Source organism: Sander lucioperca, chromosome 10 (assembly GCF_008315115.2).
Source record: "Sander lucioperca isolate FBNREF2018 chromosome 10, SLUC_FBN_1.2, whole genome shotgun sequence".
NCBI classification, from domain to species: Eukaryota; Metazoa; Chordata; class Actinopteri; order Perciformes; family Percidae; genus Sander; species Sander lucioperca.
Window position 1 is genome coordinate 573,892 of NC_050182.1, and position 72,089 is coordinate 645,980.

General features: G+C 43.9%; 1 long non-coding RNA gene across 1 annotated transcript; it reads left to right on the top strand.

Moving 5' to 3' along the window:
* The first annotated feature begins 15,556 nt into the window (after nt 1-15,556).
* LOC118495986 lies at nt 15,557-27,824 on the top strand. Its single transcript, XR_004898437.1, has 3 exons — nt 15,557-15,650; nt 17,557-17,559; nt 27,648-27,824. It is a non-coding gene; the product is annotated as an uncharacterized LOC118495986 (long non-coding RNA).
* The last annotated feature ends 44,265 nt before the right edge of the window (nt 27,825-72,089 follow it).

Below are 72,089 nucleotides of genomic sequence, written 5' to 3' on the forward strand. Positions count from 1 at the left end.
AGTTCTTTAGCCATCATAGAGTTTAGCAAATCAAAAATAATTTTTTTTCACAACGTGTTTCACAGCCTGAATATGTAAACTCTCTTCTATGGCAATTTGCATTTGCAAATGAGCCTCAAAGTCGGCAAATCTGCCAAATTCTGCTTTGTGTGTCGCACAATTGCAGTCTGTAAAACAGTTTCCCATCTTTTTGGTTTGGCTCACAACTAGGCGGGCCAAAATCTATTGTGAACATAAATTGATATGCGGGCCGGATCAAGATTTGCGAGGGGCCGGATTTGGCCCGCGGGCCTTGAGTTTGACAAATGTGCCTTAACTTAAGGGGCCGTGTTCATTTCACAGAATTCTGTGAGATCAGGTTAGGTGACACTTAAACAGATTTCATCACATCAGGGATGATGATAGCAGGACATTTTGGAGAAAATCAGACCGAGATTTTGAGGGGTTTAGAACGAGACTTTGAGGGGTTTAGTGAGGGGTTTGATACCAGACCAGTGCAAGTCCCACACGGCACGATAAAGTGTGGAAAATGCTAACCATAGTCATTCCTCAAATTGATCTGAAAGACCCACATTCCCATAGAAAAGCAACCACAGAAATCAAACAAAATCCTTATGGTTTAGGTTTATAACCGACTATGTGGCTGACATCTCCCAGACAGCCAGAGCTTCTTCTCCGGTTTCCTTTTTCATTCACTTTCTTGGGAGAGTGTGTTAAGGGGGGCGTTGAGAGGGTCTTAACAATAACACATTTTAAATTAGAAATGAGACAAGTTATTGGTTACAGTTAAAGCAGGACATTGACACATAAATCATTTAGTGATGTCCTCTTTATCTGAGACTGAGACAAGACGAGACCTTTAAAAAGTAGCAATAAGATCGACCAGATGAAGACAGAGCTGATGATACTAAACATCCCAAACCCCCCACAAATACAAATAGAAGAAACAAACCTACCCATGACCACCCATTTCACTTACCTAGGCAGCATTGTCAGCCATGATGGAGGAGCAGGCAACGACATCACAAGCCGACTCAGCAAGGTCCGAAACACCTTACAGAGACTAAACAAGAAAGTCTGGAAGTCTGCCCAGTACAGCACCAACACCAAGCAGAGACTGTACCAGAGCTGCGTCCTGTCTACCCTGCTATACGGCTCTGAGTGCTGGCAAACAACTGAAAGTGATCTCCACAAACTGTCGACCTTCCACACCAAAAGCCTACTTAAAATAAAGACAATATTGTGGCCCAACACCATCTCCAATCAACTTCTTCTCAGCCAGTGTAAACATGACAACATGGCTACCATCATTATGAGATGGCGATGGAAATGGATTGGACATGTAATACGTAGAGAGCAAGAAAACATCACGCAAACTGTCCTTCACTGGACACCAGATGGCAAACGTGAAAGAGGCTGACCCAAGAATACCTGGCGCAGCACGGTGGAGGGAGAGCTGAAGACCCTACATCACACCTGGGGCTCTATACAGACACTGGCCCAAAACAGACAAGAGTGGAAATCCTTTGTTGCTGCCCTACATGCCAACAGGCATAATGGGCAGTAAGTAAGTCATAAGACCAATCTTGAGTACTACAACACTGCTGTCAGGTTTGGCCTTTATTATCTGTTCAATAGAGAGGAAATAAAATGTTTCAGAACAAACTGATGTTTATATGAAAGAGTGTGGAGCCCTCCGGTGGAATAAAAAGCCCAACATACTTTCTGTGAAGTTTCCCCTTTGTTATCTGTTCAGCACAGAGGAAAGAACCTGCAACTTTAAGCCCATGGAAAGCAGAAAGTTATGTTTACTGATTCATCATTCGAATAGATGCCCAGTGACAGTTATAAAAGAGGAAATTGTATCCGGAGCCACCGCTCGCCAAAAAGTCACCCACGGTCCTCCTCCTCCGGTAAATGTTTGATGAATATAACAGCTGTGCTTGCTCTTCCTCTGATTTCATGTGTTTTTTTAATGCACCTTAAATGTAATGAAATGTTTCTGTGTAAATGTAATATTCTGAACACCCATGTGCCTCCTTGTTTACATTTTTTAACACTTTCGGGATTACCCTGGTAACTCTGTTTTAACGTCACAACGCCGTGAATTGTGGGTAGCTCCCTCAGGAAAAGTCTGCAGAAATGTGGACTTACAGAATGTGGTCAGAAAGGGCTCGAGATGTCAGCGAGAGAGCCCTCATGCACTCGATGATTTGACAGTGGGACAGCCCGAAGCCCTGACAGACGTAACAGGAACGCACCTCAAAGTCTGGGAGTCTGTGCATGTGGACATCGAGATTTTGGATAAACTTCAGACTGTAAAGTTAGAGACTCTCTGAAGTCGACGCTCTCAGGGAGAAATCTCCGACAGGGAGCCAGGTGACTACAAAGTTCAGTTCAGTTCAGTTCAATTTTATTTATATAGCACGTTTAAAAACAACCATAGTTGACCAAAGTGCTTAACAAAGTTCAAAATCAAAGAGATAATATACACAAACAATACACAGTATACAATACAAAATAACCAACAGCACAACAACAAGGTCAAGATATCAAAGCTCAACTTGATTTGAAAGCCAAAGCATAGTAATGGGTCTTAAGCAAGGACTTGAATGTTTCAATGTTCTGAGCTGTTCTTACATTAATAGGTAGACCATTCCAGAGGTTTGGAGCAGCCACTGCAAAGGCTCGGTCACCTTTATTTTTTAACCTGGATCTGGGCACATCGAGGAGCATCTGATTGGACGACCTCAGTGCTCTGACAGGTGTGTGGACATGTAAAAGCTCTGATAAATAAGAAGGCGACAACCCATTTAAGATCTTAAAAACAATTAATACAATTTTAAATTTGATCCTGAAACAAACAGGAAGCCAGTGGAGCGTTGCCAAAACCGGTGTGATATGGTGGCACTTTTTTGTCCCAGTTAAAAGTCGAGCTGCTGCGTTCTGGACTAACTGTAACCGACGAAGGGATGACTGATCCAATCCAACATACAAAGAGTTACAGTAATCTAAACGGGACGTAATAAATGCATGTATGACTCTTTCAAAGTCTTTGCGTAGCAGGTAAGGCTTAACCTTAGCCAATAGTCTCAGCTGAAAGAAACTGGTTTTAACAACAGAGCTTATCTGTTTATCAAATTTAAAAGCACTGTCAAAAATCACACCCAGATTCTTGGTAAAAGGTTGAATATGGGAACCTAACGTACCAAGAGCATCAACACAGGCACTAAAATGTTCAGCGCGACCAAACACAACAATTTCAGTCTTATTATCATTGAGACAAAGAAAATTCTGATCCAACCAAATTTTGATATCACTCAAGCAGTTCAACAAAGGCTGGACAGTGTCCTTGTCATTGTTTTTTACAGGCAAATAGATTTGTACATCGTCTGCAAAACAGTGGAAAGAAATGTTATGTTTTTTTAAAATGGACCCTAAGGGCAGCATGTACAGAGAAAAGAGCATGGGTCCCAAAATGGAACCTTGGGGGACCCCACAAGAAAGAGGGGCAGCAGACGAAGAGCAATTCCCAAGGTGGACAGCAAAAATCCTATCTGCCAAGTAAGACTCAAACCATTTTAAGGCTATGCCTGTAATGCCAACACTTTGTTTGAGTCGGGATAAGAGGATAGAGTGGTTGACAGTGTCAAAGGCAGCAGTCAAATCTAAGAGCACTAAAACTGCGGAGTTTCCTGAGTCAACCGCTAAGAGAAGGTCGTTATAGACTCTTAGAAGGGCAGTTTCAGTACTGTGGCGGTGCTTAAAACCAGACTGGAACTTTTCATAAATACTAAAATCATCTAAAAATGATTGTAGTTGATTAAAAACAACCTTCTCCAAGATTTTAGATAAGAAGGGAAGTTTAGAAATAGGTCTACAATTAGACAAAACTGAAGGATCCAGATTTTTCTTTTTTAAAAGTGGTTGCACGACAGCATGTTTAAAAGCAGCTGGAACACACCCTGAGCTGAGAGATGTGTTAACCAAGGATAAAATACTGGACCCAACAGTGTTAAAGACATCTTTGAGTAAGCGGGCAGGGATACTGTCCAGCAGGCAGTTTGCAGGACGAAGCTGCTTAACTACGTCCGAGAGAACGTGTAATGTAACTGGCTCAAACTGCTGGAAGACAGCTGGGCATAAAGAAGGAACAGAGGGGTCACTGGTAAAAGCAGGGGATAAAAAACTCAGGCTAACAATTTTATCTATGAAGTGTTTCAGGAAGTTTTCACACAACAATGTGGATGGCACAGCACGGTCAGTTTCACAAGGGTTAACAAGCGAGTTGAACACTTTAAAGAGAACCTGAGGCCTCTGGGTGTTACTAGCAACCAGGTGAGATAAAAAATGAGTTTTAGCAGATTTTACTGCTCCCTGGTATTTATGTAAGGCGTCCTTTAAAATGTGAAACAACACTTGAAGTTTGTCCTTCTTCCACTTTCTCTCAGCAGTTCTGCAGGTACGTCTGAGAGAGCGGGTATAGTCATTTAGCCAAGGTTCTGCAAGCGCTTTAGTGCGTTTCTCCCTCCGTGGAGCAACAGAGTCGAGTATCTTAGTACAAGTAGAGTCAAAAAGGTTGGTGAGTTCCTCCACATTAAGATTACAATCTTCAATACTGTACAGCACTGAGTCTTTAAAGGCAGCAGAAAACTGTGAGGCAGTTAGAGGGTTAATTGCACGCACACTGCGTGCGGGAGCAACAGTTGCAAGTGTCCGAGCAGGGGACAACTATAGTAAATACAACGGGCAGATGATCCGACATACAAGTGTCACATATTTCATCAATGGCAACATCTAAGCCATATGACAGTATGAGATCCAAAGTATGTCCTTTTTCATGTGTCGGGCCAGAGACAGACTGCGTAAGATTAAAAGAGTCAATAAGATTAAGAAAATCCTTAGACATAGGTCTGGATTCGCAGCACACATGTATATTAAAATCACCAACGATTAAAAAGCGATCATAATTTAACGCAATCCCAGCCACAAAGTCAGCAAAGTCCTGAATAAAATCCTTGTTGAACTTTGGAGGTCGATACACCACCGCACATAATACAGTCACTGGAAGATTCACCTCAAACAGCTGCAGCTCAAAGCTAGAGCAGCTGTCAAACGGAATCTCCCGACACTGAAAGGCACACTTAAACATAGCGGCTAGTCCTCCACCTCTACCTGTGGTCCGAGGGGAACTGAGGAAGCCACATCGAGGAGGAAGAAGTTCAGAGAAAGGCGTGAACTCGCCCTCATGAAGCCAGGTTTCTGTTAAGAACATAAAATCCAACTCACGAGAAGTGAAGAAGTCATTGAGGAGAAAAGTCTTGTGGGCTAGCGATCTAGCATTGAACAAAGCCAGGCGAAGAGTTTGATCCTCACTGCCTGGAGGCGCCGTACGATCCAGCGGGCGCAAGTTTGAAAAATCCACACCACCTCGGTGGATCCGAGCCCGCATGGGAGAAGATGGTGCCATCAGCAGGTGGGCCTCGGAAATAACCCGTGAGCCAGGGACAACGGGACAGAGCCAGCGGCCTCTCATCCCCAGCAAGCGCCCGGCAGCAGGAACGTAGCGTCCATCAGGACACGTCGCACAGGTGGATGCCAGGTAAGCCCTGAATCTGACCAGTACACCTCCGCGTTTTCCCCGTCACCTGTAGCGCTTCTTATGGGGAAGAACAACAGGTGAACGGCGCAGGTACTCAGGTATATCCGACAGCAAAGGAGGAAGCCTCGAGGACCAGTGGTCTCCCAAAACATGTCTTTCAGACAATATATCAGCAGATATTCGAATGTTGAAAAGTGTGTGGCGATCATAAACGAGCAAAGCAGAGACATCTTGACAGTATGTACACATAAATAGGGCGATTGCAAACAGCAAACTAAGCAGACGAGGCAGACGGCTTGCCATGCACACAGGCGCCATCTTCCTCAAGTCCCGTTGAGGATCTCAAAGGCCTCATGACTGCTTCGCTACATTTCCCAGAATGCATTTCGACATCTGTGAAAGATTCTTGCTGCTTTCCAAATCTCATACTTTTTTGTATTTACTTTTAGTACGTATCTGCAGCTTCCCTTGCAAAGTATGTACTGTCAGGTGCAGTATGCATACATACATGCATTGGAACTACTTTTTTATAACATTGTACCTTGAACTTTGACCTTGTGCTCATATACCAGCTACGCAAAGGATTGTGGATCTAAACAGGGCATAGGCACGTTCAAGATGCTCATCTGCGCAGCGGATCGGTTCAAAATTCATTCATCTTTGTCTGATTTTAATGTTTATTTTGTTAATATTATTCCTTAATGTGTTGAGAAAGTCCTCCTACTTTTTTTTTTAAAGATTATTTTTTTGTGCTTTTCCCCTTTATTAAGTAGCAACAGTGGATAGATATGAAAGGGGGAGAGAGATGGAGGATGACACATAGCAAAGGTCGGATTCGAACCCGTGCCGCTGCAGGACTCAGCCTACATGGGGCGCACACTTTTACTGGGTGAGCTAGAGGACGCCCCAAGTTTTCCTACTTCTAAACTAAATAAAGTCTTTACAAAAGCTCTCGGCTCAGCTGGAAAATGCATCGTCACAAGGCTGAAAATGGGGCTGTTTTTCTGACACCATGAGTGTTAAAATTTTTTAAAGATATGTGGTTCTCACAGGACAGTGATGCTACGAACATATGATGATCTTATAAAATATGATGCATTGCTGCAGATTAAACTACCCAACAGTATTTTAGAGAAAACTGAGCACAACCTTAAACATCTACAGGAGGAAAATGCAACATACATGTTAATGCAGCACGAATATTAATTAAGATAAACAGGAAACAGTGAAAGAGACATGTATAAAAATTATGCAGAGAAGAAACAGGTTTAAAAGATGTTGTAGAACAAACATGTATATATGAAAGAACGTGGAGCTCTCTGGTGGAATAAAAAGCCCAACACACTTTCTGAGAAGTTTCCCTTTTATTATCTGTTCACCAGAGAGGAAACACTGCAACTTCAACCTTTTAGAAAGCTGAACTCATGTTTACTGATTCATCATTCGAATAGATGCCCAGTGACAGTTATCGAAGAGGAAATCGTAATTGGTGCCACCGGTCGCCACAAAGTCACCCACGGTCTTCCTCCCCTGGAAATTCCCAGTTTTTACAACCTGCAAAGATAAAAAACAAAACCCAGAGCAGAAGAGTGTGACCCTCTGACACTGTGATCTGTGATGGTATGAATCTATTTTTTTGGATAAACACAAAGATTTACCTTCCAGTTTGAGCCCAAGCTCTCAGCGCGGGTCACCACCGTCTGAGAGGAGATGCCGTAGTTGCCTCCTTTATGGACGAGCCACTTAGTTCCATCGCCGAGCGTCACTCTGGGGGATGAGAAGATGCAGATTTTTCACATTAGTGTGTTAATGTAACCCACCCCAAATCTGATGGTTTTGAGCAGGGATGATGTGATTGTGTGATCAATATTTGTCATCATAATAGGACATTTTGTACATTCATCCAAGCTAATTTGAACAGAAGCTAAAATATTCCTTCTGATATAACACATGAGTAAAAACACAAAGTATGAGTTTCCTATTTTCACTTATTAATCAGACACAAATAGCTCAGGTTATGCCACTTTGTTTTAACTGAGTCATTTTAATTCTCAACACTTTTCAGCAGTGGTAGTAGGTGGCAGCTGCGCAGCGCTGGTGTTGTTCTTTTATAAACCGGCTGCAGAGGGAGAAACGGTGAATATTTAGCTCTGAAAGAAAAGGAAATAATATCCTGAACAGTGATTCATTTTGATGGTGGTGTCTGAAAACCTTTATCTGTTGACATAGCTGTACTGTGGGACTGTGTTAGAGTTTAGATTCTCTGCCCGAGCCCGAGCCCGGGCCGATATTTTACGCCACTATGATCGACCTTGACAAAGCATTTGTGTTTTTGTAATCATTACTTTATCCTTATTCGGTGGGGAGCAAGCCTCTCCAGCTTCTCCCGTAGCTCTGGGTGGACGCTATGTCCTGCACTGACTTGAGTGTGAGGTAAACTGGTCTACATCGTGTCTCCCCCATTTGAAGCACTGTTGTTGGCCAGTGCGTCAGCATGCAGACCGTGGCGAAGGACAGTATTAATTAGGTGATAGAGACCAGAAAGTCTCCTATATGGTTCCAGGGCTTTGATTATGTTGCTGCCTTGATCTGTTATCCTCACTATTCAGCTGAGGGAGCTTACAGGGTCGAGTTTTTTTTATGTTTCTTCATTCGGATCCATTTGCGATCCGTTCCATTCTGAATAAACTAACAGCAGTTTACATGCTTCGGCCTTGTTGCATTATTCATTAAGATGATTCTAAACAGATTTCTGTAGTTCAAACTACTCAGAATTGTAGTTGAGAACGTCAGTTATAACGGATCACTATTTAAATATTGTCGGGTTTAAATCGGGCTTGGGCTGAGCAGGCTGCCTTGTTGCACCGTCCAAATTTTCTTCAAACACATTTTCAGTGTGTAGCTTGCTAGCTCGACATGCATTGTTTACTGAAATGAAGGGATTTTTAGGAACGGCGAAGAGCGAAAGGCGAGGGACATCTGGTGCGTGGCTCACACGCCGGATGCTCCTGGCTTTATCCTGGAAATGTATTTCCATCGATTGAGACTAGGACTTACCTGACTCCAGAGTGGCTCAATGGTCCGATCATAAACGAACTGGATCCCAGTGGTCGTTTCAGCCTCTCAGCTTTATAAACCGGAGAGTTGTAGAGCCGCGTCAGCTCGCGACCTGACAAGTCTGTCAGAGCAGCACATCAGTATACAAATTTATATCACAGAAAGGGTTTAAAAACAGCGAACTGTGACAGTTTTTACACCACGTTTTACTGCAGAATCCCCCCCAAAAAAGCCAAAGTACTTACTGCCATTAGACCAGGACTGCACAGTAACGGCCAGCAGAGTCAGAGCCACAGCGAAGAGGAGCACTTTGAAGGAAAACATGTTGGATTTCATCTTCGTTTCAGTGCAGTGAGACGTTCAGGTGGGATTTTATAGAGTCCTGACCCTCCTCCCTGGTTGGACACAGTTCACCTGTACCAGTAAAAATCCCCTGGCAGGATGGCTCTGTTTTTTCCACACAGCTGACAGTAAAACCCCAGATTTCATCACATCGGCAGAAGGAGACTCAAAAGGTTATTATTATAAGACTCTATTGAGTAGTTTGAAAGCAATATTGCATAACATTGGTATTTTTTTGTGATTTGGTACCCCTGAAGTTTTAGAGTGTTTCACTCAGAGGCGGCGTCAGCCGTTTCTGCCGGGGCTTCGGCCCCGAATGTCTTGAGTGTAGCCCCAAATGTATTTGGAAAAGTTGACTGACATATATGAAACCGGACAATAGCCTACGTAAACGTGCCTGATTGCCTGGCCATTCATACCGGACGCTTGTTTCTCCGCGCCTGTCACAAAGCGATCCCTCCCCTCTCGGCTCTCTCGCCGATAGAAAGAGACAGGATGAGTGGGGAAAACTGTAGTAATTGTAGCCTGTGTGTGTGTGTGTGTGTGTGTGTGTGTGTGTGTGTGTGTGTGTGTATTCGTGGGGTCCAAAAACAGGGAGTCCAGTATACTTGTGGGGTCCCAACAGCTTTGTGGGGCCAAAATGCTGGACCCCACAAGTTTAAAGGTCTGTTTGAGGGTTAAGAATTGGTTTTAGGATTAGGTTATGGTTAGGGTGAGGGTAAGGGTTAAGGTTAGGCATTTCATTGTGATGGTTAAGGTTAGGGTACGTGTCTAGGGAATGCATTTTGTCAATGACGGGTCCCCACAAAGATAGAGCCACAAAACTGGGGTTAGGGTTAGGGCTAGGGTGGGGTTAGGGTTAGGGTTGTGTGTGTGTGTGTGTGTGTGTGTGTGTGTGTGTGTGTGTGTGTGTGTGTGTGTGTGTCTCTCTCTCTCTCTCTGTCCGTCCATCGGTCTTTCCCTCCGTGTGCCTGATCGCGTTTCTCACTGTGAAAAGTCAAGACCAAAATCACCATGAACCTATAGTGAGACAACACGCCCGCTCAACGCGGGTAGGAGAGACTACAAGACGGCCACCGTGGTACCGACTCATCATAGATGTGTTGTCGCCATAGCGACTGCAAGCAACGGGGATTAGACTCCGTTTAAAGTGAAAATGTTCAAGCTGAAGCCAAGAAGAGCTCTACCATTACAGTCAAGTTAAAGTGGTGTGAGAAGTGGTTCAACTTAGAAATTGCAACTATAAGGACTCTATATGTTTTGGGCATGAATCTAATGTGCTGATGTTGCTGGTTGTTACATGCTACAAGGTGTAAAGGGGAATCTAACTCCATAAGGTAGTGAATACGTATAAGGTGAAAGAAAAGGACAACATAAGTTTAAGTACTCCTCCATGACTCCTCCAAATCTCAGAGAACACAGATGGGAGGAGTTATATTTTGAATGTGCACAAAGTTTTGAACATGAACAGAAATCTTGCTCAAACACATCTGAAATATTACAGTCCAGGGGTTTATTAATTCATTAAAATGAATTAATGTATCATTGAGGTCATGTGCACATTTAAGGAGGTTACTACCCCAACAAAAGACTCATAAGAGGAGGGAAGAGTAAATTATAGGCTAGATGTGTGCTGACTCAGACATAATTAGAAACGTTAATCAAAAGGAGAATAAATAGTTGAAAGCAATACAGAATGCCTGAGAGCCTTACTGCAATATATTCCAGTATGTTTTTATATTTTGAATTGTCCCCTATGTTTCCCTTTACATAAAGATATTTCCAGCATAAATTGACTCAGAAAAAGGTAGAAATAGGTGCATGAAAATGAAGTGTTTCATGTTCAAAGTCTTCACCACACAGATCTGTAAACAAAAGCTTGGCCTTTGGATTGCCAGGTCAGTTATGATTAGGCCAAATGTTGGCGCCGTCTAAATAACATCTACAAACTGGGCAGCTAAAATGAACATACACTGGCGACAAGGTGGGCAAGCCAAATGTTGTTTGGAGCCAGTGGAGTCTCCCCCTGCTGGAAGTTAGAGAGAATGCCGCGTTAAGGAGTGTCCCCATGCTGGAAAACTGGGCTGGACCTGTCCCTTGATGAAGCATTTGTGTTTTTTTAATCATTAGGTTTTTTAATCATAGGTTATCATTAGGTTTAATCATTAGCTTTATTAGCATCATTGGGTGGGGAGAAAGCTATGCCTCTCCAGCTTCTCCCGTAGCTCTGGGTAGTGCGGCCAGTGCGTCGGCATGCAGACCGTGGTGAAGGACAGTATTATTTAGGTGATAGAGACCAGAAAGTCTCCTATATGGTTCCAAGGCTTTGATTATGTTGCTGCCTTGATCTGTTACCCACACTATTCGGCTGAGGGAGCTTATAGGGTGAACATTTTTTTTACGTTTCTTCATTCAGATCCATTTGCGATCCATTCCATTTTGAATGAACAAACAACACAGTTTACATGCTTCGTCCTTATTGCATTATTCATTAAGATCATTCTAGCCAGATTTCTGCAGTTCAAACAACTCTGAATTGTAGTTGAGAACGTCAGTTATAACGGCCCACGTATTAAAAAATTGTCAGTTTAAATCGGGCTCGGGCTCAAAATTACAGTTAATGTGTTGGGCCGGGCTCGGACGCAACGTGCACCGGCTTGGGTAGGGTCGGGCTTGATTTTTTGGGCCCGATCTAAGCTCTAGTGTAGGGCCCTATTGAATCTGTCTTATAGCATTTTTAAATTCTCCATTTCGTGATTGACTCCATGATTCTGTTGTCACTGAAACTATTGGGCTCTATGTTGGTGCTGCCATCAGTCTGGGACTGGCCCCAGCTGGACCCTCATCAGAAAAAAAGACACTTTCTACCGGGCTAAACAACTTTTTTTGGGGGGGAAACACTGCCGTGGCAATAAGGAACATGTCCATTATCTGAAATGTTGTCTTATGAAAAACAAAGTAAGCTAACTTTTCCACAGCAGGAACAGACAGCATTGTTTATCAGACACACATTATACGGAATAATTACCTTTTATTCAAAGATTTTTGTGGCTTTATTGCCTTTATTTTATAGGACAGATTAAGTCAGGAAAGTAGAAGAGAGAGGGGGATGACATGCAGCAAAGGGCCGTTGGGCGGACCCAAACTCACGGCCGCTTTGACAAGGACTGAGCCATACATACATGTACATGGGGCGCACGCTCAACCAAGTGAGCTAACCATGCACCCCTATCACATTTTATTTTAGAGATTTGATCATGTTTTTTGGTTTGGTTTAATGGCTTTGTAGGTGTTTTTAAACTTATGCCGACCTTACGACAAACGACTTTTCAAGCGATTCCACTCCATCTATCCATCTTCTTCCGCTTATCCGGTAACGGGTCGCGGGGGTAGCAGCTCCAGCAGGGGACCCCAAACTTCCCTTTCCCGAGCCACATTAACCAGCTCCGACTGGGGGATCCCGAGGCGTTCACAGGCCAGGTTGGAGATATAATCCCTCCACCTAGTCCTGGGTCTTCCCCGAGGCCTCCTCCCAGCTGGACGTGCCTGGAACACCTCCCTAGGGAGGCGCCCAGGAGGCATCCTTACCAGATGCCCGAACCACCTCAACTGGCTCCTTTCGACGCGAAGGAGCAGCGGCTCTACTCCGAGCTCCTCACGGATGACTGAGCTTCTCACCCTATCTCTAAGGGAGACGCCAGCCACCCTCCTGAGGAAACCCATTTCGGCCGCTTGTACCCTGGATCTCGTTCTTTCGGTCATGACCCAACCTTCATGACCATAGGTGGGGGTAGGAACGAAAACTGACCAGTAGATTGAGAGCTTTGCCTTCTGGCTCAGCTCTCTTTTCGTCACAACGGTGCGATAAATTGAGTGTAATACCGCACCCGCTGCGCCGATTCTCCGACCAATCTCCCGCTCCATTGTCCCCTCACTCGCGAACAATACCCCAAGGTACTTGAACTCCTTCACTTGGGGTAAAGACTCATTCCCTACCTGGAGAAGGCACTCCATCAGTTTCCTGCTGAGAACCATGGCCTCAGATTTAGAGGTGCTGATCCTCATCCCAGCCGCTTCACACTCGGCTGCGAACCGATCCAGTGAGTGCTGAAGGTCATAGGCCGACGATGCCATCAGGACCACATCATCCGCAAAAAGCAGCGATGAGATCCCCAGCTCACCAAACTGCAACCCCTCTCCACCCCGACTACGCCTCGATATCCTGTCCATAAATACTACAAACAGGATTGGTGACAAAGCGCAGCCCTGGCGGAGGCCAACTCTCACCTGAAACGAGTCCGACTTACTGCCGAGAACCCGGACACAGCTCTCGCTTTGGTCGTACAGAGATTGGATGAACCCGCAGGCGTAGGGAGGCAACCCTCTCGTCCACCGGGGTAAACGCCAACGTAGCGGCGCTCAGCCGGGGGCTTGTGAGTATCCCCACACCCGCCCGGCGCCTCACACCCTGGGCAACTCCGGAGAAGAAAAGAGTCCAACCCCTATCCAGGAGTATGGTTCCAGAACCGAGACTGTGCGTAGAGGTAAGCCCCACCAGATCCAACTGGTAGCGCTCCACCTCCCGCACAAGTTCCGGCTCCTTCCCCCACAGAGAGGTGACGTTCCACGTCCCCAGAGCCAGCGTCTGCCGCCCGGGTCTGGTCCTTCGAGGCCCCTGACCTTCACTTCCACTCATGTGGCAGCGCACCCGACCCCAGCGGTTCCTCCCACAGGTGGTGGGCCCATGGGTTGGAGAGATAGGTGCCATGTAGCTATTTCGGGCTGTGCCCGGCAGGGCTCCGTGGCAAACCCGGCCACCAGGCGCTCGCTGACGGGCCCTCGATCTGGGCCCTCCATCTGGGCCTGGCTCCAGACGGGGGCCCCGGGCTTCCTCCGGGCAGGGTCACTCCATCTCTACCTCGTTTTTTCATAGGGTTTTTGAACCATTCTTTGTCTGGCCCCTCCCCTGAGACCACTTTGCCTTGGGAGACCCTACCAGGAGCACAAAGCTCCAGACAACACAGCCCTCAGGTTCATAGGGACACACAAACCTCTCCACCACGATAAGGTGATGGTTCCAGGAGAGGTTTCCACTGTCGCAGACAAATGTCCAAACTGGGAATGACATCCTGACAGTCTTGCTAGAGTTGGGGTACGCTCCCGTCGTCTTGATCGTTCGGTGTAAGGTGGTCATAAAGCTTACTAACTATTAAGTCAGTCTTTTTTCTGTCTTGACATTCAGACAAAATCAAACCTGTTTGATATTATTCTAAGTTTGAAGTCTTGGTAGTAAAATGTTCTAGTCTGAGACATTATGACAGATTGTCTTTAGATGTGAGATGATGTCACACTTTAGTGTTTCCAAAATCTTATCACAGTTTTTAAGTGTACTTGGTAATAAAATGTTAAATACAGACTTTATGCCGGACCTCATTTTTTGCACCAAGACGAATTAAAACATTTCTTTAAATTCCCTCTAGTGGCATTTTTCTTGCATCTGTATAGCCACTTACAACAAATGCTCTTCAGAAACCTTTGGGTGATGTCACTGAGACTACGTGCATGTGTGCAGTGTTCTTGTTAATTTTTAACGTCAGTGTTTGTTACCTGGCAGGACTCATCTGTTATTTCCCCACTGGTGACACCAGCCTGGTCTCCCAGAATTACGTGAAGTGATCACAAACTGTTAACAGTGCATTACGTGGTGGTGGCACAGAATCTGAGAAAATTCTGTGTGGCCACCACGGAAAACAATGCCAATGTGAAGTCAATCAGAAGCATTAAGAGCGACTACGGTAGCGAGTAGTATGAAAGGACGAAAATCCACGTTTGGTTGGGGGGGTGGATGGGTCAAACAGCACAGGGCTTTCACCCAGGAGACCGGGGATCGTGTCCCGCGTGTCATGTTTCCTAAACTCAACCATCGCTTTCTTCTTTTCTTGAACCCAACCGTCCCGTTGTTGTCCCGCGTGTCATGGAAACGTAAGCCCACCCACGACCTTTTCCTTAACTCAGGGGTGTCGAACTCAACTTCACTAAGGGCCACACTGGAAAATGAGAATCACTTTAAGGGCCTTTCATGTTTGACATGCTTTTTTTCAACCGAAAAGTTGAATAACATCTTTGACTGTATTATTTGTGTCTCATATAGCTTTCTCACTAACAGTTTGGTTGACATAAAGCCCTAAAAAGTCAGCAAAAAAGTTATTTAGCCATCATAGAGTTTAGCAAATGAAAAATATTTTTTTCACAGCCTGAATCGGCTAAGGCCTGAATATGTAAACTCTCTTCTATGGCAATTTGCATTTGCAAATGAGCCTCAAAGTCGGCAAATCTGCCAAATTCTGCTTTGTGTGTCGCACAACTGCAGTCTGTAAAACAGTTTCCCATCTTTTTGGTTTGGCTCACAACTAGGCGAGGCCAAAATCTATTGTGAACATAAATTGATATGCGGGCCGGATCAAAATTTGCGAGGGGCCGGATTTGGCCCGCGGGGCTTGAGTTTGACACATGTGCCTTAACTTAAGGGGCCGTGTTCATTTCACAGAGTTCTGTGAGATCAGGTTGGGTGACACTTAAACAGATTTCATCACATCAGGGATGATGATAGCAGGACATTTTGGAGAAAATCAATTCTGAGACACTTTCTGTGAGACCGAGACTTTGAGGGGTTTAGAACGAGACTTTGAGGGGTCTAGACTGAGACTTTGAGGGGTTTAGATCAAGACTTTGAGGTGTCTAGACCGAGACTTTGCAGGGTCTAGACTGAGACTTTGAGGGGTTTATATCAAGACTTTGAGGGGTTGAGACCGAGACTTTGAGAGGTTTCGACCGAGACTTTGAGGGGGTGAGACCGAGACTTTGAGGGGGGTGAGACCGAGATTTTGAGGGGTTTAGAACGAGACTTTGAGGGGTTTAGTGAGGGGTTTGATACCAGACCAGTGCAAGTCCCACATGGCACGATAAAGTGTGGAAAATGCTAACCATAGTCATTCCTCAAATTGATCTGAAAGACCCACATTCCCATAGAAAAGCAACCACAGAAATCAAACAAAATCCTTATGGTTTAGGTTTATAACCGACAATGTGGCTGACATCTCCCAGACAGCCAGAGCTTCTTCTCCAGTTTCCTTTTTCATTCACTTTCTTGGGAGAGTGTGTTAAGGGGGGCGTTGAGAGGGTCTTAACAATAACACATTTTAAATTAGAAATGAGACAAGTTATTGGTTACATTTAAAGCAGGATGTTGAAACATAAATCATTTAGTGATGTCCTCTTTATCTGAGAGTGAGACAAGACGAGACCTTTAAAAAGTAGCAATAAGATCGACCAGATGAAGACAGAGCTGATGATAGTAAACATCCCAAACCCCCCACAAATACAAATAGAAGACACAAACCTACCCATGACCAACCATTTCACTTAACTAGGCAGCATTGTCAGCCATGATGGAGGAGCAGGCAACGACATCACAAGCCGACTCAGCAAGGTCCGAAACACCTTACAGAGACTAAACAAGAAAGTCTGGAAGTCTGCCCAGTACAGCACCAACACCAAGCGAAGACTGTACCAGAGCTGTGTCCTGTCTACCCTGCTATACGGCTCTGAGTGCTGGCGAACAACTAAAAGCGATCTCCACAAACTGTCGACCTTCCACACCAAAAGCCTACGTAAAATAAAGACAATATTGTGGCCCAACACCATCTCCAATCAACTTCTTCTCAGTCAGTGTAAACATGACAACATGGCTACCATCATTATGAGATGGCGATGGAAATGGATTGGACATGTAATACGTAGAGAGCAAGAAAACATCACGCAAACTGTCCTTCACTGGACACCAGATGGCAAACGTGAAAGAGGCTGACCCAAGAATACCTGGCGCAGCACGGTGGAGGGAGAGCTGAAGACCCTACATCACACCTGGGGCTCTATACAGACACTGAGAGTATACCAAGAGTGGAAATCCTTTGTTGCTGCCCTACATGCCAACAGGCATAATGAGCAGTAAGTAAGTAATAAGACCAATCTCGAGTACTACAACACTGCTGTCAGGTTTGGCCTTTATTATCTGTTCAATAGTACGGTGGCCGACAGGGGCAAACGCCCTGCAACTTAAGAAAACACACGCAAATAGACAAAACACAAGCAAATTAAGAAAACAACTTCATTAATTTGACAATACATGTGCAGCATTCAGCAAACGTGCTGCAAATACCACAACACAACCAAATACATAAACGCACTGCAAATATGAAACGATGCAAAAAGAAGAGCACGCAAACCCCGAAAAAAGAAGCGATGCAAAAAGAAAAACAACTTCATTAATTTGACAACACATGCGCAGCATTCAGGAAACGCACTGCAAATGCACACAACACAACCAAATAGATAAACGCGCTGCAAATACACACAACACAACCAAATAGATAAACGCACTGCAAATATGAAACGATGCAAAAAGAAAAGCACACCAACCCAGAAAACAAATGCAACAAAAAAACGCTGCATCCAGATTACACAACGGAAGTTCTCCAGGCCTCTAGAGGGAGCAGCTAGTGGAACAGCTGGATTTTCGACCTCACGGGGAGAGAGGGAAGGAGAGAGAGAGAGAGAGAGAGAGAGAGAGGGAGAGAGAGAGAGAGAGAGAGAGAGAGAGAGAGAGCATAGACTGCATAGACTGCATAGACTGTAAATATTAAATCTATGTTTGAGATATGTTTTCTCTCGTTTGGTGGGTGTGTCTCGGCTCAGGTCCCAGCTGATACTCAATCAGCAGACGTCTGTAAACTCGTGGTGATAAAACATTTAAAACTGCATCAGCGTTTAACGTTGACGTTTGTTTAAGCCATATTACATCCATCCATCCATCTTCGTCCGCTTATCCGGTCTCGGTTCGCGGGGGTAGCAGCTCCAGCCGGGGACCCCAAACTTCCCTTTCCCGAGCCACATTAACCAGCTCCGACTGGGGGATCCCGAGGCGTTCCCAGGCCAGGTTAGAGATATAATCCCTCCACCTAGTCCTGGGTCTTCCCCGAGGCCTCCTCCCAGCTGGACGTGCCTGGAACACCTCCCTAGGGAGGCGCCCAGGGGGCATCCTTACCAGATGCCCGAACCACCTCAACTGGCTCCTTTCGACGCGAAGGAGCAGCGGCTCTACTCCGAGCTCCTCACGGATGACTGAGCTTCTCACCCTATCTATAAAGGAGACACCAGCCACCCTCCTGAGGAAACCCATTTCGGCCGCTTGTACCCTGGATCTCGTTCTTTCGGTCATGACCCAACCTTCATGACCATAGGTGAGGGTAGGAACGAAAACTGACCGGTAGATCGAGAGCTTTGCCTTCTGGCTCAGCTCTCTTTTCGTCACAACGGTGCGATAAATTGAATGTAATACCGCACCCGGTGCGCCGATTCTCGGCGGTACTTGAACTCCTTCACTTGGGGTAAGGACTCATTCCCTACCTGGAGAAGGCACTCCATCGGTTTCCTGCTGAGAAGCATGGCCTCCGATTTAGAGGTGCTGATCCTCATCCCAGCCGCTTCACACTCGGCTGCGAACCGATCCAGTGAGTGCTGAAGGTCACAGGCCGCTGATGCCATCAGGACCACATCATCTGCAAAAAGCAGCGATGAGATCCCCAGCCCACCGAACTGCAACCCCTCTCCACCCCGACTACGCCTCGATATCCTGTCCATAAATACTACAAACAGGATTGGTGACAAAGCGCAGCCCTGGCGGAGGCCAACTCTCACCTGAAACGAGTCCGACTTACTGCCGAGAACCCGGACACAGCTCTCGCTTTGGTTGTACAGAGATTGGATGGCCCTGAGAAGGGACCCCCTCACCCCATACTCCCGCAGCACCTCCCACAGTATCTCCCGGGGGACCCGGTCATAGGCCTTCTCCAGATCCACAAAGCACATGTAGACCGGTTGGGCATACTCCCAGGCTCCCTCCAGGATCCTTGCGAGAGTAAAGATCTGGTCCGTTGTTCCACGACCAGGACGGAATCCGCATTGTTCCTCTTAAACCTGAGGTTCGACTATCGACCGAACCCTCCTTTCCAGCACCTTGGAGAAGACTTTACCAGGGAGGCTGAGAAGTGTGATACCCCTATAATTGGCACACACCCTCTGGTCCCCCTTTTTGAAAAGGGGAACCACCACCCCGGTCTGCCACTCCTTAGGCACCGTCCCAGACTTCCACGCAATGTTGAAGAGGCGTGTCAACCAAGACAACCCCTCCACACCCAGAGCTTTAAGCATTTCTGGACGGATCTCATCAATCCCTGGGGCTTTGCCACTGTGGAGTTGTTTAACTACCTCAGCAACTTCCACCAGGGAAATTGACGACAATCCTCCATCATCCTCCAGCTCTGCCTTTACTATAGAGGGCGTATTAGTCGGATTTAGGAGTTCCTCAAAGTGCTCCTTCCACCGCCCTATTACCTCCTCAGTTGAGGTCAACAGCGTCCCATCCTTACTGTACACAGCTTGGATGGTTCCCCGCTTCCCCCTCCTGAGGTGGCGAACGGTTTCGGGATTACCCTGGTAACTCTGTTTTAACGTCACAACACTGTGAATTGTGGGTAACTCCGTCAGGAAAAGTCTGCAGAAATGTGGACTTACAGAATGTGGTCAGAAAGGGCTCGAGATGTCAGCGAGAGAGCCCTCATGCACTCGATGATTTGACAGTGGGACAGCCCGAAGGCCTGACAGACGTAACAGGAACGCACCTCAAAGTCTGGGAGTCTGTGCATGTCGACATCGAGATTTTGGATAAACTTCGGACTGTAAAGTTAGAGACTCTCTGAAGTCGACGCTCTCAGGGAGAAATCTCCGACAGGGAGCCAGGTGACTACAAAGGCCTCATGACTGCTTCCCTACATTTCCCAGAATGCATTTCGACATCTGTGAAAGATTCTTGCTGCTTTCCAAATCTCATACTTTTTTGTATTTACTTTTAGTACGTATCTGCAGCTTCCCTTGCAAAGTATGTACTGTCAGGTGCAGTATGCATACATGCATGCATTGGAACTACTTTTTTATAACATTGCACCTTGAACTTTGACCTTGTGCTCATATACCAGCTACGCAAAGGTTTGTGGGTCTAAACAGGGCATAGGCACTTTCAAGATGAGCCAGGCCTGCGCAGCGGATCGGTTCAAAATTCACTAAACAATATGAGGTTTTATATTATACTCTTCATTATTGTGGAATTGGAGATATTTTGATTGATCTTTGTCTGATTTTAATGTTTATTTTGTTAATATAATTCCTTAATGTGTTGAGAAAGTCCTCCTACTTTTTTTTTTAAAGATTATTTTTTTGTGCTTTTTCCCTTTATTAAGTAGCAACAGTGGATAGATATGAAAGGGGGAGAGAGATGGAGGATGACACATAGCAAAGGTCGGATTCCAACCCGTGCCGCTGCAGGACTCAGCCTACATGGGGCGCACACTTTTACTGGGTGAGCTAGAGGCCGCCCCAAGTTCTCCTACTTCTAAACTAAATAAAGTCTTTACAAAAGCTCTCGGCTCAGCTAAAAATGCATCGTCACAAGGCTGAAAACGGGGCTGTTTTTCTGACACCATGCGTGTTAAATTTTTTTAAAGATATGTGGTTCTCAGAGGACAGTGACGCTACGAACATATGATGATCTTATAAAATATGATGCATTGCTGCAGATTAAACTACCCAACAGTAATTCAGAGAAAACTGAGCACAACCTTAAACATCTACAGGAGGAAAATGCAACATACATGTTATTGCAGCACAATATTAATTAAGATAAACAGGAAACAGTGAAAGAGAGATGTATAAAAATTATGCAGAGAAGAAACAGGTTTAAAAGATGTTGTAGAACAAACATGTATATATGAAAGAGCGTGGAGCTCTCTGGTGGAATAAAAAGCCCAACACACTTTCTGTGAAGTTTCCATTTTATTATCTGTTCACCAGAGAGGAAACACTGCAACTTCAACCTTTTAGAAAGCTGAACTCATGTTTACTGATTCATCATTCGAATAGATGCCCAGTGACAGTTATCAAAGAGGAAATCGTAATTGGAGCCACCGGTCGCCACAAAGTCACCCACGGTCTTCCTCCCCTGGAAATTCCCATATTTTACAACCTGCAAATATAAAAAACAAAACCCAGAGCAGAAGAGTGTGACCCTCTGACACTGTGATCTGTGATGGTATGAATCTATTTTTTTGGATAAACACAAAGATTTACCTTCCAGTTTGAGCCCAAGCTCTCAGCGCGGGTCACCACCGTCTGAGAGGAGATGCCGTAGTTGTCTCCTTTATGGACGAGCCACTTAGTTCCATCGCCGAGCGTCACTCTGGGGGATGAGAAGATGCAGATTTTTCACATTAGTGTGTTAATGTAACCCACTCCAAATCTAATGGTTTTGAGCAGGGATGATGTGATTGTGTGATCAATATTTGTCATCATAATAGGACATTTTGTACATTCATCCAAGCTAATTTGAACTGAAGCTAAAATATTCCTTCTGATATAACACATGAGTAAAAACACAAAGTATGAGTTTCCTATTTTCACTTATTAATCAGACACAAATAGCTCAGGTTATGCCACTTTGTTTTAACTGAGTCATTTTAATTCTCAACACTTTTCAGCAGTGGCAACCCCTTTGCGGTAATTCCCACTAGGTGGCAGCTGCACAGCGCTGGTGTCGTTCTTTTCTAAACCGGCTGCAGAGGGAGAAACGGTGAACGTTTAGCTCTGAAAGAAAAGGAAATAATATCCTGAATAGTGATTTTTTTTTTTTTCTTTCTTTTGATGGTGGTGTCTGAAAACCTTTATCTGTTGACATAGCTGTACTGTGGGACTGTGTGGTGGACTGTGAGAGACAGCGCGGGTGCGACGGAGGAGCGGTGTGTTTCCACTCTGCTAGCCGTAACAAGAGAGAGTGTGGTGGACAGCGGACTGGACTCTGAACTTCAGGCCTGAGTTTGGATTTCCATTTCTACTATCTCACCAGTAAGGTATTTCCCTCCTGTGGATTTGGAGGATCATGTCGGATACATTTGTTTTTTTTTTTCAGACTGAGCTCAAACAGGTACTGGGTTGTGCACAACTAAATTAAAGGGCAGCAAAACTTAAAATGTAGTTTCTGGCCAGAACATATTTTATTGTCATATGTATTTTGGGGTGGGAAATGGGAGCGTAATATGCATTGATGGACATTTTCAGTAATACTATTTTCTTGCAAAGAGTTACTGTGTGTTTGTGTTTTCATTCTGTGTGAAGTCAATAATCATCTACAGCAATAGACAAATTAGTTATTAAGTGTCAGTTCATTTGATATCTATCTTATCTTTATCCCTCGAACCAGGATATTACTAAAAGTATTGAAGTAGTGATCCCAGACCTTGAGGTGTGTTTGCAGGTAATGTTGAAGGCTGATTAGAACCTGGTTACATTAACAACATGTTATGTCAGCTCAGCGTGTGTGTGGACTGACTTAGTCTCGCATTGCCAGCTCTATCTCCACAGCGCTGTAGAGTAAGGTCTGGCTACACCATAGATGCATCCTGCGATAGGAGAAAACACCTCTCTGGGGCATTATTATGGAACCCACGCAACTTCTAGGCAAGACCCGCCCTTCAATGGCATTCGCACTCTACTATTGGCCAGGCGTCCATGCTTACGCAAGGTAACATAACCCGATGTGTTCAGGTCCTAAACCCTGACCAGTCGGCTATCCTAAACCTTAACCACTCGAGGTCAATGCCTAACCCCAACCAATCAAGCTGCTTCGTTGGGTGGGACTTGCCTAGAAGTTGAGGGATCCAAAATAACGCCTCTCTGGGTTGTTTGCATTTCTTTAAACCAATCACAATCGTCTTGGGCGGCGCTGAGCTCCAGACGCAGTGACGGTGGCTCTTCTAAATAGTCTCAGGAAGGAACTTGTTTTGGTGGAACATTTGCACCCCGCAAATACAGTAACGTGAGCTATTTAAATTAGCTGATACATGGTTAAACCTCATTGGCTCTTACCAGTGTATCTCTGTGTGTACTTCGTCTACAACAATCCCACCAATCAGTCCCAAAATAGTCCCAGTTAGAGAGGAAATTACCTAAACATATTCTTTGTAAATCTTTACAATCATTCCCTGAAAGAACCGAGCAGGCCTGCCTTGTTGAACCGTACAAATTTTCTTCAAAACATGACATTTTCAGCATGTAGCTTGCTAGCTCCAAATTTGTTGTTTACCGAAATGAAGGGATTTTGAATGGATGAACGGCGAAAAGCGAAAGGCGAGGGACATCTGGTTCGTGGCTCACACGCCGGATGCCCCTGGCTTTATCCTGGAAATGTACTTCCATCGATTGAGACTAGGACTTACCTGACTCCAGAGTGGCTCAATGGTCCGATCATAAACGAACTGGATCCCAGTGGTCGTTTCAGCCTCTCAGCTTTATAAACCGGAGAGTTGTAGAGCCGCGTCAGCTCGCTACCGGACAGGTCTGTCAGAGCAGCAGATCAGTATACTGTATACAAACTTATATCACAGAAAGGGTTTAAAAGCAGTGAACTGTTAAAAGTTTTTACACCACGTTTTACTGCAGAATCCCCCCCAAAAAAGCCAAAGTACTTACTGCCATTAGACCAGGACTGCACAGTAACGGCCAGCAGAGTCAGAGCCACAGCGAAGAGGAGCACTTTGAAGGAAAACATGTTGGATTTCATCTTCGTTTCAGTGCAGTGAGACGTTCAGGTGGGATTTTATAGAGTCCTGACCCTCCTCCCTGGTTGGACACAGTTCACCTGTACCAGTAAAAATCCCCTGGCAGGATGGCTCTGTTATTTCCACACAGCTGACAGTAAAACCCCAGATTTCATCACATCGGCAGAAGGAGACTCAAAAGTTAATTATTATAAGACTATTGAGTAGTTTAAAAGCAATATTGCATAACATTGGTATTTTTTTGCGATTTGGCACCCCTGAAGTTTTAGAGTGTTTCACTCAGAGGCGGCGTCAGCCGATTCTGCCAGGGATTCAGCCCCGAATGTTTTGAGTGTAGCCCCAAATGTATTTGGAAAAGTTGACTGACAAATATGAAACCGGACAATAGCCTACGTAAATGTGCCTGATTGCCTGGCCATTCATACCGGACGCTTGTTTCTCCGCGCCTGTCACAAAGCAATCCCTCCCCTCTCGGCTCTCTCGCCGATAGAAAGAGACAGGATGAGTGGGGAAAACTGTGGTAATTGTAGCCTATGTGTGTGTGTGTGTGTGTGTGTGTGTGTGTGTGTGTATTCGTGGGGTCCAAAAACCGGGAGTCCAGTATACTTGTGAGGATGCAGACAGAATGGACCCAAACGCTAGGCTCAGCAGATAAACAAGTTTATTAAGGTAGGGAAGAGGAGAGAGTGTGGAGGCGGACGCTGGGGACAGGAGAAGGGGCCTTGGGGTAGGAATAGGATGGTGATGGAAGACTGAGGGAAACGGTGAGGCTAGGATGGTGAGGGAAGGCAGAGGGAGGCTGTAGGGTAGGATGGTGAGGGAAGGCAGAGGGAGGCTGTAGGGTAGGATGGTGAGGGAGCTAGCGGGAATGCGCGGGAGGACCGGGACCAAGGGAGCCGAAGCGAAGGCACTGGAGTCCGGGGAAAAGGGGGAGTCGAGGTGGATGCAGGAACGAGGGCAGGGCAGGGCAGGAGCAGAGCAGGATGAGGTGGAGAGCCGAGAGAGGGGGACCGAATGGTGAGGCCAGCTGACTGGAGGTACGGGAAACGAGTGGAGAGGCTGACTGTGGAGAGGAAACAAAAGGTTAATGACTGACAAGGACAGGTAAGTACAAAGTCTTTCTCAGAGAGCTTGTGTAGCGTGTCACCAGAATGGCTGAAGCAACGATCAAGCGAAGATGATGAGTGGATCCGGGGTTAATATACTGGCTTGATAGTAGATGGCTGGCAGGTGTGTACAGCGGGAAGGTTGATGGTGGAATGACGAACAGGTGCGTGTAATCAGCTGGCCGGAGCAGGCAGGAGGAGGGAAACACAGGAGACACAGAACGAGGCAAAACAAAATAGAAACAGACAGTGGGAATAAAATGGTACTGAGAAACAAAAGAGAAAACAAAAACTCACCGCCAGCCGACCCCAACCATAACAATACTTGTGGAGTCCCGACAGCTTTGTGGGGCCAAAATGCTGGACCCCACAAGTTTAAAGGTCTGTTTGAGGGTTAAGAATTGGTTTTAGGATTAGGGTTAGAATTAGGTTATGGTTAGGGTGAGAGTAAGGGTTAATGTTAGGCATTTAGTTGTGATGGTTAAGGTTAGGGTGCGTGGCTAGGGAATGCATTATATCAATGACGGGTCCCCACAAAGATAGAGCCACAAAACTGGGGTTAGTGTTAGGGCTAGGGTGGGGTTAGGGTTAGGGTTGTGTGTGTGCGTGTGTGTGTGTGTGTGTGTGTGTCTCTCTCTCTCTCTCTGTCCGTCCATCGGTCTTTCCCTCCGTGTGCCTGATCGCGTTTCTCACTGTGAAAAGTCAAGACCAAAATCACCATGAACCTATAGTGAGACAACACGCCCGCTCAACGCGGGTAGGAGAGACTACAAGACGGCCACCGTGGTACCGACTCATCATAGATGTGTTGTAGCCATAGCGACTGCAAGCAACGGGGATTAGACTGCGTTTAAAGTGAAAATGTTCAAGCTGAAGCCAAGAAGAGCTCTACCATTACAGTCAAGTTAAAGTGGTGTGAGAAGTGGTTCAACTTAGAAATTGCAACTATAAGGACTCTATATGTTTTGGGGATGAATCTAATGTGCTGGTGTTTCTGGTTGTTACATGCTACAAGGTGTATAGGGGAATCTAACTCCATAAGGGAGTGAATATGTATAAGGTGAAAGAAAAGGAGAACACAGATGGGAGGAGTTATATTTTGAATGTGCACAAAGTTTTGAACATGAGCAGAAATCTTGCTCAAACACATCTGAAATACGCAAAAGAGGAGGGAAGAGTAAATTATAGGCTAGATGTGTGCTGACTCAGATATAATTTGAAAAGTCGATCCAAATGAGAATAAATAGTTGAAAGCAATACAGAATGCCTGAGAGCCTTACTGCAGTATATTCCAATATGTTTTTATATTTTGAATTGTCCCCTATGTTTCCCTTTACATAAAGATATTTCCAGCATAAATTGATTCAGAAAAAGGTAGAAATAGTTGCATAAAAATTCACCTGAATGCAGGAAATTAAGTGTTTAATGTTCTAAATTTTCACCACACAGATCTGTAAACAAAAGCTTGGCCTTTGGGTTGCCAGGTCAGTTATGATTAGGCCAAATGTTGGTGCCATCGAAATAACATCTACAAACTGGGCAGCTAAAATGAACATACACTTGTTATTAACAATTTGGGCAAGCCAATTGCTGTTTTGCATTGCATTCAGTTTATTTAAATTGGTCCGGGCTAAGCCCCAAACCTCCTTGGTAGTAAAATCTTCTAGTCTGAGACTAAAAACTCAGAGACATTATGACAGATTGTCTTTAGATGTGATATGATGTCACACTTTTGTCTTTCCAAAGTCTTTTCACAGTCTTTAAGTGTACTTGTTAATAATAGACTTTATGCTGGTAATTGACTTTATGCCGGACCTCATTAGTAGTATGAAAGGCCGAAAATCCGCGTTTGGTTGGGGTGGTGGATGGGTCAAACAACACAGGACTTTCACCCCAGAGACCGTGTCCCGCGTGTCATGTTTCCTAAACCCAACCATCTCTTTCTTCTTTTCTTAAACCCAACCGTCCTGTTTTTGTCCCATGTGTCATGGAAACGTAAGCCCACCCACGACCTTTTCCTTAATTTAAGGGGGCGTTTTCATTTCACAGAATTCTTCTGTGGGCCCATCACAGAATGTTTTGCGATTCCGTGAAACTGCCACAGATTTTGAGTTAAGGGGCCGTGTTCATTTCACAGAATTCTGCAATATTTTGTGAGTAAAATCTGAATCTGCAACGTTCTCTGCCAGATATAGGTAGTACAGTGTTTTCCTCTGAAGTAGAAGTCAGAAATTTTTGGCGATCCGTGAAACTGCCTGATTTTATTTCAGTTGGCCTAATAGCTGGTTTGATTTGCATTGAGAGATGATTTTATGGAAAGTACCCCATGCCAATCTTTAGGCATGGTGAAGGGTATGTGATGATGTGGGGGTATGGTGAAGGGTATGTGATGATGTGGGGCTATTTTAAGTCCAAAGGCCAAGGGAACTTTATCAGGATGCATAGTATCCTGGATCCATGAAATAACTGGCCTTTCAAAATAAAAATCTGCCTGCCTCTATCGGAATTTAACATAGGGGTGTACTCACTTATGCCCCCTGTATTTAAGGAAGAACATTTATTTATTCACGATACATTATTTATTCACAAAGAAAATTGGTGTCCTTAAAGGTTGGATTTTTCCTCATTTTATTAATTAAGGCATTAAGATCAATTTCCAAAAGATTGTAGAAGTTTTTTATTCCTACTTTTAGTCAACTTTAGTCAACTTTCATAAACTTATGAGCAAAACTGTATGTACGTTAAAAACACAAATTTGATTTGGGACAGCAACTATACTATACTATAACTTGTAAAAACCACACAACACCCTCAGAGAGGTTTCACCTTTATTATCTGTTCAGCAGAGAGCAAACAGAAGAGCTCATGTTTACAGACGTATCATTTTGATTGTTGCAATGACACAGTTGCTCGTGAATAATCTGTAGGTGTCTCCTCCAGCCCTCACAAGGTCAGCCACAGTCTGTCTCCCGTCAAACTCTTTGGGCATACAGTTCTGCAGAGATAAAACACAAAGAGAGGAGGATTAAAAACACATTGAGTCTGTTTTATGTTGTTTATATGTACAGAGGACATATTTAGCCAAGCAGCGCTAGCGTCAGCTGGTAGCTTAAAGTAATGACTGCTGATTTTAAACCAGCTCTCTGTTCTGCCGTACATGCAGATAAACTGTGGCGGTACCAGGAGTTCCTTATTTACTCGCCGGTAAATATTCGCTGGATGACTCGCTTCAGAAGGGTCGAAATCAGCAACTTTCCCCTCTTTAGCATTTAGCTTAGCATTGCACCATTGAAACCAAAACAAAAACAGTAGCTTAAATGCGTAATCCCTTTGGTTGCTGGGATCTGGGGATTGGCTAATAAGGACTGATGATTGACATTACATGTCATTTAGCTGACGCTTTTATCCAAAGCAACTTACAATTGCTATATATATGTCAGAGCAACTAGGGGTTAAGTGCCTTGCTCAGGGACACATTGGTTGATATATCGCAGTGGGAATCAAACCCAGATCTCCCACACCAAAGACATGTGTCATATACACTGCGCCATCACCACCCTATTGACACCTGAATGAACTGATTGCTCACATGTCCATAAATAGGAGTGCCTGGGCAGTCACTCTTCCTCTCTCTCTCCTCAAGGTTGCTTGGTTTGTTTGGATTTTGGGTTTAGTGACTTTTGCGTTCTAACATTGCTACAGCTACACACATCCATACACTACACAAATTATTGATAAACTGATTGCATGTTTACTTTGTTTATTTAAATAAATTTGATTTAATTGAGCAAACATGTTTGTTCTCCACCTTCTGTCATACCTTTGAGCCAGGTCATGACACACTGATAATGAAATCAAGTTTGTAAATGTCTGGTGTCGATATGTTTAGAAACTTAATCATATCTAAGCAAACTCATCGAAGCAGAAGCGAATATCCAAATGTCTGTATCCTTGCTAGGTCTACACAATGTTGTGATGTTAACCACGAACTTCACCCGTCTTGGCTGTTGCATTGTGATAAATACATTTGAGTAAAGTAATCAACAGGCTATCTGCCCTGTAATGCATGCCCCTATGTTTTTTTTCTTCTTCTTCTAATAGTTATCATGAAATGAGGAAGGAACATAGCGTCCTTTTTCCCCCAGTAAACAAAAAAGTGAGAGAAACAAATCAAGGTGTTGAGGAGCAGGAAGAGGGAGAGCCAGAGGAGTCGGTGGAGGTTGGAGAGAGGGCATGTGATGAAAGTGACACAGAGAGGGAAATTCCAGAGGGTGAGAAGGATGAAGAAGAGGGTGAGGAGGTAGTGTTGACGAACGGACCGAAGAGCCGGTTAATTAACCCGACTCGTGTCACTGAACCGGGAGAATAGAGTACCATACGTCAATTAACCGACTCACTCCTGTTCTCACATCAATGCATTCGTGCCATTGTGTGTAGCTGGTATTCTTCTGCTAGACTGCTACTGTGTGTGTAGTAATCTAGCTCATTAGCACCTCCACTGGAGTGGTGGTAGAATCAATCAGGAAATGGCCTAGACCGCGCACCAGGCTACTGAAAGAGACCGAATGTAACCGTGCAACCGGCCGCTCGAGTCTAATGTAATCAAGCCGTGTCTTGGTTCTCGGCAAGTTTGAGTTATTAACCGAGCCTTGTTTCTGGTGCATCTTAGATGATGGTGTTCATGGCAATTCATACATTATCGATGGGGAAGTACATCACATACAAATACACATCATGTTATCTTGGTAGTTATGTTAAGTTAAATGTTAGAGAAGTGAATGTTGCTACATAGTAGGTAAGCTGTCACGAGGAGACCGCGCACCAAGCTACTGAACGAGACCGTAAGGACCGTAACCGAGGAGAGTACTGCATGAGTCTATATTCAAACGGGTGTCTAGGTTCTCGACAAGTTTGAGTTATCAACCGATCCCAGAAGCCTTTATGTCTCGTGCATTTTAGAATTGTGTTCATGGAAATTCATATGCTACATTACCAAGGGGAAAGTATTATATCACATACAAATACACGTAATGTTATCTTGGTAGTTATGTTAAGTTAAGTGAATGTTGCTACATGGTAGTTAGACTGTCACGAGGAGACCGCGCACCAGGCTACCGAATGTAACCGTGGCCAGTGCGTGAGTCTAGTGTCGGTCAGTATGAGTGTGTAAATAGTATGTTGAGACCGAATGTAACCGCAACCGCTCGAGTCTAATGTAATTAAGCGGTTTCTGGCGGGGGAAATAAATACACGATCACACCCCCCCCACAGATGGTGCTTTCTGCTGTAAATTCTTTTTTGTGTCAATATAGCTCTAATGTTTCTTTTTTTAAGTAAATACTTGGCCTACATTTTGAAATACATGCAGATATACATGCATAAGTAAATAAATGTTGTAGTTGTGCTCATGTTTACTGTACATCTTTCTACAGATATCAGCAAGTCCAAGAATGATGTACCACTACAACCCAACTTAAATATATTCCCAACCATTTTGATGAGAAGACGGAGCTTCAGGCCAGACTGCTATAATCTTCATCCATTTGTACCTTGTACTGTTTTTGTTTTTTTTTTCATTTTTGAAGGCCCTACCTCTCTTGCACCTGCACTCACTCTTGTACAAAATAAATGTTTATATGATTTTCAAGTAAAATAAAGTTTATAATCTTTAAAAGTTATAATCACTGAAAGTTAAGTATTGACATTCTGTTGAAAATATCACAGATTCATGCCCCCCAGGTATTGATCCTAATGGCACTTTACAAGTGAATGAATCTGAAAATGTTTTCTGCAGGGTAAAATGTAATACTAGTACTATTCCAGTTATAATCAACAATAGACCATACAAAGTGTTGAATCCCCTAAGTAATAAGGAGTTGACTGCAAACATAGTCAATTTAGCATCCAGTTCACGTCAGCCACAGGTAACCAAAAAAGGGGCAATACTTAACAACCTAATTGGAATTACAACTACCACTGCAATGATAGAACAGGATAGGAAAATTAGATGCGGTCTACTAAATATCAGATCTCTGTCTTCTAAAGCAATACTAGTAAACGAATTGATATCCGATAATCAAATTGATCTATTCTGTCTAACTGAAACCTGGCTGGGCCATGAAGAGTATGTCAGTCTAAATGAAGCCACTCCTCCCACTCATATTAATACTCAAATTCCTAGAGGCTCAGGCCGAGGAGGGGGAGTTGCAGCCATATTTGACTCTAACCTGTTAATTAATCCTAAACCTAAACTAAATTATAACTCTTTTGAAAATCTCGTTCTTAACCTTCAGCATCCAACATGGAAAACAGTACAGCCAATTATATTTGTTGTTGTCTACCGAGCACCAGGTCCATATTGTGAATTTTTATCGGAATTCTCAGAGTTTTTATCATGTGTAGTCCTAAAATCAGACAAAGTACTTATTGTAGGTGATTTTAATATCCATGTGGACGTTGACAGCAATAGCCTTAGTACTGCTTTCAACTCACTACTAGATTCAATTGGTTTCAGTCAGAGTGTGCACGAGGCCACGCACTGTTTTAACCACACCCTCGACCTTGTGCTGGCATATGGCATCAAAATTGAAGACGTAATAGTATTCCCGCAAAATCCTTTATTATCAGACCACTTCTTAATAACTTTCGAATTCTTACTACCCGATTATACGAAATTAGATAAAAGCTTCTACGCTAGAAGCCTATCTGACAGTGCTATAGCTAAATTTAAGGAAGATATTCCAACAGCACTAAACTCATTAACGTGCCGTAATATAACAGAGGATCTTTATGTAAACTTTAGTCCCTCTCAAATTGATCATTTCGTAGACGATGCTACGGCCTGCCTACGGACGACTTTAGACTCTGTTGCTCCCCTTAAAAAGAAGACGATGAAGCAAAGGAAACTAGCACCTTGGTATAACTCCCAAACTCGTAAATTAAAGCAAATCTCGCGCAAACTTGAAAGTAAATGGCGTTCCACCAAACTGGAAGAATCTCGTTTAGACTGGCAAGACAGTCTGAAAACCTATAGGAAGACCCTAAGAAAGGCCAGATCAGACTACTATTCATCACTAATAGAAGAAAATAAGAACAACCCAAGGTTTCTTTTCAGCACTGTAGCCAGGCTGACAGATAGCCACAGCTCTACTGAGCCATCTATTCCTATAGCTCTGAGTAGTGATGACTTCATGAGTTTCTTTAACGATAAAATTATAACAATTAGAGATACTATTCATCACCTCTTTCCCCCAACCTCTAATGGGTCACCTTTAACTGACAGACTGCTAGAAAGAACGACTAGACCTGACATATACTTAGATTGCTTTTATCCTATAAACCCTCAACAATTAATGCTAAAGGTCTCTTCAGCTAAGCCATCTACCTGTCTCTTGGACCCCATCCCAACGAAGCTACTTAAAGAAGCGTTACCCGTGGTTAACACTTCATTGTTAGATATGATAAATATGTCTTTATTGACAGGTTATGTACCGCAGTCATTTAAAGTAGCTGTGATAAAACCTCTACTGAAAAAACCCACCCTCGATCCTGAGGTCTTAGCCAACTATAGACCTATATCTAACCTTCCCTTTCTCTCCAAGATCCTTGAGAAAGTAGTCGCTAACCAGTTATGTGATTTTCTACATAGCAATAGCTTATTTGAGGACTTTCAGTCAGGATTTAGAAAGCATCATAGCACAGAGACGGCACTGGTGAAAATCACTAACGATCTTCTAACTGCATCAGACAAAGGACTTGTCTCCGTACTTGTCTTATTAGATCTTAGTGCTGCATTCGATACTATTGACCATACCATCCTCTTACAGAGATTGGAACATTTAGTTGGCATTAAAGGAATCGCACTAAACTGGTTTAAGTCCTACTTCTCTGATCGATCGCAATTTGTTAATGTTAACAATAAACCCTCCAATTACGCTAAAATTAACCATGGCGTTCCTCAAGGCTCAGTGCTTGGACCAATTCTATTCTCCTTATATATGCTTCCTCTAGGCAATATTATTAGGAAACACTCAATTAACTTTCACTGTTATGCGGATGACACCCAATTATATCTGTCAATCAAGCCAGACGAAACCAGCCAGCTAGCTAAACTTCAAGCTTGCATTAAAGATATAAAATCATGGATGGCCTACAATTTCCTGATGTTAAACTCAAACAAAACCGAAGTTATTGTCCTGGGCTCCAAACCCCTACGAACCTCATTAGCCGAAGATATAATTACTCTGGATGGCATTGCCCTGGCCTCAAGTACTACTGTCAGAAATCTAGGAGTTATTTTTGATCAGGATCTATCCTTTAACGCCCATCTAAAACACACCTCTAGAACAGCCTTTTTTCACCTTCGTAACATTGCTAAAATCAGGAACATCCTGTCTCAAAACGATGCAGAAAAACTAGTCCATGCATTCGTTACTTCCAGGCTGGACTACTGTAATTCCTTATTATCAGGATGCTCAAATAAGTCCGTTAGGACTCTCCAGCTGATCCAGAATGCTGCAGCGCGTGTTCTGACAAGAACTAAGAAAAGAGATCATATTTCTCCTGTATTAGCTTCTCTCCATTGGCTTCCTGTAAAATCCAGGATTGAATTTAAAATCCTTCTTCTGACCTATAAAGCTCTAAATGGTCAAGCTCCTTCATATCTTGAGGACCTCTTAGTACCTTATTGTCCCACTAGAGCACTACGCTCCCAGAATGCAGAGTTACTTGTGGTTCCTAGAGTCTCTAAAAGTAGAATGGGAGGCAGAGCCTTCAGCTATCAGGCTCCTCTCCTGTGGAACCAGCTCCCAATCTGGGTTCGGGGGGCAGACACCGTCGCTACATTTAAGACTAAACTGAAAACTCTCCTCTTTGATAAAGCTTATAGTTAGGGAGTGAGGAGTTGCAGTGAACGCCTAGACCGGCGGGGCACGGTATATAGCTGCAGACACAGCACCCCTGCTTTTCTCTGCTTCTCTTTACAGTCATCAGATTTACCTATCGTATAATCAATAATATAGTGCCTCTCCTAGTTATGCTGTTATAATTCTAGACTGCCGAGGAAGTTCCTTCTTATGACACACTCTTTTCTTTTGTTTCCTTTTATGCACATCATGTCTCAGAAGTGCTTGTTACTAACCTAGCTCTGGGGAGTTTACTCCCCGGAGTCCTTATGTTTCTTCTTCACCCAGAACATCGCCTCGGATTAGGGCGACACCAAGACCACGGTCTTGGGTGCAGCTGTGGCTATGGACCTGCTACACCCTGCTACGCTCTGCGATTCCCTGCAATGCCCGACTACGTCCTGCTGCGTCCACCGCGTCCACCCATGCTCTGCTGTGCCACGCTACATCCTGTACCGTCATAACCCCAACCGTCAGACACCGCCCACCAAGAGTCTGGGTCTGCCGAGGTTTCTTCCTAAAAGGGAGTTTTTCCTCGCCACTGTCGCAATAGCCACTGCTAATGCTTGCTCTTGGGGGAACTATTGGAATTGTTGGGGCTTTATAGAGTGTGGTCTAGACCTACTCTGTCTGTAAAGTGTCTCGAGATAACTCTTGTTATGATTTGATACTATAAATAAAATTGAATTGAATTGAATTAAATATCATTTGTTTTTATGTGCCCCCCTGGTTAAACACTGGCCCTTCCTTGGTCCCCCTAGTAAAATTTGTCTAGAACCGCCACTGATTCAGAGCCACCGGTCGCCACAAAGTCACCCACGGTCTTTCTCCCCTGGAAATTCCCAGTTTTTACAACCTGCAAAGATAAAAAAACAAAACCCAGAGCAGAAGAGTTTGACCCTCTGACACTATGTTCTGTAATAATAAGATAATAATAAAGATTTACCTTCCAGTCTGAACTCATGTAATCAGCCCTGGTCACCACCGTGTCAGAGGCGTCGCCGTAGCCCATTCCTTTATGGATGAGCCACTTAGATCCATCACCGAGCGTCACTCTGAGAAACAGACAGCAGTTTGAAGACATTAAAGGAGTTTATTTTCTTCATCTTTCCTATTAGTTGTTTAACTCAATATTCACTGACCTGACTCCAGCGTGGAATGGTACGTTACTACTACCAGATGAACTGGGTTTCAGTCGTATCGCGACCTCAGCTTTATAAACCGGAGAGTTGTAGAGCCGCGTCAGCTCGGAACCTGACAGGTCTGTCAGAGCAGCAGATCAGTCACATTAATATGAACTAATGTCAACAGTTTTAACATCACATTTTACGGCAAAATCCCCCCAAAACCCAAAGTCCTTACCACCATTAGACCAGGACAGCACAGTAACAGCCAGCAGAGTCAGAGCCACAGCAAAGAGGAGAATTTTGAAGGAAAACATGTTGGATTTCATCTTCGTTTCAGTCACAGCCCAGTGAGACATTCAGGTGGGATTTTATAGAGTCCTGACCCTCCTCCCTGTCTGGACACAGTTGGTCTGTTTGCCACCTGGCAGGATGGTTGTTATTTGAAAACAGCAGACAGTAAACACACCAGATTTCACTACACCGGTAGAAGGAAGCTCAAAGGTTCATTGTCATAGGACTCTTCTGAGTACATTGCATAACATTGGTATTTATTTGTGATTTTTTGTGATTTTGTCATTTTAAGCCAAAATGGGGGGTCAACCTAGGACAAATTACAACAGAAGAAAACTCAACTGATTTTGTATCCTCAATATGTCCTGAGTATAAAAAAATAAACCCCCGAAGAATCCCATTAGGAGAAAGTTTCAAAAAAGACCTAAATAGCCTATTCATACGCAACCCAGTCTCACGGCAGTTCGTGAAGTGGTCACGTTATTTAATCTATTGATTCGTGTACACGGACACGGTTATCTCGTTTATTGTGTGGTGGTCAGCACATATTTTAAACTAATGTATTTCAATGGGAAGCATATTTCGTGATCACAGCAGATCTACTAACTACTCTCCCCCAAAACCGTTTTTTCTATTTGCATTCCCACTGGCCAAGTGGCCATAGGGACTATAAGAGGGGTAAGGGAGTGACAAACACGGCTACGGTCTTTATAGCGTTAAAATCAGAAAACAAATACACTAAAAAAAGTAGGAAGTAAATACTAAATCATAATCATAATTTAAACAAGTCTCCTGAAGAGAAACGGGTATCTCTCACTCCCCCGCCTCTGCCTGCTGCACTGTGTGTGTGTGTGTGTGTGTGTGTGTGTGTGTGTGTGTGTGTGTGTGTGTGTGACTGTGTGTGTGTGTGTGTGTGTGTGTGTGTGTGTGTGTGTGTGTGTGAGACGGCCGGCCAGCGAGGTTGTCAAGCCCGCAGGGCGCGCTTGTGGAGTTTAACTCTGAAAAGACAGTTAACCACAGGTTCCCGTTGATCTTATGATGGACATGTGTTGTGATATTTAAAGAAACGAACCATCAACGGTGAAATAAAAGCCTCTTATTTACAAGACCGGTCTGAGAGACCTCCAGCTTACAGCGGGGTCTCCAAGCGTGCCTGGCCGAGCGACGAGCTAGCGGCGGGGCAGGCGCAAGCTGACTGTGGCGTCACTTCATGGAGCTTCTCAACTCGAAAAACTTTTTCAGCAAATTGTCAATTCGGCATCAATTTGCGCAATACTGTCTATATTCAAAATCACAAGAAACAGTTCATTTCTCGCCTAAAACGTCAGAGGTGAATTTAGTGATGAATAAGATGGCAAAAATTGTTAAAATTGTCCCGTTGTTTGTCTGTCTGTACCGGGAACCCAACCCTCGTTGACCTAGTCCTGTCCCTCCTCCCTGTCTGGACACAGTTGGTCTGTTTGCCACCTGGCAGGATGGTTGTTATTTCAAAACAGCAGACAGTAAACACACCAGATTTCACCACATCGGCAGAAGGAAACTCAAAATGGGGGTCAACCTAGAACAAATTGCAGCAGACGCAAACTCAACTGATTTTGTATCCTCAATATGTCCTGAGTAAGAAAATAAACCCCCAAAAGAATCCCATTAGGAGAAAGTTTCGAAAAAGACTTAAATAGCCTATTCATACGCAACCCAGTCTCACGGCAGTTCGTGAAATGGTCACATTATTTAATCTATTGATTCGTGTACAAGGACACAGTTATCTCGTTTATTTCGTGGTGGTCAGCACGTATTTTAAACTAATGTATTTCAATGGGAAGCATCTTTTGTGATCACAGCACGACTACGCTATAGCAAGTAGTATGAAATGCCGAAAATCTGCGCAGGGAGGTTGGTCGGGGTGGTGGATGGGTCAAACAACACAGGACTTTCACCGTGGAGTCCGGGGATCGTGTCCGGCGTGTGACATTAACAGGTTTAAAAGATGTTGTAGAACAAACATGTCGATATGAAAGAATGTGGAGCCCTCTGGTGGAATAAAAAGTCCAACACACTTTCTGTGAAGTTTCCCTTTTATTATCTGTTCACCAGAGAGGAAACACTGCAACTTCAACCTTTTAGAAAGCTGAACTCATGTTTACTGATTCATCATTCGAATAGATGCCCAGTGACAGTTATCGAAGAGGAAATCGTAATTGGAGCCACCGGTCGCCACAAAGTCACCCACGGTCTTCCTCCCCTGGAAATTCCCAGTTTTTACAACCTGCAAAGATAAAAAACAAAACCCAGAGCAGAAGAGTGTGACCCTCTGACACTGTGATCTGTGATGGTATGAATCTATTTTTTTGGATAAACACAAAGATTTACCTTCCAGTTTGAGCCCAAGCTCTCAGCGCGGGTCACCACCGTCTGAGAGGAGATGCCGTAGTTGCCTCCTTTATGGACGAGCCACTTAGTTCCATCGCCGAGCGTCACTCTGGGGGATGAGAAGATGCAGATTTTTCACATTAGTGTGTTAATGTAACCCACCCCAAATCTGATGGTTTTGAGCAGGGATGATGTGATTGTGTGATCAATATTTGTCATCATAATAGGACATTTTGTACATTCATCCAAGCTAATTTGAACTGAAGCTAAAATATTCCTTCTGATATAACACATGAGTAAAAACACAAAGTATGAGTTTCCTATTTTCACTTATTAATCAGACACAAATAGCTCAGGTTATGCCACTTTGTTTTAACTGAGTCATTTTAATTCTCAACACTTTTCAGCAGTGGCAAACCCTTTGCGGTAATGCCCACTAGGTGGCAGCTGCACAGCGCTGGTGTCGTTCTTTTCTAAACCGGCTGCAGAGGGAGAAATGGTGAACATTTAGCTCTGAAAGAAAAGGAAATAATATCCTGAATAGTGTTTTTTTTTTTTTCTTTCTTTTGATGGTGGTGTCTGAAAACATTTATCTGTTGACATAGCTGTACTGTGGGACTGTGTGGTGGACTGTGAGAGAGACAGCGCGGGTGCGACGTAGGAGCGGTGTGTTTCCACTCTGCTAGCCGTGACAAGAGAGACTGTGGTGGACAGCGGACTGGACTCTGAACTTCAGGCCTGAGTTTGGATTTCCATTTCTACTATCTCACCAGTAAGGTATTTCCCTCCTGTGGATTTGGAGGATCATGTCGGATACATTTGTTTGTTTTTTTCAGACTGAGCTCAAACAGGTACTGGGTTGTGCACAACTAAATTAAAGGGCAGCAAAACTTAAAATGTAGTTTCTGGCCAGAACATATTTTATTGTCATATGTATTTTGGGGTGGGAAATGGGAGCGTAATATGCATTGATGGACATTTTCAATAATACTATTTTCTTACAAAGAGTTACTGTGTATTTGTGTTTTCATTCTGTGTGAAGTCAATAATCATCTACAGCGATAGACAAATTAGTTATTAAGTGTCAGTTCATTTGATATCTATCTTATCTTTATCCCTCGCACCAGGACATTACTAAAAGTATTGAAGTAGTGATCCCAGGCCTTGAGGTGTGTTTGCAGGTAATGTTGAAGGCTGATTAGAACCTGGTTACATTAACAACATGTTATGTCAGCTCAGTGTGTGTGTGGACTGACTTAGTCTCGCATTGCCAGCTCTATCTCCACAGCGCTGTAGAGTAAGGTCTGGCTACACCATAGATGCATCCTGCGATAGGAGAAAACACCTTTCTGGGGCATTATTATGGAACCCACGCAACTTCTAGGCAAGACCCGCCCTTCAATAGCATTCACACTCTACTATTGGCCAGGCGTCCATGCTTACGCAAGGTAACATAACCCGATGTGTTCAGGTCCTAAACCCTGACCAGTCGGCTATGCTAAACCTTAACCACTCAAGGTCAATGCCTAACCCCAACCAATCAAGCTGCTTCGTTGGGTGGGACTTGCCTAGAAGTTGAGGGATCCAAAATAACACCTCTCTGGGTTGTTTGCATTTCTTTAAACCAATCACAATCGTCTTGGGCGGCGCTGAGCTCCAGACGCAGTGACGGTGGCTCTTCTAAATAGTCTCAGGAAGGAACTTGTTTTGGTTGAACATTTGCACCCCGCAAATACAGTAACGTGAGCTATTTAAATTAGCTGATACATGGTTAAACCTCATTGGCTCTTACCAGTGTATCTCTGTGTGTACTTCGTCTACATCAATCCCACCAATCAGTCCCAAAATAGTCCCAGTTAGAGAGGAAATTACCTAAACATATTCTTTGTAAATCTTTACAATCATTCCCTGAAAGAACCGAGCAGGCCTGCCTTGTTGAACCGTACAAATTTTCTTCAAAACTTGACATTTTCAGCATGTAGCTTGCTAGCTCCAAATTTGTTGTTTACCGAAATGAAGGGATTTTGAATGGATGAACGGCGAAGAGCGAAAGGCGAGGGACATCTGGTGCGTGGCTCACACGCCGGATGCCCCTGGCTTTATCCTGGAAATGTACTTCCATCGATTGAGACTAGGACTTACCTGACTCCAGAGTGGCTCAATGGTCCGATCATAAACGAACTGGATCCCAGTGGTCGTTTCAGCCTCTCAGCTTTATAAACCGGAGAGTTGTAGAGCCGCGTCAGCTCGCTACCGGACAGGTCTGTCAGAGCAGCAGATCAGTATACTGTATACAAACTTATATCACAGAAAGGGTTTAAAAGCAGTGAACTGTTAAAAGTTTTTACACCACGTTTTACTGCAGAATCCCCCCCAAAAAAGCCAAAGTACTTACTGCCATTAGACCAGGACTGCACAGTAACGGCCAGCAGAGTCAGAGCCACAGCGAAGAGGAGCACTTTGAAGGAAAACATGTTGGATTTCATCTTCGTTTCAGTGCAGTGAGACGTTCAGGTGGGATTTTATAGAGTCCTGACCCTCCTCCCTGGTTGGACACAGTTCACCTGTACCAGTAAAAATCCCCTGGCAGGATGGCTCTGTTATTTCCACACAGCTGACAGTAAAACCCCAGATTTCATCACATCGGCAGAAGGAGACTCAAAAGGTTATTATTATAAGACTCTATTGAGTAGTTTGAAAGCAATATTGCATAACATTGGTATTTTTTTGTGATTTGGTACCCCTGAAGTTTTAGAGTGTTTCACTCAGAGGCGGCGTCAGCCGTTTCTGCCGGGGCTTCTGCCCCGAATGTTTTGAGTGTAGCCCCAAATGTATTTGGAAAAGTTGACTGACAAATATGAAACCGGACAATAGCCTACGTAAACGTGCCTGATTGCCTGGCCATTCATACCGGACGCTTGTTTCTCCGCGCCTGTCACAAAGCGATCCCTCCCCTCTTGGCTCTCTCGCCGATAGAAAGAGACAGGATGAGTGGGGAAAACTGTGGTAATTGTAGCCTATGTGTGTGTGTGTGTGTGTGTGTGTGTGTGTGTGTGTGTGTGTGTGTGTGTGTGTGTGTGTATGTATTCGTGGGGTCCAAAAACAGGGAGTCCAGTATACTTGTGGGGTCCCGACAGCTTTGTGGGGCCAATATGCTGGACCCCACAAGTTTAAAGGTCTGTTTGAGGGTTAAGAATTGGTTTTAGGATTAGGGTTAGAATTAGGTTATGGTTAGGGTGAGGGTAAGGGTTAAGGTTAGGCATTTCATTGTGATGGTTAAGGTTAGGGTACGTGGCTAGGGAATGCATTATGTCAATGACGGGTCCCCACAAAGATAGAGTCACAATACTGGGGTTAGGGTTAGGGCTAGGGTGGGGTTAGGGTTAGGGTTGTGTGTGTGTGTGTGTGTGTGTGTGTGTGTGTGTCTCTCTCTCTCTCTCTGTCCGTCCATCGGTCTTTCCCTCCGTGTGCCTGATCGCGTTTCTCACTGTAAAAAGTCAAGACCAAAATCACCATGAACCTATAGTGAGACAACACGCCCACTCAACGCAGGTAGGAGAGACTACAAGACGGCCACCGTGGTACCGACTCATCATAGATGTGTTGTAGCCATAGCGACTGCAAGCAACGGGGATTAGACTGCGTTTAAAGTGAAAATGTTCAAGCTGAAGCCAAGAAGAGCTCTACCATTACAGTCAAGTTAAAGTGGTGTGAGAAGTGGTTCAACTTAGAAATTGCAACTATAAGGACTCTATATGTTTTGGGGATGAATCTAATGTGCTGATGTTGCTGGTTGTTACATGCTACAAGGTGTAAAGGGGACTCTAACTCCATAAGGGAGTGAATACGTATAAGGTGAAAGAAAAGGACAACATAAGTTTAAGTACTCCTCCATTACTCCTCCAAATCTCAGAGAACACAGATGGGAGGAGTTATATTTTGAATGTGCACAAAGTTTTGAACATGAACAGAAATCTTGCTCAAACACATCTGAAATATTACAGTCCAGGGGTTTATTAATTCATTAAAATGAATTAATGTATCATTGAGGTCTTGTGCACATTTAAGGAGGTTACTACCCCAACAAAAGACTCATAAGAGGAGGGAAGAGTAAATTATAGGCTAGATGTGTGCTGACTCAGACATAATTAGAAACGTTAATCCAAAGGAGAATAAATAGTTGAAAGCAATACAGAATGCCTGAGAGCCTTACTGCAATATATTCCAGTATGTTTTTATATTTTGAATTCCCTTTACATAAAGATATTTCCAGCATAAATTGACTCAGAAAAAGGTAGAAATAGGTGCATGAAAATGAAGTGTTTCATGTTCAAAGTCTTCACCACACAGATCTGTAAACAAAAGCTTGGCCTTTGGATTGCCAGGTCAGTTATGATTAGGCCAAATGTTGGCGCCGTCTAAATAACATCTACAAACTGGGCAGCTAAAATGAACATACACTGGCGACAAGGTGGGCAAGCCAAATGTTGTTTGGAGCCAGTGGAGTCTCCCCCTGCTGGAAGTTAGAGAGAATGCCGCGTTAAGGAGTCTCCCCATGCTGGAAAACTGGGCTGGACCTGTCCCTTGATGAAGCATTTGTGTTTTTTTAATCATTAGGTTTTTTAATCATAGGTTATCATTAGGTTTAATCATTAGCTTTATTAGCATCATTGGGTGGGGAGAAAGCTATGCCTCTCCAGCTTCTCCCGTAGCTCTGGGTAGTGCGGCCAGTGCGTCGGCATGCAGACCGTGGTGAAGGACAATATTATTTAGGTGATAGAGACCAGAAAGTCTCCTATATGGTTCCAAGGCTTTGATTATGTTGCTGGCTTGATCTGTTACCCACACTATTCGGTTGAGGGAGCTTATAGGGTGAACATTTTTTTTACGTTTCTTCATTCAGATCCATTTGCGATCCATTCCATTTTGAATGAACAAACAACACAGTTTACATGCTTCGTCCTTATTGCATTATTCATTAAGATCATTCTAGCCAGATTTCTGCAGTTCAAACAACTCTGAATTGTAGTTGAGAACGTCAGTTATAACGGCCCACGTTTAAAAAAATTGTCAGTTTAAATCGGGCTCGGGCTCAAAATTACAGTTAATGTGTTGGGCCGGGCTCGGACGCAACGTGCACCGGCTTGGGTAGGGTCGGGCTTGATTTTTTGGGCCCGATCTAAGCTCTAGTGTAGGGCCCTATTGAATCTGTCTTATAGCACTTTTAAATTCTCCATTTCGTGATTGACTCCATGATTCTGTTGTCACTGAAACTATTGGGCTCTATGTTGGTGCTGCCATCAGTCTGGGACTGGCCCCAGCTGGACCCTCATCAGAAAAAAAGACACTTTCTACCGGGCTAAACAACTTTTTTTGGGGGGGAAACACTGCCGTGGCAATAAGGAACATGTCCATTATCTGAAATGTTGTCTTATGAAAAACAAAGTAAGCTAACTTTTCCACAGCAGGAACAGACAGCATTGTTTATCAGACACACATTATACGGAATAATTACCTTTTATTCAAAGATTTTTGTGGCTTTATTGCCTTTATTTTATAGGACAGATTAAGTCAGGAAAGTAGAAGAGAGAGGGGGATGACATGCAGCAAAGGGCCGTTGGGCGGAACCAAACTCACGGCCGCTGTGACAAGGACTGAGCCATACATACATGTACATGGGGCGCACGCTCAACCAGGTGAGCTAACCATGCACCCCTATCACATTTTATTTTAGAGATTTGATCATGTTTTTTGGTTTGGTTTAATGGCTTTGTAGGTGTTTTTAAACTTATGCCGACCTTACGACAAATGACTTTTCAAGCGATTCCACTCCATCCATCCATCTTCTTCCGCTCATCCGGTAACGGGTCGCGGGGGTAGCAGCTCCAGCAGGGGACCCCAAACTTCCCTTTCCCGAGCCACATTAACCAGCTCCGACTGGGGGATCCCGAGGTGTTCCCAGGCCAGGTTGGAGATATAATCCCTCCACCTAGTCCTGGGTCTTCCCTGAGGCCTCCTCCCAGCTGGACGTGCCTGGAACACCTCCCTAGGGAGGCGCCCAGGAGGCATCCTTACCAGATGCCCGAACCACCTCAACTGGCTCCTTTCGACGCGAAGGAGCAGCGGCTCTACTCCGAACTCCTCACGGATGACTGAGCTTCTCACCCTATCTCTAAGGGAGACGCCAGCCACCCTCCTGAGGAAACCCATTTCGGCCGCTTGTACCCTGGATCTCGTTCTTTCGGTCATGACCCAACCTTCATGACCATAGGTGAGGGTAGGAACGAAAACTGACCAGTAGATTGAGAGCTTTGCCTTCTGGCTCAGCTCTCTTTTCGTCACAACGGTGCGATAAATTGAGTGTAATACCGCACCCGCTGCGCCGATTCTCCGACCAATCTCCCGCTCCATTGTCCCCTCACTCGCGAACAATACCCCAAGGTACTTGAACTCCTTCACTTGGGGTAAAGACTCATTCCCTACCTGGAGAAGGCACTCCATCGGTTTCCTGCTGAGAACCATGGCCTCAGATTTAGAGGTGCTGATCCTCATCCCAGCCGCTTCACACTCGGCTGCGAACCGATCCAGTGAGTGCTGAAGGTCATAGGCCGACGATGCCATCAGGACCACATCATCCGCAAAAAGCAGCGATGAGATCCCCAGCTCACCAAACTGCAACCCCTCTCCACCCCGACTACGCCTCGATATCCTGTCCATAAATACTACAAACAGGATTGGTGACAAAGCGCAGCCCTGGCGGAGGCCAACTCTCACCTGAAACGAGTCCGACTTACTGCCGAGAACCCGGACACAGCTCTCGCTTTGGTCGTACAGAGATTGGATGAACCCGCAGGCGTAGGAAGGCAACCCTCTCGTCCACCGGGGTAAACGCCAACGTAGCGGCGCTCAGCCGGGGGCTTGTGAGTATCCCCACACCCGCCCGGCGCCTCACACCCTGGGCAACTCCGGAGAAGAAAAGAGTCCAACCCCTATCCAGGAGTATGGTTCCAGAACCGAGACTGTGCGTAGAGGTAAGCCCCACCAGATCCAACTGGTAGCGCTCCACCTCCCGCACAAGTTCCGGCTCCTTCCCCCACAGAGAGGTGACGTTCCACGTCCCCAGAGCCAGCGTCTGCCGCCTGGGTCTGGTCCGTCGAGGCCCCTGACCTTCACTTCCACTCATGTGGCAGCGCACCCGACCCCAGCGGTTCCTCCCACAGGTGGTGGGCCCATGGGTTGGAGAGATAGGTGCCATGTAGCTATTTCGGGCTGTGCCCGGCCGGGCTCCGTGGCAAACCCGGCCACCAGGCGCTCGCTGACGGGCCATCGATCTGGGCCCTCCATCTGGGCCTGGCTCCAGACGGGGGCCCCGGGCTTCCTCCGGGCAGGGTCACTCCATCTCTACCTCGTTTTTTCATAGGGTTTTTGAACCATTCTTTGTCTGGCCCCTCCCCTGAGACCACTTTGCCTTGGGAGACCCTACCAGGAGCACAAAGCTCCAGACAACACAGCCCTCAGGTTCATAGGGACACACAAACCTCTCCACCACGATAAGGTGATGGTTCCAGGAGAGGTTTCCACTGTCGCAGACAAATGTCCAAACTGGGAATGACATCCTGAGAGTCTTGCTAGAGTTGGGGTACGCTCCCGTCGTCTTGATCGTTCGGTGTAAGGTGGTCATAAAGCTTACTAACTATTAAGTCAGTCTTTTTTCTGTCTTGACATTCAGACAAAATCAAACCTGTTTGATATTATTCTAAGTTTGAAGTCTTGGTAGTAAAATGTTCTAGTCTGAGACATTATGACAGATTGTCTTTAGATGTGAGATGATGTCACACTTTAGTGTTTCCAAAATCTTATCACAGTTTTTAAGTGTACTTGGTAATAAAATGTTAAATACAGACTTTATGCCGGACCTCATTTTTTGCACCAAGACGAATTAAAACATTTCTTTAATTTCCCTCTAGTGGCATTTTTCTTGCATCTGTATAGCCACTTACAACAAATGCTCTTCAGAAACCTTTGGGTGATGTCACTGAGACTACGTGCATGTGTGCAGTGTTCTTGTTAATTTTTAACGTCAGTGTTTGTTACCTGGCAGGACTCATCTGTTATTTCCCCACTGGTGACACCAGCCTGGTCTCCCAGAATTACGTGAAGTGATCACAAACTGTTAACAGTGCATTACGTGGTGGTGGCACAGAATCTGAGAAAATTCTGTGTGGCCACCACGGAAAACAATGCCAATGTGAAGTCAATCAGAAGCATTAAGAGCGACTACGGTAGTGAGTAGTATGAAAGGACGAAAATCCACGTTTGGTTGGGGGGGTGGATGGGTCAAACAGCACAGGGCTTTCACCCAGGAGACCGGGGATCGTGTCCCGCGTGTCATGTTTCCTAAACTCAACCATCGCTTTCTTCTTTTCTTGAACCCAACCGTCCCGTTGTTGTCCCGCGTGTCATGGAAACGTAAGCCCACCCACGACCTTTTCCTTAACTCAGGGGTGTCGAACTCAACTTCACTAAGGGCCACACTGGAAAATGAGAATCACTTTAAGGGCCAGACATGTTTGACATGCTTTTTTTCAACCGAAAAGTTGAATAACATCTTTGACTGTATTATTTGTGTCTCATATAGCTTTCTCACTAACAGTTTGGTTGACATAAAGCCCTAAAAAGTTCCTTAGCCATCATAGAGTTTAGCAAATCAAAGATAATTTTTTTTCACAACATGTTTCACAGCCTGAATATGTAAACTCTCTTCTATGGCAATTTGCATTTGCAAATGAGCCTCAAAGTCGGCAAATCTGCCAAATTCTGCTTTGTGTGTCGCACAATTGCAGTCTGTAAAACAGTTTCCCATCTTTTTGGTTTGGCTCACAACTAGGCGAGGCCAAAATCTATTGTGAACATAAATTGATATGCGGGCCGGATCAAAATTTGCGAGGGGCCGGATTTGGCCCGCGGGCCTTGAGTTTGACACATGTGCCTTAACTTAAGGGGCCGTGTTCATTTCACAGAATTCTGTGAGATCAGGTTGGGTGACACTTAAACAGATTTCATCACATCAGGGATGATGATAGCAGGACATTTTGGAGAAAATCAATTCTGAGACACTTTCTGTGAGACCGAGACTTTGAGGGGTTTAGAACGAGACTTTGAGGGGTCTAGACTGAGACTTTGAGGGGTTTAGATCAAGACTTTGAGGGGTCTAGACCGAGACTTTGCAGGGTCTAGACTGAGACTTTGAGGGGTTTATATCAAGACTTTGAGGGGTTGAGACCGAGACTTTGAGAGGTTTCGACCGAGACTTTGAGGGGGTGAGACCGAGACTTTGAGGGGGGTGAGACCGAGACTTTGAGGGGTTTAGTGAGGGGTTTGATACCAGACCAGTGCAAGTCCCACATGGCACGATAAAGTGTGGAAAATGCTAACCATAGTCATTCCTCAAATTGATCTGAAAGACCCACATTCCCATAGAAAAGCAACCACAGAAATCAAACAAAATCCTTATGGTTTAGGTTTATAACCGACAATGTGGCTGACATCTCCCAGACAGCCAGAGGTTCTTCTCCAGTTTCCTTTTTCATTCACTTTCTTGGGAGAGTGTGTTAAGGGGGGCGTTGAGAGGGTCTTAACAATAACACATTTTAAATTAGAAATGAGACAAGTTATTGGTTACATTTAAAGCAGGATGTTGAAACATAAATCATTTAGTGATGTCCTCTTTATCTGAGACTGAGACAAGACTGAGTAAAAATGCGGTTGATTCAGAGACAAGACGTTTAAAAAGTAGCAATAAGATCGACCAGATGAAGACAGAGCTGATGATAGTAAACATCCCAAACCCCCCACAAATACAAATAGAAGACACAAACCTACCCATGACCAACCATTTCACTTAACTAGGCAGCATTGTCAGCCATGATGGAGGAGCAGGCAACGACATCACAAGCCGACTCAGCAAGGTCCGAAACACCTTACAGAGACTAAACAAGAAAGTCTGGAAGTCTGACCAGTACAGCACCAACACCAAGCGAAGACTGTACCAGAGCTGTGTCCTGTCTACCCTGCTATACGGCTCTGAGTGCTGGCGAACAACTAAAAGCGATCTCCACAAACTGTCGACCTTCCACACCAAAAGCCTACGTAAAATAAAGACAATATTGTGGCCCAACACCATCTCCAATCAACTTCTTCTCAGTCAGTGTAAACATGACAACATGGCTACCATCATTATGAGATGGCGATGGAAATGGATTGGACATGTAATACGTAGAGAGCAAGAAAACATCACGCAAACTGTCCTTCACTGGACACCAGATGGCAAACGTGAAAGAGGCTGACCCAAGAATACCTGGCGCAGCACGGTGGAGGGAGAGCTGAAGACCCTACATCACACCTGGGGCTCTATACAGACACTGAGAGTATACCAAGAGTGGAAATCCTTTGTTGCTGCCCTACATGCCAACAGGCATAATGAGCAGTAATTAAGTAATAAGACCAATCTCGAGTACTACAACACTGCTGTCAGGTTTGGCCTTTATTATCTGTTCAATAGTACGGTGGCCGACAGGGGCAAACGCCCTGCAACTTAAGAAAACACACGCAAATAGACAAAACACAAGCAAATTAAGAAAACAACTTCATTAATTTGACAACACATGTGCAGCATTCAGCAAACACGCTGCAAATACCACAACACAACCAAATACATAAATGCACTGCAAATATGAAACGATGCAAAAAGAAAAACAACTTCATTAATTTGACAACACATGCGCAGCATTCAGCAAACGCACTGCAAATGCACACAACACAACCAAATAGATAAACGCGCTGCAAATACACACAACACAACCAAATAGATAAACGCGCTGCAAATAACAAAACAAATGCAACAAAAAAACGCTGCATCCAGATTACACAACGGAAGTTCTCCAGGCCTCTAGAGGGAGCAGCTAGTGGAACAGCTGGATTTTCGACCTCACGGGGAGAGAGGGAAGGAGAGAGAGAGAGAGAGAGAGAGAGAGAGAGAGAGCATAGACTGCATAGACTGTAAATATTAAATCTATGTTTGAGATATGTTTTCTCTGGTTTGGTGGGTGTGTCTCGGCTCAGGTCCCAGCTGATACTCAATCAGCAGACGTCTGTAAACTCGTGGTGATAAAACATTTAAAACTGCATCAGCGTTTAACGTTGACGTTTGTTTAAGCCATATTACATGAGAGGGTTTAATTTCGAGGTCCGAAATTACTGAAGTGTAGGCCTCCTCAAGTGTAATATTGTGATTATACAACAACGGTTACCAACAAAATAAGTGATTAATCTGTATTCATATTGTGGAGCAATTCGCTCTTGAAATACAAAAAACAGACAGGATTTCTAGTCCCTCCCTGTTAGTAAACCAGCCAATTTACCGTGGGATTTATCAAACTGAATAAATCCCGCCTGCACATATAAACACAAAACTGCTTTGCTAACTCCAACGTGTTGTAAGTAAGACATCTGCTGAAAAAGTTATTGTATTCATCAGCATGATTGCTGTACTGTTTAGTTCACAAACATCCAACACACCAAAGTACAAACACATAGCGGACCAGACGCGAGCTTTTATTTTGAAAAGCCGAAGCTCGGGGAAAGCACCAGCCGGGAGGGCATGAGACGGGAGCATAGACTGTATATTAATAATATGTTATTAATAATAATAATAATAATAATAATAATAATAATATGAATTTAATATCGGTTAATAACGGTCGAAAATCCAGCTGTTCCATTAGCTGCTCCCTCTAGAGGCCTGGAGAACTTCTGTTGTGTAATCTGGATGCTGTGTTTTTTTGTTGCATTTGTTTTCTGGGTTGGTGTGCTCTTCTTTTTGCATTGTTTCATATTTGCAGTGCGTTTATCTATTTGGTTGTGTTGTGTGTATTTGCAGCACGTTTATGTATTTGGTTGTGTTGTGTGTATTTGCAGCGCGTTTATGTATTTGGTTGTGTTGTGTGTATTTGCAGCGCGTTTATGTATTTGGTTGTGTTGTGGTATTTGCAGCGCATTTGCTGAATGCTGCGCATGTGTTGTCAAATTAATGAAGTTGTTTTCTTAATTTGCTTGTGTTTTGTCTATTTGCGTGTGTTTTCTTAAGTTGCAGGGCGTTTGCCCCTGTCGGCCACCGTACAATAGAGAGGAAATAAAATGTTTCAGAACAAACTGATGTTTATATGAAAGAGTGTGGAGCCCTCCGGTGGAATAAAAAGCCCAACACACTTTCTGTGAAGTTTCCCCTTTGTTATCTGTTCAGCACAGAGGAAAGAACCTGCAACTTTAAGCTCATGGAAAGCAGAAAGTTATGTTTACTGATTCATCATTCGAATAGATGCCCAGTGACAGTTATCAAAGAGGAAATTGTATCCGGAGCCACCGCTCGCCAAAAAGTCACCCACGGTCCTCCTCCTCCGGTAAATGTTTGATGAATATAACAGCTGTGCTTGCTCTTCCTCTGATTTCATGTGTTTTTTTAATGCACCTTAAATGTAATGAAATGTTGCTGTGTAAATGTAACATTCTGAACACCCATGTGCCTCCTTGTTTACATTTTTTAACACTTTCGGTATTACCCTGGTAACTCTGTTTTAACGTCACAACGCTGTGAATTGTGGGTAACTCCGTTAGGAAAAGTCTGCAGAAATGTGGACTTACAGAATGTGGTCAGAAAGGGCTCGAGATGTCAGCGAGAGAGCCCTCATGCACTCGATGATTTGACAGTGGGACAGCCCGAAGGCCTGACAGACGTAACAGGAACGCACCTCAAAGTCTGGGAGTCTGTGCATGTGGACATCGAGATTTTGGATAAACTTCGGACTGTAAAGTTAGAGACTCTCTGAAGTCGACGCTCTCAGGGAGAAATCTCCGACAGGGAGCCAGGTGACTACAAGGGCCTCATGACTGCTTCCCTACATTTCTCAGAATGCATTTCGACATCTGTGAAAGATTCTTGCTGCTTTCCAAATCTCATACTTTTTTGTATTTACTTTTAGTACGTATCTGCAGCTTCCCTTGCAAAGTATGTACTGTCAGGTCCAGTATGCATACATACATGCATTGGAACTACTTTTTTATAACATTGCACCTTGAACTTTGACCTTGTGCTCATATACCAGCTACGCAAAGGATTGTGGATCTAAACAGGGCATAGGCACGTTCAAGATGAGCCAGGCCTGCGCAGCGGATCGGTTCAAAATTCACTAAACAATATGAGGTTTTATATTAATTTTTTTGTGGAATTGGAGATATTATGATTGATCTTTGTCTGATTTTAATGTTTATTTTGTTAATATAATTCCTTAATGTGTTGAGAAAGTCCTCCTACTTTTTTTTTTAAAGATTATTTTTTGGTGTCCCTTTATTAAGTAGCGACAGTGGATAGACATGAAAGGGGGAGAGAGATGGGGGATGATGCAGCAAAGGTCGGATTCGAACCCGCGCCATTGCAGGACTCAGCCTACATGGGGCGCACACTTTTACTGGGTGAGCTAGAGGCCGCCCCAAGTTCTCCTACTTCTAAACTAAATAAAGTCTTTACAAAAGCTCTCGGCTCAGCTGGAAAATGCATCGTCACAAGGCTGAAAACGGGGCTGTTTTTCTGACACCATGAGTGTTAAAAATTTTTAAAGATATGTGGTTCTCACAGGACAGTGACGCTACGAACATATGATGATCTTATAAAATATGATGCATTGCTGCAGATTAAACTACCCAACAGTATTTTAGAGAAAACTGAGCACAACCTTAAACATCTACAGGAGGAAAATGCAACATACATGTTAATGCAGCATAAATATTAATTAAGATAAACAGGAAACAGTGAAAGAAACGTGTAAAAATTATGCAGAGAAGAAACAGGTTTAAAAGATGTTGTAGAACAAACATGTATATATGAAAGAACGTGGAGCTCTCTGGTGGAATAAAAATGCCCAACACACTTTCTGTGAAGTTTCCCTTTTATTATCTGTTCACCAGAGAGGGAAACACTGCAACTTCAACCTTTTAGAAAGCTGAACTCATGTTTACTGATTCATCATTCGAATAGATGCCCAGTGACAGTTATCGAAGAGGAAATCGTAATTGGTGCCACCGGTCGCCACAAAGTCACCCACGGTCTTCCTCCCCTGGAAATTCCCATATTTTACAACCTGCAAAGATAAAAAACAAAACCCAGAGCAGAAGAGTGTGACCCTCTGACACTGTGATCTGTGATGGTATGAATCTATTTTTTTGGATAAACACAAAGATTTACCTTCCAGTTTGAGCCCAAGCTCTCAGCGCGGGTCACCACCGTCTGAGAGGAGATGCCGTAGTTGTCTCCTTTATGGACGAGCCACTTAGTTCCATCGCCGAGCGTCACTCTGGGGGATGAGAAGATGCAGATTTTTCACATTAGTGTGTTAATGTAACCCACCCCAAATCTGATGGTTTTGAGCAGGGATGATGTGATTGTGTGATCAATATTTGTCATCATAATAGGACATTTTGTACATTCATCCAAGCTAATTTGAACTGAAGCTAAAATATTCCTTCTGATATAACACATGAGTAAAAACACAAAGTATGAGTTTCCTATTTTCACTTATTAATCAGACACAAATAGCTCAGGTTATGCCACTTTGTTTTAACTGAGTCATTTTAATTCTCAACACTTTTCAGCAGTGGCAAACCCTTTGCGGTAATGCCCACTAGGTGGCAGCTGCGCAGCGCTGGTGTCGTTCTTTTCTAAACCGGCTGCAGAGGGAGAAACGGTGAACATTTAGCTCTGAAAGAAAAGGAAATAATATCCTGAATAGTGATTCTTTCTTTTGATGGTGGTGTCTGAAAACATTTATCTGTTGACATAGCTGTACTGTGGGACTGTGTGGTGGACTGTGAGAGAGACAGCGCGGGTGCGACGTAGGAGCGGTGTGTTTCCACTCTGCTAGCCGTGACAAGAGAGACTGTGGTGGACAGCGGACTGGACTCTGAACTTCAGGCCTGAGTTTGGATTTCCATTTCTACTATCTCACCAGTAAGGTATTTCCCTCCTGTGGATTTGGAGGATCATGTCGGATACATTTGTTTTTTTTTTTCAGACTGAGCTCAAACAGGTACTGGGTTGTGCACAACTAAATTAAAGGGCAGCAAAACTTAAAATGTAGTTTCTGGCCAGAACATATTTTATTGTCATATGTATTTTGGGGTGGGAAATGGGAGCGTAATATGCATTGATGGACATTTTCAATAATACTATTTTCTTGCAAAGAGTTACTGTGTGTTTATGTTTTCATTCTGTGTGAAGTCAATAATCATCTACAGCGATAGACAAATTAGTTATTAAGTGTCAGTTCATTTGATATCTATCTTATCTTTATCCCTCGAACCAGGACATTACTAAAAGTATTGAAGTAGTGATCCCAGACCTTGAGGTGTGTTTGCAGGTAATGTTGAAGGCTGATTAGAACCTGGTTACATTAACAACATGTTATGTCAGCTCAGTGTGTGTGTGGACTGACTTAGTCTCGCATTGCCAGCTCTATCTCCACAGCGCTGTAGAGTAAGGTCTGGCTACACCATAGATGCATCCTGCGATAGGAGAAAACACCTCTCTGGGGCGTTATTATGGAACCCACGCAACTTCTAGGCAAGACCCGCCCTTCAATGGCATTCACACTCTACTATTGGCCAGGCGTCCATGCTTACGCAAGGTAACATAACCCGATGTGTTCAGGTCCTAAACCCTGACCAGTCGGCTATCCTAAACCTTTACCACTCGAGGTCAATGCCTAACCCCAACCAATCAAGCTGCTTCGTTGGGCGGGACTTGCCTAGAAGTTGAGGGATCCAAAATAACCCTTCTCTGGGTTGTTTGCATTTCTTTAAACCAATCACAATCGTCTTGGGCGGCGCTGAGCTCCAGACGCAGTGACGGTGGGCTCTTCTAAATAGTCTCAGGAAGGAACTTGTTTTGGTGGAACATTTGCACCCCGCACAATACAGTAACGTGAGCTATTTAAATTAGCTGATACATGGTTAAACCTCATTGGCTCTTACCAGTGTATCTCTGTGTGTACTTCGTCTACAACAATCCCACCAATCAGTCCCAAAACGTCCCAGTTAGAGATGAAATTACCCGTAAACATATTCTTTGTAAATCTTTACAATCATTCCCTGAAAGAACTGAGCAGGCCTGCCTTGTTGAACCGTACAAATTTTCTTCAAAACTTGACATTTTCAGCATGTAGCTTGCTAGCTCCAAATTTGTTATTTAACGAAATGAAGGGATTTTGAATGGATGAACGGCGAAGAGCGAAAGTCGAGGGACATCTGGTGTGTGGCTCACACCGGATGCCCCTGGCTTTATCCTGGAAATGTACTTCCATCGATTGAGACTAGGACTTACCTGACTCCAGAGTGGCTCAATGGTCCGATCATAAACGAACTGGATCCCAGTGGTCGTTTCAGCCTCTCAGCTTTATAAACCGGAGAGTTGTAGAGCCGCGTCAGCTCGCTACCGGACAGGTCTGTCAGAGCAGCAGATCAGTATTACTATATACAAACGTATATCACAGAAAGGGTTTAAAAGCAACTGTGACAGTTTTTACACCACGTTTTACTGCAAAATCCCCCCCAAAAAAGCCAAAGTACTTACTGCCATTAGACCAGGACTGCACAGTAACGGCCAGCAGAGTCAGAGCCACAGCAAAGAGGAGCACTTTGAAGGAAAACATGTTGGATTTCATCTTCGTTTCAGTGCAGTGAGACGTTCAGGTGGAATTTTATAGAGTCCTGACCCTCCTCCCTGGTTGGACACAGTTCATCTGTACCAGTAAAAATCCCCTGGCAGGATGGCTCTGTTATTTCCACACAGCTGACAGTAAAACCCCAGATTTCATCACATCGGCAGAAGGAGACTCAAAAGGTTATTATTATAAGACTCTATTGAGTAGTTTGAAAGCAATATTGCATAACATTGGTATTTTTTTGCGATTTGGCACCCCTGAAGATTTAGAGTGGTTCACTCAGAGGCGGCGTCAGCCGTTTCTGCCGGGGCTTCAGCCCCGAATGTTTTGAGTGTAGCCCCAAATGTATTTGGAAAAGTTGACTGACAAATATGAAACCGGACAATAGCCTACGTAAACGTGCCTGATTGCCTGGCCATTCATACCGTACGCTTGTTTCTCCGCGCCTGTCACAAAGCGATCCCTCCCCTCTCGGCTCTCTCGCCGATAGAAAGAGACAGGATGAGTGGGGAAAACTGTGGTAATTGTAGCCTGTGTGTGTGTGTGTGTGTGTGTGTGTGTGTGTGTGTGTGTGTGTGTGTGTGTGTGTGTGTGTGTGTACTTATTCGTGGGGTCCAAAAACAGGGAGTCCAGTATACTTGTGGGGTCCCGACAGCTTTGTGGGGCCAAAATGCTGGACCCCACAAGTTTAAAGGTCTGTTTGAGGGTTAAGAATTGGTTTTAGGATTAGGGTTAGAATTAGGTTATGGTTAGGGTGAGGGTAAGGGTTAAGGTTAGGCATTTCATTGTGATGGTTAAGGTTAGGGTACGTGGCTAGGGAATGCATTATGTCAATGACGGGTCCCCACAAAGATAGAGCCACAAAACTGGGTTTAGGGTTAGGGCTAGGGTGGGGTTAGGGTTAGGGTTGTGTGTGTGTGTGTGTGTGTGTGTGTGTGTGTGTGTGTGTGTGTGTGTCTCTCTCTCTCTCTCTGTCCGTCCATCGGTCTTTCCCTCCGTGTGCCTGATCGCGTTTCTCACTGTGAAAAGTCAAGACCAAAATCACCATGAACCTATAGTGAGACAACACGCCCGCTCAACGCGGGTAGGAGAGACTACAAGACGGCCACCGTGGTACCGACTCATCATAGATGTGTTGTCGCCATAGCGACTGCAAGCAACGGGGATTAGACTGCGTTTAAAGTGAAAATGTTCAAGCTGAAGCCAAGAAGAGCTCTACCATTACAGTCAAGTTAAAGTGGTGTGAGAAGTGGTTCAACTTAGAAATTGCAACTATAAGGACTCTATATGTTTTGGGGATGAATCTAATGTGCTGATGTTGCTGGTTGTTACATGCTACAAGGTGTAAAGGAGAATCTAACTCCATAAGGGAGTGAATACGTATAAGGTGAAAGAAAAGGACAACATAAGTTTAAGTACTCCTCCATGACTCCTCCAAATCTCAGAGAACACAGATGGGAGGAGTTATATTTTGAATGTGCACAAAGTTTTGAACATGAACAGAAATCTTGCTCAAACACATCTGAAATATTACAGTCCAGGGGTTTATTAATTCATTAAAATGAATTAATGTATCATTGAGGTCATGTGCACATTTAAGGAGGTTACTACCCCAACAAAAGACGCAAAAGAGGAGGGAAGAGTAAATTATAGGCTAGATGTGTGCTGACTCAGACATAATTAGAAACGTTAATCCAAAGGAGAATAAATAGTTGAAAGCAATACAGAATGCCTGAGAGCCTTACTGCAATATATTCCAGTATGTTTTTATATTTTGAATTGTCCCCTATGTTTCCCTTTACATAAAGATATTTCCAGCATAAATTGACTCAGAAAAAGGTAGAAATAGGTGCATGAAAATGAAGTGTTTCATGTTCAAAGTCTTCACCACACAGATCTGTAAACAAAAGCTTGGCCTTTGGATTGCCAGGTCAGTTATGATTAGGCCAAATGTTGGCGCCGTCTAAATAACATCTACAAACTGGGCAGCTAAAATGAACATACACTGGCGACAAGGTGGGCAAGCCAAATGTTGTTTGGAGCCAGTGGAGTCTCCCCCTGCTGGAAGTTAGAGAGAATGCCGCGTTAAGGAGTGTCCCCATGCTGGAAAACTGGGCTGGACCTGTCCCTTGATGAAGCATTTGTGTTTTTTTAATCATTAGGTTTTTTAATCATAGGTTATCATTAGGTTTAATCATTAGCTTTATTAGCATCATTGGGTGGGGAGAAAGCTATGCCTCTCCAGCTTCTCCCGTAGCTCTGGGTAGTGCGGCCAGTGCGTCGGCATGCAGACCGTGGTGAAGGACAGTATTATTTAGGTGATAGAGACCAGAAAGTCTCCTATATGGTTCCAAGGCTTTGATTATGTTGCTGCCTTGATCTGTTACCCACACTATTCGGCTGAGGGAGCTTATAGGGTCAACATTTTTTTTACGTTTCTTCATTCAGATCCATTTGCGATCCATTCCATTTTGAATGAACAAACAACACAGTTTACATGCTTCGTCCTTATTGCATTATTCATTAAGATCATTCTAGCCAGATTTCTGCAGTTCAAACAACTCTGAATTGTAGTTGAGAACGTCAGTTATAACGGCCCACGTATTAAAAAATTGCCAGTTTAAATCGGGCTCGGGCTCAAAATTACAGTTAATGTGTCGTGCCGGGCTCGGACGCAATGTGCACCGGCTTGGGTAGGGTCGGGCTTGATTTTTTGGGCCCGATCTAAGCTCTAGTGTAGGGCCCTATTGAATCTGTCTTATAGCATTTTTAAATTCTCCATTTCGTGATTGACTCCATGATTCTGTTGTCACTGAAACTATTGGGCTCTACGTTGGTGCTGCCATCAGTCTGGGACTGGCCCCAGCTGGACCCTCATCAGAAAAAAAGACACTTTCTACCGGGCTAAACAACTTTTTTGGGGGGGGAAACACTGCCGTGGCAATAAGGAACATGTCCATTATCTGAAATTTTGTCTTATGAAAAACAAAGTAAGCTAACTTTTCCACAGCAGGAACAGACAGCATTGTTTATCAGACACACATTATACGGAATAATTACCTTTTATTCAAAGATTTTTGTGGCTTTATTGCCTTTATTTTATAGGACAGATTAAGTCAGGAAAGTAGAAGAGAGAGGGGGATGACATGCAGCAAAGGGCCGTTAGGCGGAACCAAACTCACGGCCGCTGTGACAAGGACTGAGCCATACATACATGTACATGGGGCGCACGCTCAACCAGGTGAGCTAACCATGCACCCCTATCACATTTTATTTTAGAGATTTGATCATGTTTTTTGGTTTGGTTTAATGGCTTTGTAGGTGTTTTTAAACTTATGCCGACCTTACGACAAACGACTTTTCAAGCGATTCCACTGTCGCAGACAAATGTCCAAACTGTGAATGACATCCTGAGAGTCTTGCTAGAGTTGGGGTATGCTCCCGTCGTCTTGATCGTTCGGTGTAAGGTGGTCATAAAGCTTACTAACTATTAAGTCAGTCTTTTTTCTGTCTTGACATTCAGACAAAATCAAACCTGTTTGATATTATTCTAAGTTTGAAGTCTTGGTAGCAAAATGTTCTAGTCTGAGACATTATGACAGATTGTCTTTAGATGTGAGATGATGTCACACTTTAGTCTTTCCAAAATCTTATCACAGTTTTTAAGTGTACTTGGTATTAAAATGTTAAATACAGACTTTATGCCGGACCTCATTTTTTGCACCAAGACGAATTAAAACATTTCTTTAAATTCCCTCTAGTGGCATTTTTCTTGCATCTGTATAGCCACTTACAACAAATGCTCTTCAGAAACCTTTGGGTGATGTCACTGAGACTACGTGCATGTGTGCAGTGTTCTTGTTAATTTTTAACGTCAGTGTTTGTTACCTGGCAGGACTCATCTGTTATTTCCCCACTGGTAACACCAGCCTGGTCTCCCAGAATTACGTGAAGTGATCACAAACTGTTAACAGTGCATTACGTGGTGGTGGCACAGAATCTGAGAAAATTCTGTGTGGCCACCACGGAAAACAATGCCAATGTGAAGTCAATCAGAAGCATTAAGAGCGACTACGGTAGCGAGTAGTATGAAAGGCCGAAAATCCACGTTTGGTTGGGGGGGTGGATGGGTCAAACAGCACAGGGCTTTCACCCAGGAGACCGGGGATCGTGTCCCGCGTGTCACGTCCTAAACCCAACCATCGCTTTCTTCTTTTCTTAAACCCAACCGTCCCGTTGTTGTCCCACGTGTCATGGAAACGTAAGCCCACCCACGACCTTTTCCTTAACTCAGGGGTGTCGAACTCAACTTCAATAAGGGCCACACTGGAAAATGAGAATAACTTTAAGGGCCAGACATGTTTGACATGCTTTTTTTCAACCGAAAAGTTGAATAACATCTTTGACTGTATTATTTGTGTCTCATATAGCTTTCTCACTAACAGTTTGGTTGACATAAAGCCCTAAAAAGTCAGCAAAAAATTTCTTTAGCCATCATAGAGTTTAGCAAATGAAAAATATTTTTTCACAGCCTGAATCGGCTCAGGCCTGAATATGTAAACTCTCTTCTATGGCAATTTGCATTTGCAAATGAGCCTCAAAGTCGGCAAATCTGCCAAATTCTGCTTTGTGTGTCGCACAACTGCAGTCTGTAAAACAGTTTCCCATCTTTTTGGTTTGGCTCACAACTAGGCGAGGCCAAAATCTATTGTGAACATAAATTGATATGCGGGCCGGATCAAAATTTGCGAGGGGCCGGATTTGGCCCGCGGGCCTTGAGTTTGACACATGTGCCTTAACTTAAGGGGCCGTGTTCATTTCACAGAATTCTGTGAGATCAGGTTGGGTGACACTTAAACAGATTTCATCACATCAGGGATGATGATAGTAGGACATTTTGGAGAAAATCAATTCTGAGACACTTTCTGTGAGACTGAGACTTTGAGGGGTTTAGAACGAGACTTTGAGGGGTCTAGACTGAGACTTTGAGGGGTTTAGATCAAGACTTTGAGGGGTCTAGACCGAGACTTTGCAGGGTCTAGACTGAGACTTTGAGGGGTTTATATCAAGACTTTGAGGGGTTGAGACCGAGACTTTGAGGGGTTGAAACCGAGACTTTGAGAGGTTTCGACCGAGACTTTGAGGGGGTGAGACCGAGACTTTGAGGGGTCTAGACCAAGACTTTGAAGGGTCTAGACTGAGACTTTGAGGGGTTTATATCAAGACTTTGAGGGGTTGAGAACGAGACTTTGAGGGGTTGAAACCGAGACTTTGAGAGGTTTCGACCGAGACTTTGAGGGGGTGAGACCGAGACTTTGAGGGGGGTGGGACCGAGATTTTGAGGGGTTTAGAACGAGACTTTGAGGGGTTTAGTGAGGGGTTTGATACCAGACCAGTGCAAGTCCCACACGGCACGATAAAGTGTGGAAAATGCTAACCATAGTCATTCCTCAAATTGATCTGAAAGACCCACATTCCCATAGAAAAGCAACCACAGAAATCAAACAAAATCCTTATGGTTTAGGTTTATAACCGACGATGTGGCTGACATCTCCCAGGCAGCCAGAGCTTCTTCTCCAGTTTCCTTTTTCATTCACTTTCTTGGGAGAGTGTGTTAAGGGGGGCGTTGAGAGGGTCTTAACAATAACACATTTTAAATTAGTAATGAGACAAGTTATTGGTTACATTTAAAGCAGGATGTTGAAACATAAATCATTTAGTGATGTCCTCTTTATCTGAGACTGAGACAAGACTGAGTAAAAATGCGGTTGATTCAGAGACAAGACGTTTAAAAAGTAGCAATAAGATCGACCAGATGAAGACAGAGCTGATGATAGTAAACATCCCAAACCCCCCACAAATACAAATAGAAGACACAAACCTACCCATGACCAACCATTTCACTTACCTAGGCAGCATTGTCAGCCATGATGGAGGAGCAGGCAACGACATCACAAGCCGACTCAGCAAGGTCCGAAACACCTTACAGAGACTAAACAAGAAAGTCTGGAAGTCTGCCCAGTACAGCACCAACACCAAGCGGAGACTGTACCAGAGCTGTGTCCTGTCTACCCTGCTATACGGCTCTGAGTGCTGGCGAACAACTGAAAGCGATCTCCACAAACTGTCGACCTTCCACACCAAAAGCCTACGTAAAATAAAGACAATAGTGTGGCCCAACACCATCTCCAATCAACTTCTTCTCAGCCAGTGTAAACATGACAACATGGCTACCATCATTATGAGATGGCGATGGAAATGGATTGGACATGTAATACGTAGAGAGCAAGAAAACATCACGCAAACTGTCCTTCACTGGACACCAGATGGCAAACGTGAAAGAGGCTGACCCAAGAATACCTGGCGCAGCACGGTGGAGGGAGAGCTGAAGACCCTACATCACACCTGGGGCTCTATACAGACACTGAGAGTATACCAAGAGTGGAAATCCTTTGTTGCTGCCCTACATGCCAACAGGCATAATGAGCAGTAAGTAAGTAATAAGACCAATCTCGAGTACTACAACACTGCTGTCAGGTTTGGCCTTTATTATCTGTTCAATAGTACGGTGGCCGACAGGGGCAAACGCCCTGCAACTTAAGAAAACACACGCAAATAGACAAAACACAAGCAAATTAAGAAAACAACTTCATTAATTTGACAACACATGTGCAGCATTCAGCAAACACGCTGCAAATACCACAACACAACCAAATACATAAACGCGCTGCAAATACACACAACACAACCAAATAGATAAACGCACTGCAAATATGAAACGATGCAAAAAGAAAAGCACACCAACCCAGAAAACAAATGCAACAAAAAAACGCAGCATCCAGATTACACAACAGAAGTTCTCCAGGCCTCTAGAGTTTATCTATTTGGTTGTGTTGTGTGTATTTGCAGCGCGTTTATGTATTTGGTTGTGTTGTGGTATTTGCAGCGCATTTGCTGAATGCTGCGCATGTGTTGTCAAATTAATGAAGTTGTTTTCTTAATTTGCTTGTGTTTTGTCTATTTGCGTGTGTTTTCTTAAGTTGCAGGGCGTTTGCCCCTGTCGGCCACCGTACAATAGAGAGGAAATAAAATGTTTCAGAACAAACTGATGTTTATATGAAAGAGTGTGGAGCCCTCCGGTGGAATAAAAAGCCCAACACACTTTCTGTGAAGTTTCCCCTTTGTTATCTGTTCAGCACAGAGGAAAGAACCTGCAACTTTAAGCTCATGGAAAGCAGAAAGTTATGTTTACTGATTCATCATTCGAATAGATGCCCAGTGACAGTTATCAAAGAGGAAATTGTATCCGGAGCCACCGCTCGCCAAAAAGTCACCCACGGTCCTCCTCCTCCGGTAAATGTTTGATGAATATAACAGCTGTGCTTGCTCTTCCTCTGATTTCATGTTTTTTTTTAATGCACCTTAAATGTTTCTGTGTAAATGTAATATTCTGAACACCCATGTGCCTCCTTGTTTACATTTTTTAACACTTTCGGGATTACCCTGGTAACTCTGTTTTAACGTCACAACGCTGTGAATTGTGGGTAACTCCGTCAGGAAAAGTCTGCAGAAATGTGGACTTACAGAATATGGTCAGAAAGGGCTCGAGATGTCAGCGAGAGAGCCCTCATGCACTCGATGATTTGACAGTGGGACAGCCCGAAGGCCTGACAGACGTAACAGGAACGCACCTCAAAGTCTGGGAGTCTGTGCATGTCGACATCGAGATTTTGGATAAACTTCGGACTGTAAAGTTAGAGACTCTCTGAAGTCGACGCTCTCAGGGAGAAATCTCCGACAGGGAGCCAGGTGACTACAAAGGCCTCATGACTGCTTCCCTACATTTCCCAGAATGCATTTCGACATCTGTGAAAGATTCTTGCTGCTTTCCAAATCTCATACTTTTTTGTATTTACTTTTAGTACGTATCTGCAGCTTCCCTTGCAAAGTATGTACTGTCAGGTGCAGTATGCATACATACATGCATTGGAACTACTTTTTTATAACATTGCACCTTGAACTTTGACCTTGTGCTCATATACCAGCTACGCAAAGGATTGTGGATCTAAACAGGGCATAGGCACGTTCAAGATGAGCCTGGCCTGCACAGCGGATCGGTTCAAAATTCACTAAACAATATGAGGTTTTATATTAACTTTTTTGTGGAATTGGAGATATTATGATTGATCTTTGTCTGATTTTAATGTTTATTTTGTTAATATAATTCCTTAATGTGTTGAGAAAGTCCTCCTACTTTTTTTTTTAAAGATTATTTTTTGGTGCTTTTTCCCTTTATTAAGTAGCAACAGTGGATAGATATGAAAGGGGGAGAGGATGACACATAGCAAAGGTCGGATTCCAACCCGTGCCGCTGCAGGACTCAGCCTACATGGGGAGCACACTTTTACTGGGTGAGCTAGAGGCCGCCCCAAGTTCTCCTACTTCTAAACTAAATAAAGTCTTTACAAAAGCTCTCGGCTCAGCTGGAAAATGCATCGTCACAAGGCTGAAAACGGGGCTGTTTTTCTGACACCATGAGTGTTAAAAATTTTTAAAGATATGTGGTTCTCACAGGACAGTGACGCTACGAACATATGATGATCTTATAAAATATGATGCATTGCTGCAGATTAAACTACCCAACAGTATTTTAGAGAAAACTGAGCACAACCTTAAACATCTACAGGAGGAAAATGCAACATACATGTTAATGCAGCATAAATATTAATTAAGATAAACAGGAAACAGTGAAAGAAACATGTGTAAAAATTATGCAGAGAAGAAACAGGTTTAAAAGATGTTGTAGAACAAACATGTATATATGAAAGAGCGTGGAGCTCTCTGGTGGAATAAAAAGCCCAACACACTTTCTGAGAAGTTTCCCTTTTATTATCTGTTCACCAGAGAGGGAACACTGCAACTTCAACCTTTTAGAAAGCTGAACTCATGTTTACTGATTCATCATTCGAATAGATGCCCAGTGACAGTTATCGAAGAGGAAATCGTAATTGGTGCCACCGGTCGCCACAAAGTCACCCACGGTCTTCCTCCCCTGGAAATTCCCATATTTTACAACCTGCAAAGATAAAAAACAAAACCCAGAGCAGAAGAGTGTGACCCTCTGACACTGTGATCTGTGATGGTATGAATCTATTTTTTTGGATAAACACAAAGATTTACCTTCCAGTTTGAGCCCAAGCTCTCAGCGCGGGTCACCACCGTCTGAGAGGAGATGCCGTAGTTGTCTCCTTTATGGACGAGCCACTTAGTTCCATCGCCGAGCGTCACTCTGGGGGATGAGAAGATGCAGATTTTTCACATTAGTGTGTTAATGTAACCCACCCCAAATCTGATGGTTTTGAGCAGGGATGATGTGATTGTGTGATCAATATTTGTCATCATAATAGGACATTTTGTACATTCATCCAAGCTAATTTGAACTGAAGCTAAAATATTCCTTCTGATATAACACATGAGTAAAAACACAAAGTATGAGTTTCCTATTTTCACTTATTAATCAGACACAAATAGCTCAGGTTATGCCACTTTGTTTTAACTGAGTCATTTTAATTCTCAACACTTTTCAGCAGTGGTAGTAGGTGGCAGCTGCGCAGCGCTGGTGTTGTTCTTTTCTAAACTGGCTGCAGAGGGAGAAACGGTGAATATTTAGCTCTGAAAGAAAAGGAAATAATATCCTGAACAGTGATTCATTTTGATGGTGGTGTCTGAAAACCTTTATCTGTTGACATAGCTGTACTGTGGGACTGTGTTAGAGTTTAGATTCTCTGCCCGAGCCCGAGCCCGGGCCGATATTTTACGCCACTATGATCGACCTTGACCAAGCATTTGTGTTTTTGTAATCATTACTTTATCCTTATTCGGTGGGGAGCAAGCCTCTCCAGCTTCTCCCGTAGCTCTGGGTGGATGCTATGTCCTGCACTGACTTGAGTGTGAGGTAAACTGGTCTACATCGTGTCTCCCCCATTTGCAGCACTGTTGTTGGCCAGTGCGTCAGCATGCAGACCGTGGCGAAGGACAGTATTAATTAGGTGATAGAGACCAGAAAGTCTCCTATATGGTTCCAGGGCTTTGATTATGTTGCTGCCTTGATCTGTTATCCTCACTATTCAGCTGAGGGAGCTTACAGGGTTGAGGTTTTCTTTTATGTTTCTTCATTCGGATCCATTTGCGATCCGTTCCATTCTGAATAAACTAACAGCAGTTTACATGCTTCGTCCTTGTTGCATTATTCATTAAGATCATTCTAAACAGATTTCTGTAGTTCAAACTACTCAGAATTGTAGTTGAGAACGTCAGTTATAACGGCTCACTATTTAAATATTGTCGGGTTTAAATCGGGCTTGGGCTGAGCAGGCTGCCTTGTTGCAACGTCCAAAATTTTCTTCAAAACATGACATTTTCAGTGTGTAGCTTGCTAGCTCGACGTTTGTTGTTTACTGAAATGAAGGGATTTTTAGGAACGGCGAAGAGCGAAAGGCGAGGGACATCTGGTGCGTGGCTCACACGCCGGATGCCCCTGGCTTTATCCTGGAAATGTACTTCCATCGATTGAGACTAGGTCTTACCTGACTCCAGAGTGGCTCAATGGTCCGATCATAAACGAACTGGATCCCAGTGGTCGTTTCAGCCTCTCAGCTTTATAAACCGGAGAGTTGTAGAGCCGCGTCAGCTCGCTACCGGACAAGTCTGTCAGAGCAGCAGATCAGTATACAAATTTATATCACAGAAAGGGTTTAAAAGCAGCGAACTGTGACAGTTTTTACACCACGTTTTACTGCAGAATCCCCCCCAAAAAAGCCAAAGTACTTACTGCCATTAGACCAGGACTGCACAGTAACGGCCAGCAGAGTCAGAGCCACAGCGAAGAGGAGCATTTTGAAGGAAAACATGTTGGATTTCATCTTCGTTTCAGTGCAGTGAGACGTTCAGGTGGGATTTTATAGAGTCCTGACCCTCCTCCCTGGTTGGACACAGTTCATCTGTACCAGTAAAAATCCCCTGGCAGGATGGCTCTGTTATTTCCACACAGCTGACAGTAAAACCCCAGATTTCATCACATCGGCAGAAGGAGACTCAAAAGTTTAATATTATAAGACTCTATTGAGTAGTTTAAAAGCAATATTGCATATCATTGGTATTTTTTTGCGATTTGGTACCCCTGAAGTTTTAGAGTGGTTCACTCATAGGCGGCGTCAGCCGATTCTGCCGGGGCTTCGGCCCCGAATCTTTTGAGTGTAGCCCCAAATGTATTTGGAAAAGTTGACTGACAAATATGAAACCGGATAATAGCCTACGTAAACGTGCCTGATTGCCTGGCCATTCATACCGGACGCTTGTTTCTCCGCGCCTGTCACAAAGCGATCCCTCCCCTCTCAGCTCTCTCGCCGATAGAAAGAGACAGGATGAGTGGGAAAAACTGTGGTAATTGTAGCCTATGTGTGTGTGTGTGTGTGTGTATTCGTGGGGTCCAAAAACCGGGAGTCCAGTATACTTGTGGGGTCCCGACAGCTTTGTGGGGCCAAAATGCTGAACCCCACAAGTTTAAAGGTCTGTTTGAGGGTTAAGACTTGGTTTTAGGATTAGGGTTAGAATTAGGTTATGGTTAGGGTGAGGGTAAGGGTTAAGGTTAGGCATTTAGTTGTGATGGTTAAGGTTAGGGTACGTGGCTAGGGAATGCATTATATCAATGATTGGTCCCCACAAAGATAGAGCCACAAAACTGGGGTTAGGGTTAGGGAAAGGGTGGGGTTAGGGTTAGGGTTGTGTGTGTGTGTGTGTGTGTGTGTGTGTGTGTGTGTGTGTGTCTCTCTCTCTCTCTCTCTCTCTGTCCGTCCATCGGTCTTTCCCTCCGTGTGCCTGATCGCGTTTCTCGCTGTGAAAAGTCAAGACTACCAAAATCACCATGAACCTATAGTGAGACAACACGCCCGCTCAACGCAGGTAGGACAGACTACAAGACGGCCACCGTGGTACCGACTTATCATAGACGTGTTGTCGCCATAGCGACTGCAAGCTACTGGGATTAGACTGCGTTTAAAGTGAAAATGTTCAAGCTGAAGCCAAGAAGAGCTCTACCATTACAGTCAAGTTAAAGTGGTGTGAGAAGTGGTTCAACTTAGAAATTGCAACTATAAGGACTCTATATGTTTTGGGCATGAATCTAATGTGCTGATGTTGCTGGTTGTTACATGCTACAAGGTGTAAAGGAGAATCTAACTCCATAAGGGAGTGAATACGTATAAGGTGAAAGAAAAGGACAACATAAGTTTAAGTACTCCTCCACGACTCCTCCAAATCTCAGAGAACACATATGGGAGGAGTTATATTTTGAATGTGCACAAAGTTTTGAACATTAACAGAAATCTTGCTCAAACACGTCTGAAATATTACAGTCCAGGGGTTTATTAATTCATTAAAATGAATTAATTTATCATTGAGGTCATGTGCACATTTAAGGAGGTTACTACCCCAACAGAAGACGCAAAAGAGGAGGGAAGAGTAAATTATAGACTAGATGTGTGCTGACTCAGACATAATTAGAAACGTTAATCCAAAGGAGAATAAATAGTTGAAAGCAATACAGAATGCCTGAGAGCCTTACTGCAATATATTCCAGTATGTTTTTATATTTTGAATTGTCCCCTATGTTTCCCTTTACATAAAGATATTTCCAGCATAAATTGACTCAGAAAAAGGTAGAAATAGGTGCATAAAAATGAAGTGTTTCATGTTCAAAGTCTTCGCCACACAGATATGTAAACAAAAGCTTGGCCGTTGGGTTGCCAGGTCAGTTATGATTAGGCCAAATGTTGGCGCCATCTAAATAACATCTACAAACTGGGCAGTTAAAATGAACATACACTGGCTATTAACAAGCTGGGCAAGCCAAATGTTGTTTTGCATTGCATTTAGTTTATTTAAATGGGTCCGGGCTAAGCCCCGATCCTCCTCAAGTCCTAGAAACGCCCCTGGTTTCACTTTTATACCCCTGTCGTAGACATTGTCATTTTCTCATAGACTTCTATATTAACATACTTCTATTTGGAGCCAGTGGAGTCGCCCCCTGCTGGAAGTTAGAGAGAATGCCGCGTTAAGGAGTCTCCCCATGCTGGAAAACTGGGCTGGACCGGGCCCTTGATCAAGCATTTGTGTTTTTTTAATCATTAGGTTTTTTAATCATAGGTTATAATTAGGTTTAATCATTAGCTTTATTAGCATCATTGGGTGGGGAGAAAGCTATGCCTCTCCAGCTTCTCCCGTAGCTCTGGGTAGTGCGGCCAGTGCGTCGGCATGCAGACCGTGGCGAAGGACAGTATTATTTAGGTGATAGAGACCAGAAAGTCTCCTATATGGTTCCAAGGCTTTGATTATGTTGCTGCCTTGATCTGTTACCCACACTATTCGGCTGAGGGAGCTTATAGGGTCAACGTTTTTTTTTTTTTTTTTACGTTTCTTCATTCAGATCCATTTGCGATCCATTCCATTTTGAATGAACAAACAACACAGTTTACATGCTTTGTCCTTATTGCATTATTCATTAAGATCATTCTAGCCAGATTTCTGCAGTTCAAACAACTCTGAATTGTAGTTGAGAACGTCAGTTATAACGGCCCACGTATTAAAAAATTGCCAGGTTTAAATCACATCATGTGTCGGGTCGGGCCGAGCTCGGACACAACGTGTACCGGCTTGGGTAGGGTCGGGCTTGATTTTTTGGGCCCGATCTAAGCTCTAGTGTAGGGCCCTATTGAATCTGTCTTATAGCATTTTTAAATTCTCCATTTCGTGATTGACTCCATGATTCTGTTGTCACTGAAACTATTGGGCTCTACGTTGGTGCTGCCATCAGTCTGGGACTGGCCCCAGCTGGACCCTCATCGGAAAAAAAGACACTTTCTACTGGGCTATACACAACTTTTTTTGGGGGGGAAACACTGCCGTGGCAATAAGGAACATGTCCATTATCTGAAATGTTGTCTTATGAAAAACAAAGTAAGCTAAATTTTCCACAGCAGGAACAGACAGCATTGTTTATCAGACACACATTATACGGAATAATTACCTTTTATTCAGAGATTTTTGTGGCTTTATTGCCTTTATTTTATAGGACAGATTAAGTCAGAAAAGTGGAAGAGAGAGGGGGATGACATGCAGCAAAGGGCCGTTGGGCGGAACCAAACTCACGGCTGCTGTGACAAGGACTGAGCCATACATACATGTACATGGGGCGCACGCTCAACCAGGTGAGCTAACCATGCACCCCTATCACATTTTATTTCAGAGATTTGATCATGTTTTTTGGTTTGGTTTAATGGCTTTGTAGGTGTTTTTAAACTTATGCCGACCTTACGACAAACGACTTTTCTAACTCTTAAGTCAGTCTTTTTTCCATCTTGACATTCAGACAAAATCAAACCTGTTTGATATTATTCTAAGTTTGAAGTCTTGGTAGTAAAATGTTCTAGTCTGAGACATTATAACAGATTGTCTTTAGATGTGAGATGGTGTCACACTTTAGTCTTTCCAAAATCTTATCACAGTTTTTAAGTTTACTTGGTAATAAAGTGTTAAACACAGACTTTATGCCGGACCTCATTTTTTGCACCAAGACGAGTTAAAACATTTCTTTCCCTCTAGTGGCATTTTTCTTGTATCTGGATAGCCACTTACAACAAATGCTCTTCAGAAACCTTTGGGTAATGTCACTGAGACTACGTGCATGTGTGCAGTGTTCTTGTTAATTTTTAACGTCAGTGTTTGTTACCTGGCAGGACTCATCTGTTATTTCCCCACTGATGACACAAGCCTGGTCTCCCAGAATTACGTGAAGTGATCACAAACTGTTAACAGTGCATTACGTGGTGGTGGCACGGAATCTGAGAAAATTCTGTGTGGCCACCACGGAAAACAATGCCAATGTGAAGTCAATCAGAAGCATTAAGAGCGACTACGGTAGCGAGTAGTATGAAAGGCTGAAAATCCACGTTTGGTTGGGGGGGTGGATGGGTCAAACAACACAGGACTTTCACCCAGGAGACCGGGGATCGTGTCCTGCGTGTCACGTCCTAAACCCAACCATCGCTTTATTCTTTTCTTAAACCCAACCATCCCGTTGTTGTCCCGCGTGTCATGGAAACATAAGCCCACCCACAACCTTTTCCTTAACTCAGGGGTGTCAAACTCAACTTCACTAAGGGCCACACTGGAAAATGAGAATCACTTTAAGGGCCAGACATGTTTGACATGCTTTTTTTCAACCGAAAAGTTGAATAACATCTTTGACTGTATTATTTGTGTCTCATATAGCTTTCTCACTAACAGTTTGGTTGACATAAAGCCCTAAAAAGTTCCTTAGCCATCATAGAGTTTAGCAAATCAAAGATACATTTTTTTTACGTGTTTCACAGCCTGAATATGTAAACTCTCTTCTATGGCAATTTCTGAGCATCAAAGTCGGCAAATCTGCCAAATTCTGCTTTGAGTGTCACACAACTGCAGTCTGTAAAACAGTTTCCCTTCTTTTTGGTTTGGCTCACAACTAGGCGAGGCCAAAATCTATTGTGAACATAAATTGATATGCAAGTCGGATCAAAATTTGCGAGGGGCCGGATTTGGCCCGCGGGCCTTGAGTTTGATGTGCCTTAACTTAAGGGGCCGTGTTCATTTCACGGGATTCTGTGAGATCAGGTTGGGTGACACTTAAACAGATTTAATCACATCAGGGATGATGATAGTAGGACATTTTGGAGAGAATCAATTCTTAGACACTTTCCGTAAGGTTTCATCTTTATTATCTGTTTAGCAGAAAGGCAAACAAACTGCAACTTCAACCTTTTAGACAGCAGAACGTTTTTGTTTACTGATTCATCATTCGAATAGATGCCCAGTGACAGTTATCAAAGAGGAAATTGTATTCGGAGCCACCGGTCGCCACAAAGTCACCCACGGTCTTCCTCCCCTGGAAATTCCCATATTTTACAACCTGCAAAGATAAAAACAAAACCCAGAGCAGAAGAGTGTGACTCTCTGACACTATGGTCTGTAATAATAAGATAATAATAAAGATTTACCTTCCAGTTTGAGCCCAAGCTCTCAGCGCGGGTCACCACCGTCTGAGAGGAGATGCCGTAGTTGTCTCCTTTATGGATGAGCCACTTAGTTCCATCGCCGAGCGTCACTCTGGGTGATGAGAAGATACAGATTTTTCACATTAGTGTGTTAACAACATGTCATGTCAGCTCAGCATGTGTGTGGACTTACAAATGCTGAATCCCAATTCTATGTATTACCCCTTACCCTTAGTTTTGCACGTTCATATGAGAGTAAGGGCTATCCCAATTCTAGTTTTGATCGAGGGGTACGGCTAAGGAAAAAGGGTAGATATCCCTTAAAATCAAGCATTTTCACAAGCTTACTTGAAACTGAGGGGTACCCAGAGTCTCATAAATGTATTTTCAGCTTAAATAATTGATTTAAAAATTATGACAGTCTTGTTTTGTGCTCTAGTCCTGTACATATATATTTGCAACCATGTTCTTAATTGATTTTTTTTTTTAAATCACTAGTTTGCTACGCTAACGTTACATTGCATACAACAGTCCCGCATTTCTCTGACTAGCCTTGAATGGACTCCATGGCAGCCAGCTAGCGACGATGTATGATGACATAACCGTAACCAAGTAGTGTCTCATTTCATAGGGGTATGTTTTCACCTCTAGCCGTTAGCACGCGATTTCGAGGTACAAGGGCTAGGGGTAAGATGAAGGGGTAGGGGTAGGAGAAGGGGCCTAAGTCTTGCATTGCCAGCTCTATCTCCACAGCGCTGTAGACTAAGGTCTGGCTACACCATAGATGCATCCTGCGATAGGAGAAAACACCTCTCTGGGGCGTTATTATGGAACCCACGCAACTTCTAGGCAAGACCAGCCCTTCAATGGCATTCACGCGCTACTATTGGCCAGGTGTCCATGCTTACGCAAGGTAACATAACCCAATGTGTTCAGGTCCTAAACCCTGACCAGTCAGCTATCCTAAACCTTACCCACTCAAGGTCAATGCCTAACCCCAACCAATCGAGCTGCTTCGTTGGGCGGGACTTGCCTAGAAGTTGAGGGATCCAAAATAACACCTCTCTGGGTTGTTTGCATTTCTTTAAACCAATCACAATCGTCTTGGGCGGCGCTGAGCTCCTGACGCAGTGACGGTGTCTCTGCTAAATATTCTCAGGAAGGAACTTGTTTTGGTGGAACATTTGCACCCCGCAAAAGAAAATGCCAGATACAATATTAAATGAAGTTAACTGTTGACACAATACAGTAACGTGAGCTATTTAAATTAGCTGATACATGGTTACACCTCATTGGCTCTTACCAGTGTATCTCACATACACACACACACACACAGTGCATCTCACTATCTTTGTGGGGACCCGTGATTGACATAATGCATTGCCTAGCCCCTTACCCTAACCTTAACCATCACAACTAAATGCCTAACCTTAACCCTTACCCTCACCCTAACCATAACCTAATTCTAACCCTAATCCTAAAACCAAGTCTTAACCCTCAAACAGCCCTTTAAACTTGTGGGGTCCAGCATTTTGCTGTCCGGACCCCACAAGTATACTGTATTCCCGTTTAAGTCGTGGGCAGTGACAACAATAGGTTGTTCATCATTGTTTCTTTTTTTTTTACGTTTCTTCATTTGGATCCATTTGCGATCCATTCCATTCTGAATAAACAATCAGCACAGTTTACAGGCTTCGTCCTTGTTGTATTA